The sequence below is a fragment of the Thunnus albacares genome, chromosome 15 (assembly GCF_914725855.1).
Source record: "Thunnus albacares chromosome 15, fThuAlb1.1, whole genome shotgun sequence".
Taxonomy (NCBI): Eukaryota; Metazoa; Chordata; class Actinopteri; order Scombriformes; family Scombridae; genus Thunnus; species Thunnus albacares.
Window position 1 is genome coordinate 29,872,102 of NC_058120.1, and position 71,926 is coordinate 29,944,027.

At 42.0% G+C, this 71,926-nt stretch overlaps 4 protein-coding genes across 12 annotated transcripts in view; all 4 read left to right on the forward strand.

Moving 5' to 3' along the window:
- Positions 1-8,597: 8,597 nt before the first annotated feature.
- zgc:109986 (uncharacterized protein LOC553566 homolog) lies at positions 8,598-16,639 on the forward strand. 4 transcript variants are annotated; one of them, XR_006407492.1, is made up of 9 exons: positions 8,598-8,795; positions 10,910-11,031; positions 12,056-12,194; positions 12,295-12,416; positions 13,388-13,498; positions 13,995-14,101; positions 14,199-14,289; positions 15,626-15,900; positions 15,933-16,639. XR_006407492.1 is itself a non-coding variant. In XM_044375717.1 (8 exons), exons 1-8 carry the CDS (start codon positions 8,699-8,701, stop codon positions 15,740-15,742), a joined length of 906 nt encoding a protein of 301 aa, XP_044231652.1. In that variant the 5' UTR covers positions 8,598-8,698; the 3' UTR covers positions 15,743-16,639. The 4 variants fall into 4 exon arrangements, 2 of the variants coding, with proteins under 2 accessions (XP_044231652.1, XP_044231654.1); XR_006407493.1 differs by having other exon boundaries at positions 15,626-15,866; XM_044375717.1 differs by having other exon boundaries at positions 15,626-16,639.
- Positions 16,640-20,204: 3,565 nt separating this feature from the next.
- baz1a (bromodomain adjacent to zinc finger domain, 1A) lies at positions 20,205-49,462 on the forward strand. Of its 4 annotated transcripts, none has more exons than XM_044375693.1 (30): positions 20,205-20,409; positions 20,709-20,854; positions 23,825-24,103; positions 25,060-25,221; positions 25,363-25,464; positions 25,768-25,855; positions 27,827-27,949; positions 28,094-28,336; positions 28,421-28,516; positions 28,820-28,958; positions 29,839-29,970; positions 32,300-32,620; positions 32,834-32,999; positions 33,853-33,981; positions 35,411-35,481; positions 36,071-36,186; positions 37,078-37,316; positions 37,410-37,630; positions 39,009-39,139; positions 39,218-39,360; positions 40,393-40,544; positions 40,738-40,809; positions 42,483-42,565; positions 43,059-43,223; positions 44,082-44,302; positions 44,383-44,544; positions 44,630-44,808; positions 45,897-46,105; positions 46,219-46,306; positions 46,730-49,462. In XM_044375693.1, exons 2-30 carry the CDS (start codon positions 20,742-20,744, stop codon positions 46,903-46,905), a joined length of 4,521 nt encoding a protein of 1,506 aa, XP_044231628.1. In that variant the 5' UTR covers positions 20,205-20,409; positions 20,709-20,741; the 3' UTR covers positions 46,906-49,462. The 4 variants fall into 4 exon arrangements, with proteins under 4 accessions (XP_044231628.1, XP_044231625.1, XP_044231626.1 ...); XM_044375690.1 differs by having other exon boundaries at positions 20,210-20,409; positions 25,360-25,464; XM_044375691.1 differs by having other exon boundaries at positions 20,405-20,496; positions 25,360-25,464.
- A 5,430-nt stretch (positions 49,463-54,892) lies between these two features.
- On the forward strand, positions 54,893-63,744 carry cfl2 (cofilin 2 (muscle)). Its single transcript, XM_044375723.1, has 4 exons — positions 54,893-55,025; positions 60,275-60,582; positions 61,477-61,553; positions 62,734-63,744. The coding sequence occupies exons 1-4, from the start codon at positions 55,023-55,025 to the stop codon at positions 62,844-62,846; spliced, it is 501 nt and encodes a 166-aa protein (XP_044231658.1). The 5' UTR covers positions 54,893-55,022; the 3' UTR covers positions 62,847-63,744.
- Positions 63,745-71,228: 7,484 nt separating this feature from the next.
- snx6 (sorting nexin 6) overlaps positions 71,229-71,926 on the forward strand; it is a 14,763-nt gene continuing 14,065 nt past the window's right edge. Inside the window, exons 1-2 of one of the 3 annotated variants that reach the window (XM_044375710.1) lie at positions 71,229-71,283; positions 71,469-71,519. In XM_044375710.1, the coding sequence (XP_044231645.1) occupies positions 71,278-71,283; positions 71,469-71,519 (57 nt within the window). In that variant the 5' untranslated portion in view covers positions 71,229-71,277. The remainder of the gene's footprint in view (positions 71,284-71,468; positions 71,520-71,926) is intronic. The other 2 variants (XM_044375711.1, XM_044375712.1) reach the window with 2 other exon arrangements.

Consider the following 71,926-nt stretch of genomic DNA (forward strand, 5'->3'; position numbering starts at 1 on the left):
TGCTGATGTTATTTTTTAACTAACAGTGCTTGAATTTGTCGGTATCACATATTTCCGAGCTCATGCGGTGCACTTGAATGCATCATAAAACCGGATTGATCCAGTTTTTATTGTAATGGATGCTTCAGAAGCATCAGCAAAAAATAAATAAAAAATGCAATTGCATAAAGAGAGAATAAAGTGACCAGATCAGAGTGAAGTGACCGTTTATAATCATGCATGTTGTTCGTGTTTGTGTGTGTGTGTGTGTGTGCAGGTTTGTGTGTGTGCAGGTTTGTGTGTGTGATATTACATGTTGTGTGTCTGTTGTGTTAACAGTGTGACATGCAGAGATCCTGCTGACTCAGCAGCTCTGCAGACTGCTGACCTACAACAGCAGCTTCCTGAAACAGGAAGTCTCTGTAAGCTTTACAACAACCTGGCATCACAGTTCAGCAGGTCAAAGGTCACAGAGAAGAGAGACATCCTACATGTACACATATATACAGCAGACACTTTTATCTTCTACTCTTTGTTCTTTTCTCAGTCAAATATCTTAAAGATCATCTGATCCTCCATAAAAAAAAAGGTTCTATAAACTACTTACAAAAGCATATTTACTCCTTTATTCATTCATATATGTTCATACTGGACACAAGACGTCTCCCACTTCACTGCCATTCTCAGGAACATGGCTGCAATTTTAAAATTTATAAATAATAATAAACAAAAATGTTTTTCATAAGGGTTCATATTTTAACTGGATCTGGTTTCCCTTTTAAATGTAAGTCAGATGAAAAGTTAAGACAGACTCCTTAAAGCATCGTCTCCTCCGTCATGCAAAAATCTACAATCTGTAAATAATTTCTGAAGTTGAGACTGAAATTTCAAAAATGTTGCAGTTTCAGCAACAAAAGAATAGAATAGAATCAGCTCTATTGTCATTGATCAATACAACTAAATGATAGTGCAGCTCCCAACACAGTGTTGATTAAAAATAAGCACTTAAACAAACCACAATAGAGAATCAATCAATAGTTAACATAACATTAAAATCTATTGAGATGAAAAAAACAGTATTGCACAGTCAGGGGTCATTTCAACAACAACAACAACAACAACAGCTCTCGGGGAGAAACTGTTCTTCAACCTGTCCGAGCAGCTGCAGTCCTGTATCGTCTGGAGGCTGAGGAGATGGTAACTGGGTTTGTTGGAAGCTCAGTGAGCTGTAGATGTTTTCCAGTCCTGCAGTAGTTCTGTCCGGTGATATTTTGTGCTGTGTTGATCATTCATTGTAGAGATTGGATTGACCAAGCTGATTTTTTTCAACTTACACAAGTGTGATGTGGAAACTTGAAGCCTCCAGAGCACAAACACTGAGATGAACTTTACAGTGAAGGAAGAAACTTCTGGTGTCCGGCAGGAAAACTTTAGAAACCAACAATATTTGCATATTCATGGATTCTGGATTTTTAATGAGGTAGAAGGAGGAGATGCCATTTTAAGGATTTTAATCTGGTTATTATACATTTTTCGTGGAAAAAAACCACATTACTCCTCCAAGCAGAGTATTTCCAGATGTTGTAATAGTTGTCTGGAGGGGATCATTAAAATCAGTTAATGCCTCCATCAATATTCTGCTGCTCATCTCGGTCCAGGTCACATTCATTCAATTATTTATATAATCAGGAATTATTGTCATATTCTGCTAAAAGAGCTGAAAAATATGATAATAAGTAATGATAAAAATCATTTTTATTTATTTTAAATATTTATTTGACCTTGTCAAAACTCTTGCTGCTGCATTTTGGAGATGCAGCAGCAAGAGATGTAATAAACAAGACTGAGTGATACCAAAATATAACGAGTTGCAGAAATCAAGGCAGGAGGATGTGACGGCATGGATGACTCTCTCCAGGTCAGAGGTACAGACAGTTGATCTGAGTCTGGAGATGATACGGAGCTGCATGAAGCTTAATTCTACCACCTGATTGATTTGTTTGTCAAACTTCAACCCTGAATCGAATATGAATCAAGGATTTTTTTTCATGTGATTTAACAGATGGAGCCAATCGGCCAAGATGAGGGGAAATAATGTTGGTCAAATGCTGTGATCCAAATAAAATAACTTCAGTTATATTCTCATTGAGCCGGAGAAAGTTTGCAGCCATCCAGGATTTGAAGGCAGTTGTTGTGGTCAGTTAGTTTGTTGTAGTTATTAGGCTCTAAGGGGAGGTAGATCTGTCTATCATCCACATGGCAGTGAAAAGAAATGTTGTGTGTATGAATAATGTGGCCCAGTGGAAACAAAAAGATATAGAAGATGACTGGACCATGTATGGAGCCTTGGGGGACACCCATAGACCCATAGACAGTATAAAAATATGGACGTATTTACCGTGACGTCACCCGTTGGTTTCTGAAGAGCGGTTTTGAACATGGATGTATAAAGAGAACTGGATACAGGAAGAGCGCCAGGCTTTGAAGCCAATTTGACAAAGCGGCCAAACCGTGTAACTACAACGTCATGTGATGCACACTGGCCCAAAAAGACTTTTTCCTATAGACTTACACTGTGAAAGAGATGTCTGTAAATCAGCGGATACATTTTTCTGTCACAACAGCAGCGAAATGACTCGTCTCACTATCAGAATTAAATCCGTTCGGTCCGATCACATTTCAAAAGCCTAGAAGAGCCGCATGATTGAATTGTTTTATCCCCATTCAAGTTAGCTGGAGGGCTAAACCGGAAGTAGCCGACTCGGCCAGCGAAAGTCACTAGTGCGGAAGATCCGGGTACTTTCATACCAGGAAGTCGATTTTTTTTGGCTTCATGCGCCACTGAGCAACTTTCATAGGAATAAACGGGGCCCCGCCTCCGACGCTGTATCCAGTTCTCTTTATACATCCATGGTTTTGAAGCTCAAAGCGAGCCACTCCGGCCGTCGCCATCTTGGCAGTGTGTGACGCTGCCTTCATTATGCATAACTTTACAGTTTCATAAAATTTAAACGGGTGAGTTATAAACCCCCCCCCCCCGTACAGTTGTCATGAAAGGGGAAATTAGCTACAGAGACTAAAACCGTTGTTTGTACCAGACTGTAAACATGTTTATATGTCAAGGAACTGCAGTTTTTGGCTTTATTTTACAGCCCCAGAGGTTGCCGCTTGGGGACACCACAGGACATGAGGGCAGAGGGAGAAGATGAGTACACTGAACAGAGACACTGAAAGATCTGGAAAAGTATCAAGTCCTGGCATTTTTGACAGCCAGCTGGTATTTATCCAGAAGATCCTTCAGAATTTGAAATTAAATTTGCAATGTATCCCACTTCCACCTCCACTCTGCCCTTCAGTTTCCTCTCCTTATTTGTCTTTTATTACCGTTATTTTGCCACAGTGAGAATAACCTATAAGGTAAAGATAGAGACAGAGAGATGTTTGCAGTAAAACACAAACAGCAGGTTGGATGCTGAAGCTGAGCTTTATTCAGATAATGATTCAGACATGACTCCGTTTTACAACACGTTACTGTCAAACTGTCAAACCAACATGGCAACAAGTCATTTTCTAAAAGCAGATAGAAAAATGTAAATGATCTCAGAGTTTTTTTTAAATTTGAAATAGAATCAACACAGAAAAATGTTTGTTAAAGGAACAGAAATTACTGCATTTTAAGCATAAAAACCTTTTTCTCTCAGTCAGACTGAGTTCAGGTTCTAATAAATCAACTGAATTATATCAGACTCCAGAACTCCTCTAACCTCTTTGATCTCTCGGACGGCTATATCTGCCTCTCTTTTTACTCCTGACGCCGTCACTGTTTCTGCTGTAACTGCTCCTGCTCCTACTGTCACTGCTCCTGCCTCTGCTGTAACTGCTCCTGCTCCTACTGTAAGTGCTCCTGCCTCTGCTGTCACTGCTCCTGCTCCTACTGTCACTGCTCCTGCCTCTGCTGTAACTGCTCCTGCTCCTACTGTAAGTGCTCCTGCCTCTGCTGTCACTGCTCCTGCTCCTACTGTCTCTGCTCCTGCTCCTGCTGTCACTGTTCCTGCTTCTGATTGTGCTAATGCTGCTGCTTCTGCTTCCTCCCTGTTGCGGCACAGCTTTGTTATCAATACAAATATTTGAAACTTCTCCCCGTGATGAGCAGCTGTGGCACTGAAATTCTAAATTTAGTGGTGTGTAACAGCGGAATATGTTACTGAGATGGAGCCCAGACCCTCCAAGCTCTTCTAATGACTGCGTCAGATCATCTTTGGTAGGATGTTTACCATATTTGGGTTGATCAAAAACTATTTTAAACACAAAGGCATAATCTCTCCAATATTTACAGACAATTTCATTAATGTATTTAAGGATATTGAACCTTTCATCGTGTATACACTTTTGACATGGGGAGAGGTAAGAGTAGATGAGCAGGAACTTCCTGTTGCTGTTGCTAGTCATTGGTTTCAGCATCTTCAGAACCCTACGTTCTGCATGCACAGGTCCTGAGTGTTTAGCTACAACCACATTAGTGCTACTGTACACATGACCATCTGAAAGAGTGTCTTCAACATGTTCTTTATAGCGGTCATTCTGAAGGAAATCAATAAGTGTGTTGGGGTCCTGGTTCAGTGGGATGTTTGCAGCCAGACAGAACTGTCCCTTTATCCTGTACCTGTCAATGCAAAGAGACACAGCTCAGTTTATGTGACACAGAGTGAAAGTATAGACTGAGTTTATCATGTGACAGTGATCCAGCCTTTGCTGACTGAAGCCATCACGTTAGTCACGTTCATATCAGACAACTCTGCAGCAGTGCCAGCGTTCAGTGCAGATGAAAGCAGAGTTGTGTTGTGTATTGTGGTGGAAGTCGGGGCCTGAAGAGTCTTTAACACCAGAGCCTGCAGTCTACGTCCCGCCTCACACCAATGATTAATGTTGTTGTTTTTATCTATGACCAGCATCTTCCCCCAAGTTTAACTAAGTGTTTAGTTGCCTTGTCTGATCATTGCTATACTCTACATTCTACTTATTTTCACTTTCTACTGAGAAAAATCCTCATTTTAATAATAAGCAGCTCAGTTTAGCTGTGTAGTTTACAATAAACCCAGTCCTGCAGCGATGAGTGCTTCCTGGTTTTGACCCTTCTAGTCCTGGTTAATGACATGAACTGAAGTGCACTCACTCTGTCACGATTCTTTCTACAATACGAGTCAGCCAGTTCACATCCACAGCATCCAACCTGCTTCCAGCTGACAGCAGGAACAGCAGCAGCATCCAGGACCGGACAGACATCTGTAGGGTTACAGAACAGCACAGCATCATCACAACATGAAGCAGAACAACAGTAACAGTCTAAAGTTCATTACAGCCACTATGAACAAACAAACATCCTGATGATTTATCTGCTCTGACCAGCAGTGGAGCTAAAAATCAAAAGTTTGTCCTGATGGTGCTGCTGGTTGGTTAGTCTGCAGTTGTACATCAGTCCATCAGTTACAAACTATCATCTAAACGGTTTCTCACCTTCAACACTGTTTCCAACTATGTGTTTGTCACCACAGATCACAACCGGATGAAAACTGCATCACAGTGAAACGAGATTATCAGAACAAACTGCTGCTGGTTTATTTTACTTGCTCAGGTAGTTGGAGGTTCTGCTGTGTGTCTTCAGTAGTCGGAAGTCGAGTCGTCATTTGCAGCGAGCGTCAGGAGGTTTTTATACAGAGGAGAGGAGGCTCATCTCAACCACAGACTTTAGAAATGAGGAAGAAAGAAAAGAGAATAAAAACAAAGATGTTATCACTGCATCACACATGTAAACCCACAGCTGTCCTCTGAAGAAACATATTTCGTCATATTCAAAAAAATAATACTGGCCTTCAGTGGTCATTAATACGTCATTAATTAATAAGTCAGATCTCCAGCTTCCCGCCTCCTGCTCTGCACTCCGGTGGTCTGCATCTCCTCCGCTCTGCCCCAACCTCTTTCCTTCTTTTTGGAAGGGAGCCAACACTCTCCATCAATCTCATGTTTCCAAATGAAGAAGAATATTATATCTCAAGCAGGATATGCTGAGAAATGGCAAAAGTCAATGTAAGAAGCATTTAACATCACAGGAAAGAATATGAGTAAATCAGCAGAAAGAGAATCCAGCATCCAGGGATGGATTTAGTGATTTGGGGGCCCCTTGCTATATTTTCACCTTTTTTCTAACTGGGAATGTTGGTGTTGTCAGTGGTAGAAGAAGCACTCAAAAGTTTTTCTTAAGTAAAACTATTAATACTGCACAGTAAGAAATACTGTAAATTTTTACTTAAAATGAAGAGTGACAGAGAGGAATTATCAGCACAATGTACTTAAATCTACTTAACGTCTGTTCACAGTGGAGCTTTTAATTCTTATATAATGCTGGATAGTTTAATGAATAATATAATGAATAATAATGCATCATATTTCATTTATTATTTTATTTATATTTTGTGAGTAAAATCTGGATTTGCAGCGTAAACAGTAACATTTATTTGTCAGATTAATGTAGTGGAACAATGTTTTCCTCTGAAGTCCACAGTTGCATATTTTTTTAGTGCTTTGGGGTTGTAAGTTATTTTGGGGTACAATGAGTTAAAATAGTACCGTTATTCAATATCTTTCATATGTAATCATCATAATAAATCTATGATTGTTTGGGGCACCAGGCAGTTGCCTAATTTGCCTAATAGTGAAGTTCACCTCCACTGACGTCTTTACACGAATAAACTTTCAGCTTCTTGGAAAGCCAGTTTTAAAAGTTCTCGTGAGAAAAGATCTCTCTTTAGATGATATGTTGAAATTCCTCAGTGTTGAACAGAGATAAAATGAAAACTTCTGCTGTGTGGATGACAGACATTTTCATCTAAAAACCAACTGTTTGTGGTTATAACATGTTAGTGTCAACAACAAAGTGCCAGAACAAACAGTCTGACCGCAGTGACGCTGTAAATAACCATTATTTACACAGAGGAGGACCTTCAGGGTCTCTGCAGGACCTTCCATTTATGAGAGGTGCAATTTTTAGTTCATAAAATATTACAAATGAGTAATTATAATGTTATTGTTAAAGTAATTTATAATTAGTTATTAAAATGACCAAGGACCCAGCAGGACCTGAGGGGAGACAAACAGACACATCCAGTTCCAGCTCCTAATACTGGGTTTATGGTTATGATAGTAACTGAAATCAAAACAAAACCATTTTTAAAAATCACATAAATACTTTTAATAACTAATTATAGATTATTTAATAATAACATCATAAAGACTAATTTGTAATATTTTATAAACTAAAAGTTACACCTCTGATAAATGGCAGGTCCTGCAGAGACCCTGACGGACCTCCTCTGATACAAAGACATGTTGTTGCTGGGAGGATGGAGAGCTGCAAACGAAGGGAAGAAAATGTCATCGCTCGTCTGATAACAGGTCACACAGGTCTAAACCTTATATTATATAAAACAGACAAGCACCCAACTGGAAAATACTCACACTGCCAACCAGAAACAGTCCAACATGAAACAAAACTAAAATGAGAGATCGTACAACTGGCTCTTTATATCTTGTAGAATTAATTTTAAAGTCTTTCTCTTAGTTTTTAAGGCACTAAATGGCTTCGCCCCCTTTTATATCACAGACTCTTTATCGTTTATGATCCTCCACGAACCCTTAAATCCTCCACAGCTGCTCTTTCAACTGTTCCCATGGCACAACGCAACAAACATATATTTTTATTATAGCTGTCTGTTTTAATCTTTTATGATTTTCTCTAATTTTCTATTTAATGACAGTGTAACAGTGTAAATACTAGTTTATAAATAGCAACACTCATTTCCTCCGTGTGTGTGTGTGTGTGTGTGTGTGTGTGTGTGTGTGTGTGTGTGTGCGTGTGTGTGTGTGTGTGTGTGTGTGCGTGTGTGTGTGTGTGTGTGTGTGTGTGTGTGTGTGTGTGTGTGTGTGCGTGTGTGTGTGTGTGTCTGCTTTCAAACTTGTGTTTTTGGTGTTTTTGTTTTTGCTGCTGAATTGTATGTTGAGCTGCATCCTGTGCTTGAAAGGTGCCATATAAATATAAAATATATAAATATATTGATATATATAAAAGTTCATTCATTCATTCATTCATTCATTCATTCATTCATTCATGTACTACTTCATTCTAGAATATATAATATCAAGAGAAATCACTATATTTAGTCACTAATGAAGAAAACAACATGACTTTTCATTGTCAGGTCTCTGCGGGACAGAAATACTGTGATATTATTACGTTTTTAAAAGAAACTGATTCAGCTACAAGAATCTAGAGGTTTTTTTAATTTCCTGCATAATCGCTTGTTCCACTTACAGTCCAGCAGGTGGCGGTAATGAACCTCTAAGATAGTTTTCCAATCGCCATTAAACACTAAAGAAGAAGAGCAAGAACAGCTTCCGGTTCCTGCTTACGTTTCTTAAGGTCGTAGAGTAAAATAATCAGTGTCATTTTTTAAAACTACATATCTTTCGTCACTCACACCTGTGTGTGCGTCATATTATAAACGGTGACATCACTGTCGGAGGTAAAGGTGTGTTTCAATCTGCTGGTTGATGGTTTTATGACGTCAGTTCTCAGGATCCACCTTAAACACACACACGTTGCTGCTGCTGCTGCTGCAGTCTGAACAGCAACACGCTGACAAACCGCTTCAGTCTGCGGATCATCATGAATTATTCTGAAGCTAAATGTGAACTGAAGCAGCTGCTGAGCAGAGTGAGTCCACCAGACCTCCCGAAGCTGCTGCACTGGATCAGGAACTCAGGTAACTTCACCTGTCCTGCACGCGCTCACATAAACACCTCATCTGTCCTGAGGTGTCATTCCCTCCAATTAGTTCAGATTGTTTATTAAAGGGTCACTCCGCAGATTTTCTATATGAGCATCAGTTTACTGGTCAAACAGAATTCCTGAAACTTTACAAAACTTTGATTAACAGCACATACAGGAGTACTGATGAAGTACTGAGATCCTTTACTGCAGTAAAAGTACAAATACTGCAATGTACAAATACTCCATTACATCTAAAAGTCCTGCATGAAAAAACCTCCTACAGTAAAAGTACATAAGTATTATGAGCTTGATGTAGTTAAAGTATTGTAGTAAAAGTACATAAGTATTATGAGCTTGATGTAGTTAAAGTATTGTAGTAAAAGTACATAAGTATTATGAGCTTGATGTAGTTAAAGTATTGCAGTAAAAGTACATAAGTATTATGAGCTTGATGTAGTTAAAGTATTGCAGTAAAAGTACATAAGTATTATGAGCTTGATGTAATTAAAGTATTGCAGTAAAAGTACATAAGTATTATGAGCTTGATGTAATTAAAGTATTGCAGTAAAAGTACATAAGTATTATGAGCTTGATGTAGTTAAAGTATTGCAGTAAAAGTACATAAGTATTATGAGCTTGATGTAGTTAAAGTATTGCAGTAAAAGTACATAAGTATTATGAGCTTGATGTAGTTAAAGTATTGCAGTAAAAGTACATAAGTATTATGAGCTTGATGTAGTTAAAGTATTGCAGTAAAAGTACATAAGTATTATGAGCTTGATGTAGTTAAAGTATTGCAGTAAAAGTACATAAGTATTATGAGCTTGATGTAGTTAAAGTATTGCAGTAAAAGTACATAAGTATTATGAGCTTGATGTAGTTAAAGTATTGCAGTAAAAGTAGTGGTTTGGTCCCTCTGACTGATATATTATTATATATGACATCATTAGATTATTAATAGTGAAGCATCAGTGTTAGAGCAGCATGTTACTGTTGTAGCTGCTGGAGGTGGAGCTAGTTTACACTACTTTATATACAGTTAGCTAGTTTAGTCCAGTGGTTCCCAACCTAGGGGTCGGGGCCCCTCCAAAGGGTCAGCAGATAAATCTGAGGGGTGGTGAGATGATTAATGGGAGAGGAAAGAAGAAAAAACAAAGTTCTGATACACAAATCTGTTTTCAGTTTTTAGAAACTTAGTTCATCAAGAGTCTCATTTTGTCCAAAACTCAAAGATTCAGATCAGTTTACAATCAGAGAAAACAGAGAAACTGGATTTACAGACGATTCATCTCGTATCAAAACAGTTGTAGATTAATTTACTTTGATCAATTATTGACTTGAATGGTTTTAGCTGAAGTTTAATCATCAGCTCTGCTTCTCTTCACTGAAACTTCAAATATTTTATAAACGTGTCATTTCTTCAGACGTTAGCGGAGGCGTCTTTATTTCAGGCCTCCTCGTTGAAACACTGTGCGTGTGTACGTGTGTGTGTGTGTGTGTGTGTGTGTGTGTGTGTGTGTGTGTGTGTGTGTGTACGTGTGTGTGTGTGTGTTTATATGTGTGTGTGTGTGTGTGTGTGTGTGTGTGTACGTACGTGTGTGTGTGTGTGTGTGTGTGTGTGTGTATACGTGTGTGTGTGTGTGTGTGTGTGTGTGTATATGTCTGTGTGTGTGTGTGTGTGTGTGTGTGTGTATATATGTGTGTGTGTGTGTGTGTGTGTGTGTGTATATGTCTGTGTGTGTGTGTGTGTGTGTATGTGTGTGTATATGTCTGTGTGTGTGTATACGTGTGTGTGTGTGTGTGTGTGTGTGTGTGTGTGTATACGTGTGTGTGTGTGTGTGTGTATATGTCTGTGTGTGTGTATACGTGTGTGTGTGTATGTGTGTGTGTGTATATGTCTGTGTGTGTGTGTGTGTGTGTGTGTGTGTGTGTATATATATGTGTGTGTGTGTGTGTGTGTGTGTGTGTATATATATGTCTGTGTGTGTGTGTGTGTGTGTGTGTGTATATATATGTGTGTGTGTGTCTGTGTGTGTGTGTATATATATGTGTGTGTGTGTGTGTGTGTGTGTGTGTGTGTGTGTGTGTGTGTGTGTCGTCCTGCAGATGAGCTGGATCAGCTGCTGATGGACAACAGGACGGTGATGCTGCAGAGCATCGCAGACGAGCTGAGAGCCCGTCTGCCTCTGGACGCCATGTTACCCTCCGAGACCGCCGCCCACCACAAGGTACTACATATAATATTACATAGTATGACACAATACTGCATAATACTGCTGACGGGTACTGCACACAGTACTACATAATACTACATAATACTGCTAACAAGTACTGCAGATGACTGCATACTACAGATTTAATGGATTAAAGGAAGTTCTGAATAAACGTTGACAAAGAACATTTACTCAACAACAGTACTTAGATACAGCTTAGAGGTACTTGTACTTGAGTTTTTGTAATTTATGCTATTTATACTTCTACTTCACTGCAGTACAGAGGAAAACATGTATTTTTTACTGAGTTTCACCTTGACTAGCAACAAGTAAAACACTGTGTACACATGAATACATCAGCAGTACTAATCCAGTGATATAGATAACCTGTTCTGCATATGTAGTACTTTTACTTTCTGATACTTTGAGTAGGTGTCTGGTGTGTTTCTGATACTTTGAGTAGGTGTCTGGTGTGTTTCAGGTACTTTGAGTACATGTCTGGTGTGTTTCAGGTACTTTGAGTAGGTGTCTGGTGTGTTTCAGGTACTTTGAGTAGGTGTCTGGTGTGTTTCAGGTACTTTGAGTACATGTCTGGTGTGTTTCAGATACTTTGAGTACGTGTCTGGTGTGTTTCTGATACTTTGAGTAGGTGTCTGGTGTGTTTCAGGTACTTTGAGTACATGTCTGGTGTGTTTCAGGTACTTTGAGTACATGTCTGGTGTGTTTCAGATACTTTGAGTACGTGTCTGGTGTGTTTCTGATACTTTGAGTAGGTGTCTGGTGTGTTTCAGGTACTTTGAGTAGGTGTCTGGTGTGTTTCTGATACTTTGAGTAGGTGTCTGGTGTGTTTCAGGTACTTTGAGTACATGTCTGGTGTGTTTCAGGTACTTTGAGTAGGTGTCTGGTGTGTTTCAGGTACTTTGAGTAGGTGTCTGGTGTGTTTCTGATACTTTGAGTACATGTCTGGTGTGTTTCAGGTACTTTGAGTAGGTGTCTGGTGTGTTTCAGGTACTTTGAGTAGGTGTCTGGTGTGTTTCAGATGCAGCAACAGTCGCGGCCGACGGTTCATGTGGACGCTTTCCTGTATGATGACGAGCAGGTGGACTCTCTGTGTGAGGAGGGAACCATGAGCCGCTCGTACTGCCTCAGCTGTGGATCCTGCAGGACCGCAGCGCTGGGTGAGGAACGCATCATCATCACATCATCACTGCATCACACACTGTATTTGTGTACATTGTGAGAGTAATTTAAGGTGGACTCCTTCTCCTCTTCCTACAGATTTCATCTCACACTCGTTCTCCATGTCGGAGCTGCAGTTCCTGTTCCAGAACGTTCTGCCGGACCTGAGCGGCCGGACGCTGGTGGACGTCGGCTCCAGACTGGGAGCTGTGCTGTACGGGGTCAGAGCTTCTGTTCATATCACATCATAAAGCATCTATAACATATATTTCTATAACTCCACAGTCTGATGTGTCAGTGTGTGATGTGTTGGTGATGAACCTACAGAGAACTATCAGTGACTCTGCAGCTCCTCTCGGCTTTACGGAGCTTTATAGTGAGTTTCAGCTCATTGTTTATCTGTCCGGCTGCAACTTTACTGTTCTGGTTCACTCTCAGCGTCTCATAGCGTCGTTTACAGAGCTGTAAAAAGCTGCTGAACACTACCTGCTCACAGTTATCTGTAGACTAGCTGGTGAACATAGTGGAGCATTTAGCAGCTAAAGAGCCAGATATTTCCCTCAGGAGCTGGTAGAGAGTAAAAACAGAGACTTCACATGAATGATAATGTTGCTCCAAGTTCAACATATCAACTTAAAGCTGATGATGAGTCAGAGTTAATGTTCTCATCTTGTTTCTGATAGAAACTAAACATCATTAATGTTTTAATGACCTCATGAGCAGGACGGTGGAATGAAACTGTCAGCAGCACAGAGACGTGCAGCGCCGCCCAGAGGCCGAAAAGAAAATAATATACTGTTTATGGAATAAAACATAGTTAAACAGAATAAACTAAAGTCAAAGAATAAAATAATTTAGAAATAGATTTACATCATTGTAATTATAAGCAAAAAACTGTCAACTTAAAAATTTAAAAAACAGAATTCAAACTGATTTTCATGTTTGTGTGTGTGCGTGTGCGTGTGCGTGTGTGTGTGTGTGTGTGTGTGTGTGTGTGTGCGTGCGTGTGTGTGTGTGTGTGTGTGTGTGTGTGTGCGTGTGTGTGTGTGTGTGTGTGCGTGTGTGTGTGTGTGTGTGTGTGTGTGTGCGTGCGTGCGTGCGTGTGTGTGTGTGTGTGCGTGTGTGTGTGTGTGTGTGTGCGTGTGTGTGTGTGTGTGTGTGTGTGTGTGTGTGTGTGCGTGTGTGTGTTCAGGGTTATGTGTACAGCTCGGCCTCTCAGCTGGTGGGTCTGGAGCTCAGCGAGGAGTTCGTCAGGCTGCAGAACGACATGCTGCAGAAATACAGACTGACTGACAGAGTTCAGGTTGGTCTCTGTGTATCTACTGTAACACCTTAAAAAAACACGCACACGCAGCACAGAAACAGTTAAATAAAGGTTTGAAGGTGTAACAGACTTGTATTTATATATCGTTTTGTCGGGGTTGTGATGCTAAAACATCTTTACACATCCTGGTAAGTAAACAGCGCTGAAGAGGACGCTGCTTTAAACATCATGGACTCAAGACAAACACGTCATCAGTTAAAGACAAAGGCCTGAACGAGTCAAACCAGCACATGTATGGAAAACGCCGACAGGGTCCACTAAACACTGATCTGTTAGCTCGGTGCTAGCGTTACGTTTCCTGGCTGAAATCCCATTTTTACAGCATCACGTGCTTCAGATTTTTTAAAATGATGGATTTTTTCTAATTACAATGACAGAAATGATGGAGATTGATCAACATTCAACATATTATTATTATGATGATCATGTGTGGTTGGTGGGGCATTATGGGAGATTGAGTTTCTATTTCCTGCAGGTTCTCCACGCTGACGTCTGCACGCAGGACGTTCTGCTGCAGAACGCCGACGTCCTGGTGATGAACAACGTCTTCGAGTACTTCATGGAGCCCAGCGAGCAAGTCAGGTGAGGACACACAACACACAGAAACACACACACACACTCTAATACACACAACACACACACATGGAGTAATGCTGGTTGTGTGTGTGTGTGTGTTCAGAGCCTGGAGGTTCATCATGCAGAACTTGAGGAAGAAAGGATCTCTGCTGGTGACGGTTCCCAGTCTGCAGGAGAGTCTGAGCGCTCTGCAGGTGAAACTCACACTGACACACCTGACGCCAAAAGCATCAAACTGTAGATTCACGACTAAAACTGTAAACGCACAGAGACGTGTTCTCAGATTTATGAAGCCATGTGTTCTTATGGTTACGGCTCCACAGTTGGTCCAAGATGGATGAAGACCTGAATCAGCTGTTTTCATATCAACATGCTGCATCTGTCACTGAAACAGACAACAAACTACATTAATCACACAATAGTAATTAATCAATATTAAGTTTATAAATGTGCCTTTGATTGGCATTTTACAGACTGATGTTTTAGATTCAACCTCAGCAGGTTCACATCCTGCTTTTATAAAAACCAGTTTATGTTCTGGAAATTTCTCCTTTTTTCATGACGAAAATGAGACTAAAACTCATTTTAAAAAAAGTATTAAAAAACATAAACTATGATGAAATGTACAATTACAATTTCACCATCAATTTAAAAACTACACAATAATGAAAAAGATGCAAATGGATAAATTAACTAATTATTCTTTAATTAATTAATTAATTAATTTTCGTTAATTGCTTCCCTTTTCTACGGAAGCCCTGAGAGGCAAGCGGGAAAAAAAAAAACATTCTGGTGATTTATTTTCTAAGTCGGATCTAAATAGTTTTCTGTTCTGTTTTTTTTTTTTTTTTGTCAGGATCATTTTTTTTTAAGTGTTCGTTGTTGTAATTCTCATTTCAGCCACAAGAGGCTGAAGTGCAACATTACTTCATGTTCTAAATAGAACTAAAAGCTTTCATGTTTTCTTCCAGGTGAGTTTTAAATCTCTGCATGCGCTCTAAACACAAGATACAAATATAATGTGCTGTTACTGTCATGTCTTTATTTTGTCACCTGGAAGAAAACATGAAAGCTTTGAGTCGTGTTCAGAACGTGAGGTTGTGCTGAACAAAGATGATCCTGGAAAAACCTTTTTTCACCTGTTCTTAAGTCATAAACAGTTTAGATCAGACTTAGAAAATGGATCACCAGAAGTTTTTTTTTCTCACTTGCCTCTCAGGGCTTCCGTACTTTTCCTTGTATTAATGATCTTTTCATTTTATCCTCATTGGTATCATAAACATCCATTATAGCTGCTTTCAGGGTGTTTCTGTGTCCAACGTCAGGAGTGAAGATCACGTCGGTGCAGCCGGTTCCTCTGATTGAGATTTATAACTCTAGATCTAAATAAATCTGATGAAATTAATAAACAGTCCCGTCCAATCAGAGTCCGTCTCTGTCTGACTGACAGCAGTTTAATTAAAGTTACTAACAGATTGTTCTTAAACTCACTGCTTCCTGGACGGTTCTGTGTTTCCTGTTTGTGTCCAGCAGGAGGCGCTGCAGCCCGGCTGGGTGGAGGAACTTCCTGTGGACTACGACGTCTACCTGGGCGGAGACGCAGACCCCGACGCTCTCAGACAGATCCACCTGTACAGGGTCATGTGACCAGGACAGATCCACCTGTACAGGGTCATGTGACCACCAACAGATCCACCTGTACAGGGTCATGTGACCAGGACAGATCCACCTGTACAGGGTCATGTGACCAGGACAGATCCACCTGTACAGGGTCATGTGACCACGGACAGATCCACCTGTACAGGGTCATGTGACCAGGACAGATCCACCTGTACAGGTCATCTGAATTGAACTAGTCTCAACTGGTCTGAACTGGCATGAATTGGTGTGGACTGCTTTTGAACTGGTCTGGATGGTTCCCAGTCTGCAGGAGAGTCTGAGCGCTCTGCAGGTGAAACTCACACCGACACACCTGAGGCCAAAAGCATCAAACTGCAGATTCACGACTAAAACGGCGTGAACACACACAGACGGGTTCTGTTCCTCAGGTTTATGAAGCTGCGTGTTCTCATGGTTGAACTGGATGCAGGAGCCTGAATCTTTTCATATCAACATGCTGCACCTGTCTGATCACCTGTCTGATCACCTGACTGATCACCTGTCTGATCACCTGTCTGATCACCTGACTGATCACCTGACTGCTCACCTGTCTGATCACCTGACTGATCACCTGTCTGATCACCTGTCTGATCACCTGTCTGATCACCTGACTGATCACCTGTCTGATCACCTGTCTGATCACCTGTCTGATCACCTGACTGTGAAACAAACAGGAAAGAAGAAGCGTTTCACTGCTTGTGTTGCACCAGCGAGGTTTTTTCTTTATAGCGTTTATACCATGTCATTAATTAATCAGATGGACTGTAAACCATCATCATCATCATCATTATTAATCATCAGATATGTGATCAATGATTAACTTGTAGCTCATATCAAAACTGACTGTTTTGTCCCAGTTAAGGATAAAAAAGAATATTAACAGTTCTGACTGGTTTTAAGTTTCCTGTTTCTTTAACTGGTCTGAACCGGGACTCTTATTAAACCAGAGTTTCTACTGGTTCCAGCTCAGAGTTCTGTGTTTTTAAACCGTCCAATCAGAATCCAGGTCTCAGTGCTGTCACGCTGGTCACTTTGTTGTCATGGAAAAGTGGTTTTCACTGGTTTGTTTTGCCCCTCTTCACTAAAGATGCTGGTGTGAACTGGTCTAATGAGTTACTGTGTTTGTGACGTCACTGTGATGTCACAGTGATGTCACAGCCCTGTAGAAGAGCTGAAGACAAACTGGTCGAGTCGTTTTCTATCTTCAACCTCACAAATCCAGATGATACTTTAACTTTTTTTTTTTTAAATAATAATGATTTTATTCCAGAAACGTCTTTGATGAATCTACAAACGAGCAGGAAGCTTCATCGTCAGCTTGTCGTCACTCAGTTTGTGTTTAATTATGTCTGAATATGAGAATTTCTGTTGAATCTCAACTTAACGAGTAATAAAAAAGATTCATATTTAAATATATTTACAATGATAATTTTACCTAAAAAATGTATCATCAGAGGAGGATGAACCACCATCATAAATAAAGTTAATCAACTGAAATTAAATAATTACATAAATTAAAATAAATAATTACATAAATTTAAATACGACTAAATTAACAAATTAAATGACATAAAATGTAATTAGATCAAATTAGACAGCAGAATAAAATGAAATAAATAATCCATCAAACACTCAAACAAATCCATGAAATATGAACCAAACAGATTAATATTATAAAGTCACGCAGGTTGTTTATTTGTTCTCTGATTGTTTGGAGGGAAAATGAAGGAAAGAGTCTGTTTACGGAGCAGCAGCGAGCTCATTGGTTCACAGTGAAAATAGAAATAAAACATTTCCAGAATCCTCAAAGACTCTTCTAACTAAAATAAATTATAAATTAATATTCTGTCTGTTGTAAAAATAAAAAAAGATGTTTTACTAGTTTCTTAAGTTGTGACTCAAATGACAAATATCTTTGCATAATTTATACAACATGAACCTGAATTTAAAACATTTTATTATCAGTTTTATTTGTCATGAGAGAAAAAAAATCCTCATTTTCTGGATATAACAAGAAAACGTAACGATGTTCATTCTGCGTCAGTGTTGAAGGAAGAACCGGTGAGACGGTTTCAGATGCGTCACAGAAAACATCATTATAACCAGAAAAGTATTTATTAATAAGAAAATACATTATTTCTTGTTTAAATCAGAAAATGTTTCAACATTTTTATTTAAATGTAAATAAAAAGTTTATTTATTTATTTATTTTTATTTAAATTTAAATAAAAATGTTTTCTTCTTGTGAGAGAAAAACAATATTTATTGTATATATACAATATTTTAATTGATTTTGTTATTATATATTTTATAAATAGCAAAATATTTTCTTGTTATAATAAGAAATGTAAAGGTGTTTATTTAACTGTGCTGCCGTATTCTGCATCAATGTTTTATTATTGTTTTATATTTTCATACAAAATAACACGTTAATATTTTTGTTTTTGTCATTTCTAGTTACTTATTACTCCAGTTACAAAGTATTTAATTAATTTATTGATCCAGATGGTTTATAGGAGTCTTTGAGGATTCTGGAAATAACTTCAGAACATTTCAGTGTTTTTCAGAGAAATATAATTTATTAATATATTGATAGATGGATTGATAGATACAGATACAGATATAGATATAAATAGATGTATATCTATATATAAGTTTATATGAATTAAGTAATTATAGAGTCTATATTTTAAACACATCTGGCAGCATCTCTGTGGTTGTTTACTGGCTGATGACGCGTCACTATGCGTCATCACCGCTTCCTGCCGTAACTCTCCTCTGACGTCACGCTCCATTTCATCATCGCGGTTCAGCGGGACGGTTTCCACGGCAACTATTGGCTGATGTCGGAGAAGTGACGGCACGGCCAACCAACCGACGCTGAGGAGGGCAGTGAAGCCCCGCCCACTTACTCACTCTGTCTGGTGCGTTCAGGGGAGCGATATCCGTTCGGGAAAAAAGACCAACACGAGGTACATTTTTTTTGGCTTTTTCATTTCATGTTTCAAAAAACAATGATGAATAATTTAGAAAATGTTCCGCTGCCTGGAAGATGTTTTGTTTCGTTTTATTTGTTCTGTTGCAGGCTGAATGTCGGTCAGACACGATACTGAAGACCATGAGGAGGTTTTTTTTGTCTTTATTGATGTGTTTGGTTTTACAGAAACAAATAAAGGAGAAAACAAATATGACAGTCAGCTTATTGACTAGCAATGACCAGAATTACACCATTATAAACTATATATAACTATATAACTACTACTGAACCACAGAATCACCACAGATGTGCATTCATGTAGCCCTTCTGACTAAGCTCTTAAAAGAAACCACCCTGGTTTAAAATCAATATAAATACCAAACTCATGAACAATAAATACTGCTGAAGACTGTACACTTTCTTACTGTAATACATATATATATATATATAATGTGTTATTTCACCCATTACATCACATATTATTCCTAATTATATGATCCTATAGTTATTATGATACTATCCTTTATGTACAGTATATATATAGACTACTTACTTTAAATACTCCTGTCTCTTTAGTTACTGTATATTTATATAATGTTTACATTACATACATATATATATATATATATATATGATTGATTATGAGTTAGGAGTCATTATTGCACATATATGTACAATACTGTGTATCGCTCTTTAATTCAGTTTGTATTACAGTTTGTTCTTTACCTGCTGTTTACTTCTTGTATGTGTCTGTACTGTAGATTTCATTTTGATTTATGGGTAGTTTATATATTTCCTTTAAATATAGATATGTCCTTTTCATGCAAACTGTATGTTGCCTGTTTCTTCATGTGTTGCTGTAACATCCAGGATTCAATAAAGTGTTATTTTATTTATTTATAATATTCATATTTTATATATTTGTTTAATTTCTTTAATATATATATATATATATATCAGAAACTGTTATTTCCTGATTGCTTCTGCCTATAAAGTACAGAAAATGGCTTTTATTCTCTTCAGTCTTTGCTTTTGTGAACCGCACGATGATATTTTGACATGTATTTATTTCCAACAGGAAAACGGGCAAATTTGCACATTTTCATTCATATAAAGTCAGAAAAAAACAACATATGAATCAAAATGAACATGTATTTATACTAAAGTTATACAAAAGTGACCACAAAAGATTTAGAAGTGAGTAGTTTTTCCAACATTTAGGATTAAACTGTAAATCACTTTCACAAATCAGCCTCCAAATATAATCTGCCATTATCGTATCCAGTTACTCATATGTTGTTATTTCTGATTTTATGTAAATGAAAATGTGCAAATTCACCTGTTTTCTCATTGGAAATAGATACATTTAAAAATATCATTGTCCTGGTTACAAAAGCAGAGTTTGAAGGGAATAATTGCTATTTTTTAATATACGTTTTAGGCAGAAACAATTAGGAAACAACACTTACTACCCAGGAACAAAAACAAGTAAAAATGTGCCAAACTAACTGTTTTCAGTAAAGCAGTAGAACTGATATTTCCGAGCTTCCTCCGGGTCCGTGAAGCGGATGAAAACTTGGTCAACAAGCCGCCGTTGAGCCGCTCTCAGCTTTCAGCTCTCAGCCCGGGACTTCTTCACTTTGTACCGCGGATTATCTGTTCATCGTTACACAACTCGGTAAAGAACCGTCAGAAAGCTGCTTCTACTGAGTTCTACTGAGCCTGAGTAGAGTCTGTGCGGGCTGCGAGGTTCGGTTCGCTGTGTGTGAGTGTTGCTGTTCAGACACTGAGGAGCACATTTCCATGTGGGCAGATTAACAAAAGACCCGCTCTCCTTCTGCTCGGTCCGCCGCCCGCTAGTCTCACTCCAGGAGTCACTTTATAGTCTGACTGTTGACTTTGACTTGTTTTGTGAGAGTTTGTGTCTGATAATCGTTGTTTGTGACTCGGTTTCCCTCCTTTTTCCCCTCCTTTCAGAGACCGAGCGGCCGGTGGAAGCGGAGCTGCGAGATGCCGCTTCTCCACAGAAAAGCCTTCATCCGACAGAAACCTCCGGCGGACCTGCGGCCGGACGAGGAGGTGTTTCTCTGTAAAATCACACACGAAATCTTCAGGACATACGAGTAAGAGCCTCACAGTTCATCTGTCTCACCTGTCTTCACCTGAGAGCAGCTTGAAACTGACGTTAGTGAAGTTTGACTGACAGTTGGTCGGCTGGCAAACTTCCAGACGAGATAAACAAAAGCCAACTTTATTTCTGAATGGAAAATAAAACTTTTGTCAGCTCACAAGCAGGTGAAACTCTTCCTCGGCAGGCAGGAGGCAGGTAAAAACACCTGGCTGGAGTTAGAAGTGGGCTGGACAGTTTGGGGCAGGTGTAATGTTAGCTTAAGTTAGCTGCTAACTGGGCTAAAGTGAGTTAGCGGCTAACAGTGAAGCTAACTGTTGTAGCCGTTAGCTGAGTGGAAACAGGCCTGCTGGGAGTTCAGACTGGCTGTTTACCTGTTTACCTGCCCTGATGACGGCCAGGTAGAGGCCACTTACACCTGTTCACCAGGTCAGGTGATGAGTGAGCTCAGGACATGTTGGTCTGTTGGCTCCTAAAGTTCAACATCAGAGAGGAAACTCATGAATCTGTGATGTGAATTCTCTCATTCATCACATTTATCTGAACTATCAGCACAGCTTCATTAACCTGAAACAAGCTGCAGCCGTTGATCGATTAGTTGATCGATCGATCGATCGAAGATGAATCAGCAACCATGTTGATCATCAAACAACCGTTTAAGTCATTTTTCATTCGTTCAAAGCTCTTAAATGTGAAGTTTTACTGGTTTTCTTATGTTACTTTAAATTCAATATTTTGGAGTTTTGATGATGTCATTAAATAAGACATTTGATGACATCACTTTGGGCTCCAGGATGTTGTGACGGATATTTTTCACCGTTTCACTGAATATTTTTTTGGACAAAACAAGACATCTAAGAACGTCGTCCTGGAAACATGAATCCACATTTTTCACCATTTTCTGACGTTTAATGGACCAAACAACTAAATAATCCTCAAACCAGCTTGATAAAGAAATATATTCTGTTGCTCCATAAAGTAGATTTTCATCCTGTTTCACAAACTGCAGCTGTTTCTTAACCAAATAAGTGAAGAAACAGTCGTCCTGCTTCACACATCCGGACATCCCCTGGCCAGAGCAGAATGATGATGATGATGATGATAATAATAATAATAATAATAATAAAAATGAGAGCAAGACAAACTGCACAATGACATTTAAATGAGCCAGAAGTAATTAGTAATTAAATGAACCTTAAATGTCGTTGCTGCTGAAGTTAAAATCGTCTCAATCAGCAGCGTTGCCAGACGGGAAATGTTCAAGTATTATGTCAGAGTCTTAAAATTATCATATTTTGAGGAAAATGATCCTACGAGAGTCAAAACCGAGAGAACAAATGTATCATTTCAGAAAACACAGTCTGCCGCCGCCGCCGGACGCATCACACAGTCGCACTCTGAAGATGCACGATCACAAATACGACTCAAAAAAACCATTTCTACATTATGAATGTGAAATATCTCATTAAAGGAGGCGTGTTGGAGAAGAAAACATTAATGTTAGAAGCAGTTTAGACACTGAGATGTTCAGACGTTGGTCTGGACGTTCAGGCTGCCGTCTTTCCTCTGCGCTGTAGATGTGTTTTTAATTTCCTACGGCACTGGAAGGCAGCAGGGTCACCCCGCACTAACACTAAGTGTCACAAAATGATCAAAGATGATGGTCCATTATGGGACTTAACGGGACGTCATCATTCTACCATCTCAACCCAGCCTGTAATACACCTGCTGCTCCACCGTGGCAGCGTCGCGCTGTGCCTCGGCGGGGCGTGAGACATATACGCAGGTACGTTAGGAGCGTTTTCTAATCTGGCGTCTCCATCAGCTGGACGGACGACATCATCCGTCTGAGTGTGTTTTTATAAAACCGTCACACGTCACTGTTAACCAGTTATGATGTTTGATGATGACGGCGCCGTGCTTCAGGTCTGGTTGGGTTAAAGTTACTATGTCCTTAAAGTTAGGCGACCTTCGTCGTCATGGCAACAGTGAACACCACAACAACCGTAGTTATGTTTTTTTTACAGTGGTCTCCTGCAGCTAAGTTCCCTTTTTACCATCAAACATCCTGCTGATGTGGACGCCATCTGAACGGCGTCATAATCACTACGGCCGCCAGATGGAGGCGTTGGCTTGAATATACACACCATAGTGTGATACTGGTGATACTGGGCCGACTGGTTATATAAGTGACTGACAGTGGACTCTACGTCGGCGTTGCTCCGCCTCCTCAGAGCTGATTTTACAGCAACGGGTTGAGACGTTTTGAACATCAACGTCAGCGTTCGTTTAGTTCACGACTCAAACAGCTCGACGTCTTCAGGACCTTTCAAATCCTGAAGACACAGAAACGACGTTTCATCTGTTTGATTTTATTATCAGTGACAGACTGTACGTCAGTTTCCATTATTTTAAACATACTGATAATGTTCTGTTCTGGTACAAATTAAACCAGATCATCAATCATTTCTGTCTGCTGTCAGTCACAACCTTTTCCATCAGGCAGCAGACTATTATTATTATTATTATTATTATTATTTATTTCAATATTATCATTCAAAAAGCAGAATGTTTATTTTCTGCTTTTATAGCTGAATTTTCAGACTTTCCACATCTGTTGATGTGTTCTGTGGCTGCAGCTAATCCTGAAAGACCTTCAGACGATCACAAAGTGTTTCTAAAGTTGTGTTTTATTGATCATTATATGATGATTAAAAGCCAAACTATTTGGTAAAATTTCCTTAATCCAGATGAATTATTCTGGATGAAGAACTTGAGCTGTGTTTGAGGAAGAGGAGCTTTGTGCAGCTGATTAATTTGTTGAGGAACAGAAGACAAAGTTCTGAGTTTAGTTGTTGTCTAAATGTTTCTCTGCAGATGTTCTGGTGTTGTAAAGATCATCAGGACGGATGTTAAAGCAGTGAATGTTCTGATCATTGATGTAACTCGTCGTCTCTCTCTGCAGTGAGTTCTTCGAGCGAACCATCCTGTGTAACAGTCTGGTGTGGAGCTGCGCTCTGACGGGTCGAGCGGGCCTGACGTACCTGGAGGCGGTGGAGAGCGAGCGGCGGGCGAAGCAGAGTCTTCAGAACTTCCCGTCGGTGTTGGTGCAGCCGCTGCTCCACCTGGCGGCTCTGAGCCGCCGCTGCCGGCTGACGGAGCTCTGCGAGGACGTCTACACCTTCGTCAAAGACCGTTTCTTCCCGGGAGAGACGGTGGACGTCAGCGGACGCAACGGAGCCAGGTAGTGAGGGGGGCGGGGCTTTTCCTCCGCTGGTCAGAACAGCTCAGAGCTGCAAACTAGCTGATAATCAGAAGTAAACATTAAAGTCTCTGATTCTGCTTCCAGATGTGAAGATTTTGCCTGTTTTTGGTCCTTTGTGACAGTAAACTGAATAAAAACTCAACAAGACGTTTGAAAACGTCGTCTTTTCACCATTTTCTGACATTTCAGAGACCAAACGGTTAATTGATTAATGGAGAAATGACTCATCTGTAGAATCACAACAGTAACGTTAACATTTGTAAAACTGTCAAACTAATCTGTCCATTAATATTCTTGATTAATCGTTTGCTTTATAAACACTGATTTATCGAATCGATTAATCAACTAATCATTGCAGTTCTACATTACATTTTCTTCGATGTAAAACCAAGAAAAGAAACAAATTCTCTCATTTGAACCTGAAGCAGAAAAAAAAGCTGAAATCAAAATATTTGCTGATTAACTTTCTGTCAATAAACGAATCGACACGACTGTCTTTGTTCCGTTGTGGACTGTAGAGTCAACAGGCAGTGAGCAGCATTAATACTTCCTGCTTGCATCCTCCAAGGCATTATGGGAATTGTAGTTCCAAAACTTAGACATAGTTATCCTCAAAACAGAAGAATTATAAATATAATATCTTCCATGTGTTGAGAAGCTGTGGACACGCAGGAATAGAAGCTGTTCTACAAACATGTACAGAACAACTTAAAGCTTCTCTGAGTATCTACTTATCATCATCATCATCATCATCATAATAATATAATAATAATGTATGAAATGTATCAGACGTGCAGTGAAGCTGTGACTCATCTGATGGCGTCAGTTGGTCTTTATTCCAGCTGCACCTTAAAGTACAGGTAGAAACAGGTGAAGTGATGTCATGCTGTGTGTGTGTGTGTGTGTGTGTGTGTGTGTGTGTGTGTGTGTGTCAGACTCGTGTGTGAGGTCCTGCAGGTTCACTCGCCTCATTCCAGCGCTAACGGAGCGCCGACTGCTAACGGCCACGCCAAGCCGGCTGACGGCGACACCATCGTCATCAGCGACAGCGACGATGAGAGCAACGCCTTCCAGAGTCCCACCGCACAGGTCAACGGGTCAGTAGGTCAAAGGTCACATGGTTCTAATGTTGCTAGGTCAACGGGTGATGGTATTCCAGATGATTCTTACGTGTGTGTGTGTGTGTGTGTGTGTGTGTGTGTGTGTGTGTGTGTGTGTGTGTGTGTGTGTCTCAGCAGGAAGAAGAAGAAGCCTCTGAGTCCGTCAGTGTTTAAGTACACAGTGAGGATGATGAAGGACGAGCACAGCGAGCCGTTTACTGTCAAAGCCAATCAGATGAGGTGAGAAGCTTCCCCTGCAGACCAATCAGAGGGCGGCCTCGATGACTGGACAGCAACTCAAAACTGTTTCAGTATAGATATGAGTTTCAGTCTGAATACAGACTTGAATAAAATGTGAACTTATCCTTTAATGTACAAACAGCTCTGAGAGCTTGAAGTGAAGTGAAACACAGCTGAAGAATCAGACAGATCTGCTCCAGACAGACAAATATTAGAATCATCCAGTTTCCACCAGAGAAACGTTGCTGCCAGAATCATGGATTTAACAGATGTCATTAAATGTGTTTTGTGTTGTTTGTTCAGTCGGAGGAAGAATGTTCTGTCCAGAGAGAGACTGAAGCTGCTCTTCAAGCAGCACTGTGAGCCTCAGAACGGGACCATCGCACTCAAGGTGAGAACATTACCCACAATGCCCCACAATTACCCACAATGCCCCACAATTACCCACAATGCCCCACAATTACCCACAATGCCCCACAATTACCCACAATGCCCCACAATTACCCACAATGCCCCACATTTACCCACAATGCCCCACAATTACCCACAATGCCCCATATTTACCCACAATGCCCCACAATTACCCACAATGCCCCACAATTACCCACAATGCCCCACATTTACCCACAATGCCCCACAATTACCCACAATGCCCCACAATTACCCACAATGCCCCACAATGCCCCACATTACCCCACAATGCCCCACAATGCCCCACATTACCCCACAATGCCCCACAATGCCCCACATTACCCACAATGCCCCACGATGCCCCACAATTACCCACAATGCCCCGCAATTACCCACGATGCCCCACATTACCCACAATGCCCCACAATGCCCCACGATGCCCCACAATTACCCACAATGCCCCACAATGCCCCACGATGCCCCACAATTACCCACGATGCCCCGCAATTACCCACGATGCCCCACATTACCCCACAATTACCCACAATGCCCCACATTACCCCACAATTACCCACAATGCCCCACATTACCCTACAATGCCCCACAATTACCCACAATGCCCCACATTACCCTACAATGCCCCACAGTTACCCACGATGCCCCACAATTACCCACAATGCCCCACATTACCCCACAATGCCCCACAATTACCCACAATTACCCACAATGCCCCACAATGCCCCACATTACCCTACAATGCCCCACAGTTACCCACGATGCCCCACAATTACCCACAATGCCCCACATTACCCCACAATGCCCCACAATTACCCACAATTACCCACAATGCCCCACAATGCCCCACATTACCCCACAATGCCCCACAATGCCCCACAATTACTCACGATGCCCCACAATTACCCACGATGCCCCGCAATTACCCACGATGCCCCGCAATTACCCACGATGCCCCGCAATTACCCACAATGCCCCACATTACCCCACAATTACCCACGATGCCCCACAATTACCCACAATGCCCCACAATTACCCACGATGCCCCACAATTACCCACAATGCCCCACAATTACCCACAATGCCCCACAATTACCCACAATGCCCCACAATTACCCACAATGCCCCACATTACCCCACAATGCCCCACAATTACCCACAATGCCCCACAATTACCCACAATGCCCTGCAATTACCCCACAATTACCCACAATGCCCCACAATATTTACTTTTGATGACATTTACTGTTTTCATTTGTCTGGAGTGAATTGATGTCGCTACAGGGATTAACAGTCCTAACAGGTTTAATAACATGGATTAGTTTATTATACAGTCTCTTACATTATATATATATAAACATTATTATATCGTTTTTTGTGATTATTGCAGCCAAAAATGTTCCAAAAAAATTGTGATACAGTTTGTGATGTTTTGTTTCTTTTTGCGGTAAATTTGAAGCAAAGGAAAATAATTAGATTTTTTAAAATAATAATAATAATTTTGTCTCTGTAATCAGTTGTTTGGATAAAAAGCATCCTGCAGATCACAGTAACTTCTGTATTTCAGGTCCAATGTTTAATGTATTTTCTTAACATGAGAATCAGTTATATATGAAGTTCTATAAAACAGAAAATACTTGAGTTCCATTTATAACCTTTATTAAATAAACTAAACATTAGCAGCAAATAAAATCATCAATAATTCCATTAAAATAAATCCATTAACCTAAAAATCTCACTGAGCATCTGAAACAGATCAGTTATAAAGCTGCACAATCTAAAGACATGAAGAACCTGAGACCTGAGGTCTGACGTCCTGCCTCAGAGAGCATTTTTATGTCGACGTGATGACAGTGAACACAACACGTCACGGTACGATACGGTGTGTGCTGATGTCTCTTCCTGTGTGTTGATGATGTGACTTCCTGTGTCTCAGCCCTCCACAGTGATGAAGTACCAGCTGTCTGAACAGACCTTCTCTCAGTTCTTCCCTGACGAGCCGCCGCTCTTCCCCTTCAGCCCCGCCTCTAAAGGCGGAGGCCGAGGTTCACCTGGACAGGTGAGAGCGATGGCTGCGATTTCCTCAGTTGCCTAAGTTGCATAAATAGTTAACTGTGTCTGGAGGAGAAATGTTGCTTCAGATGTAAATGTGGTGTTTTTGTGTGGTTTGATATTATTTCTAAAGCATCTGGTGTGTTTTCAGGCGAGCTCGTCGCTGCTGAAGGCGGCGGAGGAGAAGCTGAAGCTGCTGCAGCAGAAGGAGGACATGGCGACTGCAGCTCAGGATAAAGCTCGACTGAAGAAGGAGAAGGAGGAGGCGCAGGAGGCCAAGAGGAGGGAGAAGGAAGACAAGGAGAAGCTGAAGGAGGAGCAGAGGAAGAGGTTTGAGGAGGAGAAGCAGAGGAGGAGGGAGGAGAAGGAGCGCAGGAAGCTGGAGAAGGAGAGAGTGAGTCACACGTGAACATCAAAAATAAAATGAACGAGATGAAACTGTGGCAGCGTGGAGACATTTCTGAACTCTGATTCACAGGAACGAGAGAAGCTGAAGGAGGAGAAGAAGAAATACGCTGAACGACTGAAACTATGGAACAAACCCAGAGAAGATATGGAGTGTGAAGACCTGAAGGTCAGTGAACGCACCACCACCTGTCAACTGATAACAGGACCGAAATGATCAGGAATCAATAAATATCAGCAAAAATATTGATAAAAATCAAGTATTTTCCTGTTGATCATAGAAATTTATATTAATTTCTTTATAACTTTAGTTCCTCTGTGTGTTTTAAACCAGATTCCGCACACAGAACGTTCGTTTACATCGTTATCTGATTATATTTAATTGATTGACTGCTTTCCTCCCCGGACAGAAACAGACTGTAAATCCAGACTTTGAACCAGGTTCTGTGTGTGTTTGTGTTGGTTCTACCAGGAGCTGCCCAGTCCGGTACCAGTGAGGACTCGACTCCCAGCGGAGCTCTTTGGAGAAGCTCTGATGGTTCTGGAGTTCCTGCGGGCCTTCGGCGAGGTCTTTGACCTGAAGGACGAGTTCCCCGACGGAGTCTCTCTGGGTGAGAACATCATTTCTTTAAACTCTTAACAGTCTCTGGTTCCTTTCATGGTTCTGATCACAGTGTGAGTCAGTCTGGTGCCGTGGTACTGGTACTGGTCCTGTACCAGTTTGATTTGCAGGAAATGTTTACAGGTTTATTACCAGGTAGGTTTGCACATACAAGGAATTTACTTTGCTGTTGTGAATGGTAGTTCACCACAGTGACTTTGAGGTTCTAACGGAGGTTCTGGAAGAGCACTTTGCTCTATTTCAGTAGATGTTCTTCAGGTTCTTCAGGTTAAATGGATTCCACTGTTACATTAGTTTAAATCAGAGGTTCTGTAGGTTCACTGTGTTCCTACAAAGGTTCTGTTAGAGGTTCAGTTCGTTTTAATAAAGAATCAAAAAGAGGTTTCACGGTTGGTTAAAATAAATTTAAAAAGTTCTTATTGGTTGGTTCTAGAAGTTGAATGGTTCTAGGATCTAGAAGTTAGGCAGGTTCAGATGTTCTAAATGTTTCTAACAGTTTCTGGAGCTGTTGTGTGTGTGTGTGTGTTTTTGTACTTAAGTTTTTTTAAAATATAAGTATATACGTTCTATCAGATGTTCTGTGTTTGGTTCTGATAGGTTTGTCTCTTTTCAGAGGTTCTGGATGTTTAGTTGGTTATAAAAAAAAAAAAAGTTCTCTCTCCACAGAGGTTGTGTTGGTTCCAACAGATGTTTCTAACAGATGTAATCTCTCTACAGAGGTTCTGGAAGTTGTGTTGGTTCTAATGTTCTCGCTCCCTGCAGAGGTTCTCACTGACGTTTGTTTGTTTGGTTCTAATAGGTTCTCCCTCTCTACAGAGGTTCTGGATGCAGGTTGTGTTGGTTCTAACAGATGTTCTCCTTCTCCACAGAGGTTCTAGAGGAGGCTCTGGTGGGTTCTGATCCTGAAGGTCCTCTGTGTGAGCTGCTGTTCTTCTTCCTGTCGGCCATCTTTCAGGCTCTGGACGAGGAGCAGGAGGAGGTGGCTAAAGACCAGGCCGAAGGTCAGACAGGTTCTCTAACCTCCGAACCTAAACCACCACGACTAAATACCCGACCCCGACTAAACCCTAAACCATCACGACCAAATACCCGACCCCGACTAAACCCTAAACCATCACGACTAAATACCCGACCCCAACTAAACCTAAACCATCACGACTAAATACCCGACCCCAACTAAACCCTAAACCATCACGACTAAATACCCGACCCCAACTAAACCCTAAACCATCACGACTAAATACCCGACCCCAACTAAACCCTAAACCATCACGACTAAATACCCGACCCCAACTAAACCCTAAACCATCACGACTAAATACCCGACCCCAACTAAACCCTAAACCATCACGACTAAATACCCGACCCCAACTAAACCCTAAACCATCACGACTAAATACCCGACCCCAACTAAACCCTAAACCATCACGACTAAATACCCGACCCCTACTAAACCTAAACCATCACGACTAAATACCCGACCCCGACTAAACCCTAAACCATCACGACTAAATACCCGACCCCGACTAAACCCTAAACCATCACGACTAAATACCTGACCCCGACTAAACCCTAAACCATCACGACTAAATACCCGACCCCGACTAAACCCTAAACCATCACGACCAAATACCCGACCCCTACTAAACCTAAACCATCACGACCAAATACCCGACCCCGACTAAACCCTAAACCATCACGACTAAATACCCGACCCCGACTAAACCCTAAACCATCACGACTAAATACCCGACCCCAACTAAACCTAAACCATCACGACTAAATACCCGACCCCAACTAAACCTAAACCATCACGACTAAATACCTGACCCCAACTAAACCTAAACCATCACGACTAAATACCCGACCCCTACTAAACCCTAAACCATCACGACTAAATACCCGACCCCAACTAAACCCTAAACCATCACGACTAAATACCCGACCCCAACTAAACCCTAAACCATCACGACTAAATACCCGACCCCGACTAAACCCTAAACCATCACGACCAAATACCCGACCCCGACTAAACCCTAAACCATCACGACCAAATACCCGACCCCAACTAAACCTAAACCATCACGACTAAATACCCGACCCCAACTAAACCCTAAACCATCACGACTAAATACCCGACCCCAACTAAACCCTAAACCATCACGACTAAATACCCGACCCCAACTAAACCCTAAACCATCACGACTAAATACCCGACCCCAACTAAACCCTAAACCATCACGACTAAATACCCGACCCCAACTAAACCCTAAACCATCACGACTAAATACCCGACCCCGACTAAACCCTAAACCATCACGACCAAATACCCGACCCCGACTAAACCCTAAACCATCACGACTAAATACCCGACCCCAACTAAACCCTAAACCATCACGACTAAATACCCGACCCCAACTAAACCCTAAACCATCACGACTAAATACCCGACCCCTACTAAACCTAAACCATCACGACTAAATACCCGACCCCGACTAAACCCTGAACCATCACGACTAAATACCCGACCCCGACTAAACCCTAAACCATCACGACCAAATACCCGACCCCAACTAAACCCTAAACCATCACGACTAAATACCCGACCCCGACTAAACCCTAAACCATCACGACTAAATACCCGACCCCAACTAAACCCTAAACCATCACGACTAAATACCCGACCCCGACTAAACCCTAAACCATCACGACCAAATACCCGACCCCAACTAAACCCTAAACCATCACGACTAAATACCCGACCCCGACTAAACCCTAAACCATCACGACTAAATACCCGACCCCAACTAAACCTAAACCATCACGACTAAATACCCGACCCCAACTAAACCTAAACCATCACGACTAAATACCTGACCCCTACTAAACCCTAAACCATCACGACTAAATACCCGACCCCAACTAAACCCTAAACCATCACGACTAAATACCCGACCCCAACTAAACCTAAACCATCACGACTAAATACCCGACCCCAACTAAACCCTAAACCATCACGACTAAATACCTGACCCCTACTAAACCCTAAACCATCACGACTAAATACCCGACCCCAACTAAACCCTAAACCATCACGACTAAATACCCGACCCCTACTATTCGTTACCATGGTGTCAAACTGATATTGGTTCTCACAAAGATAGAAAGACCAGCTCACACACCTGAAACTGATACACCTCCTCTAATAGTCTGTATGTGTGTGCGTGTGTTCGTTTGTTTGTGTGTGTGTGTGTGTGTGTGTGTGCATGTGTGTTTGTGTATGTGTGTGCGTGCGTGTTTTTGTGTGTGTGTGTGCGTGTGTGTGTGCAGACCTGTCGGAGGCTCTGGACGATGACTCTGATCCCACTCAGTCGGCGCTCAGCGCTGTCGCCTCATTGGCTGCTGCTTGGCCTCAGCTGCATCAGGGCAGCAGTCTGAAGCAGTTGGACCTGGACAGCTGCACGCTGTCAGAAATCCTGCGTCTCTACATCCTGGCGTCTGGCGCCGACTGTAACCACGGCAACGCCAAGTTCCGCTACCAGAAGCAGGGCGGCTTCACTTTGATGGACGACCCGTGTGTGGAGCTGCGATTGGCTGAGCCGGTGCTGCTGAAGAGGCTGTCGTGCACGTCGGTATACGACCTGATGCCAGGTCAGCAACCGACCAATCAGATAGCAGCTGAAATGTCATTGATTGACATCAATCAAGTTATTAATAGTCAAATGTTTTGTCAACAAGTCGCACTCTGAGGAGGTCAGGGTGTATCAGTATTGATTGATTTAGATGTGTATGAGAGGAGCTAGCCATTGATGTGTATTGCTAGGTATTGATCGGTTATTGATCGGTTATTGTGTGTCTGTGTAGGAGAGAAGCTGCGGATCCTGCAGGCTCTGGTGGGGAAGCTGCTGACGTTGGCGTCCAGCAGAGATCTGATTGAAGACTGTGTGGAGGAGCAGAGAGGCGCCAAACAGGAACTGAGAGAGATCAGAGCCGAACAACACCGCCGCGAGAGAGAGGAGGCCGCACACAGGTACACACACAACATACACAACACAGGTACACACACAACATACACAACACAGGTACACACACAACATACACAACACAGGTACACACACAACATACACAACACAGGTACACACACAACATACACAACACAGGTACACACACAACACACACAACATACACAACACAGGTACACACACAACACACACAACATACACAACACAGGTACACACACAACATACACAACATACACAACACAGGTACACACACAACATACACAACATACACAACACAGGTACATACACAACACAGGTACACACACCATACACAACACAGGTACACACACAACACACACAACATACACAACATACACAACACAGATACACACACAACACACACAACATACACAACATACACAACACAGGTACACACACAACATACACAACATACACAACACAGGTACACACACAACATACACAACATACACAACACAGGTACACACACCATACACAACACAGGTACACACACAACATACACAACACAGGTACACACACCATACACAACACAGGTACACACACAACATACACAACACAGGTACACACACAACACACACAACATACACAACACAGGTACACACACAACACAGGTACACACAACATACACAACACAGAGGTAAACACAAGAATGCATACCATCATGCTTTACACATGTGTGTGTGAATGTAAACACAGGCAGCGTAGACATAAGTTGTAACACATACTGAGGTTTAAACACATTTAGGTTTATGCAACAAGAATAAAACACATTTGAACTTAAATCCTGATGTGTTGTGCTCCTCCTCTTCCTCCTCCTCTTCCTCCTCCTCTTCTCTCTTTCAGGGTTCGTCTTCGTAAAGAGGAGCGGCTGCGGGAGCAGGAGCAGAGGCTGAAGGAGAAGGAGGAGAAACTGAAGGAACAGGAGGAGAAACTGAAGGAACAGGAAGTGAAGGGAAGACTCCAAACAAACAGGTAGAAGAAGAGTGACGGAGCCGCGAGCATTCAGTCGCTGTCTGTTTTACTTCCTGCGGGTCAGATACGGAGTAAATGTCAGCAGTCGAAGTGTAACGAGTTCAAACTAATTAAGAAAATCATTTCATTTGACTTACAGCTCTGCGGGACTTTTGTCTCCCTCTGCTGGCAGTGAGAGTAATTACAAAAACACTGACGTGCTGACATCACAGGCTTCGCTGTAGCCGACGCCGTCGCTACTGTTGTGGCTGTAAAACAGTGGATAAATAGTTTTGAGCGTCACATGACCTCAGTGAAAAGACTCGTCTCACTATCAGAATTTCATCCATTCAGTCTGAAACAGTTGGAAAGTCTAGAAGAGCCGCATTCAATTATTTTATTCCCCTTCAAGTTAGCAGAGCGCTAACTGGAATTAGCTGCTCGGCTAAGGAGAGTTTCTAGTGAGCATGCTCAGTATGCATTCATCCAGCCAGCGCAGGGATGTTAAACCCGCCTACATCTGCTGTTTACAGACTAATTCATGTTCCAAGTAAAACCTCTTGTAGAGAATTAAAGCTTCTCTTGCTGTTAATGTGCTATAACACTCTGTCTACTGGGAATGTGATGGTGGCTGTTCAGTATTAACCTTCATGCTGGTGGTGAGGATGAGACACTGACACTGAGACGTCTGTAGGAGCCCCAGATATTATATAATAATATATATAATCGTCGGGTCTGGTTGTATTTCTTTCTCACAGATGTATGAAAAGGTCTTTAAGATAGCGGCCCAGACTGGAACCAGATTTGGACAAATCCAGAACATGTGATAGGCTCAACATTTAGTATTTCCTCCGTTGTTCTCTGAGATGACTCAGAGGAGGAGACGCCATCCTTTGAATGGCACCGTCCAGTCTAGATATCACATTCAAGAGGATCCCAATCCAAAGATCTGACCTCCTACTGGGAGTGATGGGAAGGAAACAAAGTGCTTTTTGACTAGACTATGCACTTGTAAACACTTGAAGAAATGAGATTTAGTCAAGTCATGTTTTCTAACTATGTGCTCAAAAGAAAAGTGATTGTTTTGAAAAAGATCCCTCAGACACTGAACCACTGCAGAGTCTACTGGTGAAGGTGGGAATATCCCAGTAGACACAGCAGGTAACAAAGTGAGCGTCTGTTGATGTTTAAAGTGACCTGAACTGGGACTTCAGGCTTTTGGTTTAGTGGTTTACTGAGGATGTTCCAGCTCTGATAGGAATCTGGTTCCCAGTAGATAACTGGGAGAATGTTGGAAGTCCAGTATGTTGATGCTGATCCCTCCACCTCCTCCTGTCTCTCTAGATATGATTTAACTTCATAAAGTCGTTGATTAAAGGTTTTACAACAGCTACTGAGACAAAACGAGGAGAATAAACAGGAAACGTTCAAACGTTGTTTGTGTCTGCAGTGAGACTCCTGCTGAACAACACGCTGAGGATGACGAGGAGCCAAATGCTTCATCCAAGAAGAAGATAAAAGGTAAAAAAAAATAAAGACATGATTGTTTACTGCGCGTCTGATCTGAACTCTTCTCCTGCACATCACACTTCATTTACCAAATATCTTCTTCTAGAGACACTTCAGACACTAAATATATAAAATATGATCTTATTTTTAAACAGTTTACAAAATGCAACATGTGTTTTAATGATAAATAAACACATAACAGATAATATTACACCTAAATCTTCAAAATGTTAATTGAGGGTTAACGTCAGTTTCTCAATAAAAACTTGCTCCATCTTCATAATTATGATCATCTTGACAAATTTCATCATCAGTCTGCAGTTGACTCAACAAACCATCCGAGTTCCTGTTCTGAGACCTAAAATAAGCCGAATGTGTGAGAGTTATTTAACACTGGCTTCATATTCAGGTAGTGTTGAGTTATTATCAGCTGCAGCAAACAAACAGGACGATGAGGAAGAAAGTTTGAAAACCAAAGAGCAGGAGAAATATCTGAAACTGAATCTGGAGAGATGTGGTTACAGTAACGAGAAAGTGTTTTTATACTTCCTCTTTTTTTTCTACTGAATCACCAGTTTCTCTTCTCTCCTCCACCTTAAAGGCAACCAGAAAGAAAAACAGCAGCCGCAACAGCCGACCTCTGACCCCAAAGCGTCGTCGTCGTCCTGCCCCCCCAGCAGCCTGACTGCAGAGGAGCTGGAGGAAGAGCAGGAGAAGGTCAGAAACACACAGCGGCATCGTTTCCTCTCAGCTTCACACGTCATCATTCAGTAGAAACAGTTTAATATTTATTCAGTCTGCAGATCTTTGTTTTTGTGGTTTTAGTCTGAACGGAGGCAGAAAGAAGAAGAAGAAGCATTTACACATAGAACTAGTTTAGTGTGGATGTAATCTGACTATATAAACCTTCATAATAAACTAACATTTATTTAAATATAATCTGTTCTGTCACCACTGGGATGAAAATACAAACTGTACTGTTTAGTTTGATTTAAAGGACGTTTTCAGGACCTTCTCAGATTTTGGTCAAAACTCGTCTGTATCATGAAAAAAATCTCTGTTCAAATCCTCTTTTCATATTTTTTCAGCCCCTTAATATTATTTCATTTTTATAGAACACATCTGGGAAGCATTCAGCATTAATGTCTCAACAAGTTTTGTTCCTAACGTCACCAAACTTTGTAGGTACAAAATCCACAGTCCTCCTTCTGTGCAAAAATGTATTTAAAGTTTATCTGAAGCTAATATGAAGCTTCAGCGTCCACATGAGTCAAATCAAGTAGATATCTTTCAACGTTACAGTCTTTTTAGTGCCAACAAGTCTTTTTGTTACTATACTTCCACCTGCAGCTCAACAGGGAAACACAAAGACTGTAAATGTGTCAGATATCCACTGATATGACTCAGACTGCTGAAGCTGAAGAGAAGCTTCACACAGACTTTTAAAAGCATTGAAGCACATTTGAAGGATGTTTTAATATCTAGTATGAACAGGAGGAATGATTACAGCGAGGAAAACCTCTTTCACTGCTTAAAAAAACAGTGAATCTGTCCTTTAACACAAAACAAACCAGTCACGTTAGAATCAGTGATCTGATGGTCTCGCAGGTTCGAGAGCTGCAGGAACGGATCCAGAAGGCGGCGGCCTGCACCTGCCTGCTGCCTCTGGGCAGAGACCGGCTGTACCGCCGCTACTGGCTCCTCCCGTCCGCCTCCGCGCTGTTTGTAGAGGACGACGGCTTCGGCCTGACGGAGGACATGCTGCAGCCGCACCCAAAGCCCGCCCAGGACGCCACAACCAAGATGGAGGATGAGGAGGGTGTCAAGGAGGAGCCAGCTGAGGGAAGGTAGGTCACTCAGAGTTCAGGTAAAGAAGAGCTTCAGTGTTCAGAGAGTTTTCTGACGATGACTGAAACGTCCTCGTTTTCTTTTCTGGATAGTGTCGGCTCTAGCCCCGCCCCCCTCCACACCTGCGGCCCGCCAGTCAACCGTCCCAACCAGTGGTCCTTCTACAGCTCAGTGGAGGAGGTGGATCAGCTGATCGAAGCTCTCAACCCGCGAGGTCACAGAGAGAGCGGCCTGAAGGAGGCGCTGCTGCAGGAGAGAGAGAGACTGCAACACCTGCTGCAGAGCTGCGACAGCAACAAATACAGACACACAGGTACACACACACACACAGGTACACACACACACAGGTACACACACACACACACACACACACACACACAGGTACACACACACACACAGGTACACACACACACAGGTACACACACACACAGGTACACACACACACAGGTACACACACACACACACACACAGGTACACACACACACAGGTACACACACACACACACACACAGGTACACACACACACACACACACACACACAGGTACACACACACACAGGTACACACACACACACACACAGGTACACACACACACACACACACACACAGGTACACACACACAGGTACACACACACACACACACAGGTACACACACACACACAGGTACACACACACACACACACACACACAGGTACACACACACACACACACACACACACACAGGTACACACACACACACACACACAGGTACACACACACACACACACACAGGTACACACACACAGGTACACACACACACACACACACACACACAGGTACACACACACACACACACACAGGTACACACACACAGGTACACACACACACACACACACAGGTACACACACACAGGTACACACACACACACACACACACACAGGTACACACACACACACACACACAGGTACACACACACAGGTACACACACACACACACAGGTACACACACACACACACACAGGTACACACACACACACACACACACACACAGGTACACACACACACACACACAGGTACACACACACACACACACAGGTACACACACACACACACACAGGTACACACACACACACACACATACACACACACAGGTACACACACACACACACACAGGTACACACACACACACACACATACACACACACAGGTACACACACACACACAGGTACACACACACACACACATACACACACACACACACAGGTACACACACACACATACACACACACACACACAGGTACACACACACACACACACACACACACAGGTACACACACACACAGGTACACACACACAGGTACACACACACACACACACACACACACACAGGTACACACACACACACACACACAGGTACACACACACACACACACACACAGGTACACACACACACACACACAGGTACACACACACACACACACACGTACGTACACACTCAGGTACACACACACACACACACACACAGGTACACACACACACATACACACACACACACACACACACAGGTAAATAAATAGTTCAGGGTGAACACACAAAGGTAACTACAGACTCAAGTATCACACACTTAACCACCTGTAAACAAACAGGTAAACACACGAGTATCACTGTGATGTTTGCAAACACACCTGTGAACACACACCTGTCCTCCTGTCCAGATGATCCAGAGTCATCGCGATCTGTCCCAGAATGCACCGCTGCAGCTGAGACTCTGATGGAGGTCAGACTGAGAGACTTGCTCCTGGACATCGAGGACCGCATCCACCAGGGAACTCTGGGAACTCTGAAGGTACAAACACACACCTGCTGCAGCAGCTGACCTCCCACACAGCTCAGGTAGAACTCACCTGTCTCCTTCTGTTGGCAGGTGATGGACCGACAGGTGTGGCGCTCAGCGTTGGAAGCAGGAAACTACGAACTGCTGTGTTCTGACGGCAGAGAGAACGGAGGGATGAACGGACGAGTGGAGGCCATGGAGGTGGACTCTGCTCACCTGAGAGCCAGAGACAGGTAGACACAGACATGAGACACGTGGACACAGACATGAGACAGGTGGACACAGACATGAGACACATGGACACAGACATGAGACACGTAGACACAGACATGAGACACGTAGACACAGACATGAGACAGGTAAAGAGACGGGTAGAAGCTGCTTCCAGGTAGATAGTATTGATTGATTTAATCAGGTGACTCATCTCTTATTGATCCCAGTTCTTCTTCTGTTATCTGTATTCAGGTAGTTTGACTCTTTCATCAGATGAGATGACAAACATCAGCTGATCGCCTCACGTCAGTTTCAGCTTTTATGTGGAGTTCTGTTCACAAACCTTCTTGTTTCAACACCAGGAAACATCCTGAATGACGACTAAAGATGAAACCATCAATATACAGGAGTGAAAGCAACATATGAACTTACCAATACTTTAGATACTTTACAAACTGTCTCAGATAAATGAAAAAAAAAAGTAAACCAGTGACATGTGCAGTAGATTATATGTGTCATGAAACATCATTTACATGGAGATACGGTGACATGTTGATTATTGTTACCAGTTTAACAGAGTTTTATAAACTGTCATCTGAAAACTGAACCCAAAATAGTTTTGATGAAGAACTGGAGAACAAATAAAATGCTGCTGACTGCCAGTAGTTTCACACATCACAGTCAGTTTAAATGATTCCTGAACAGAGATAATAGATAATAAAATAAATAGATGCTGTTTGTTCAAACTGCTTATTTTACTGACTTTTGCAGCTGAAATACATTTTGAAAGTTTGCAGCGTTCACTGTGTTTTTATTTCTCCTCAATCAAATGAATACAAATACATTTATAAAGATGACAAAGACACTTGAACTTATTGTTTAATGTGTTTAAATATCTAAAACTCCACGTAGTTCACACTAACTGCAGCTAGAGGGCGCAGTTGTCGTGTATGTTTTTAACCCTCCTGGACAAACATCCTGCTTCCTGTTGGTCTTCCTCTTCCCCTGTATGTGTCCTGTGTATTTATTATAAACTGTACGTCGTGTTTCAGGCTGCAGGAGCTGAAGTCCGACGGCGTCGCCGCCGCCTACAGCAGCGGCAGCGGGACTCCGCAGGCCGTCAGCAGCTCGGTACGAATCCTGGCTCAGGCTCTGGTTCACATTGAGCAAGGCATCGAGAGGCGCTTCCTCAAAGCTCCGCTGGGTGAGTCTCACACTCCGGGGCCTGGAAAAGTCTGGAACAGCCTGGAAAAGTGTAGGAGGGAGAATCTGAACTGACTGAAAACAGAAACTAAAAGCTCTGATCGCTGAGACGATGGAAACATGTCTGGAGGTTTTATATGTGCAGTGTGACTGTGTATTATTTTATCAATAACATCTGTTTCCTCCTCCTGCAGGTGAGGAAGACTCAAAGAAAGACCAAAAGATGAAGAAGAACAAGAAGAAAGATGAGGACCAGGCCAGTGATGGTACGACTCTCTATAGAGTTCAACATTCAGCAGTTTGAGAGTTTCTGTCTCGTCATATTCTGATCACTGCGTGTCTCTGTCTCTGCGTGTGTCTCTGTGTGTGTCTCTGTGTGTGTCTCTGTGTGTGTCTCTGTGTGTGTCTCTGTGTGTGTCTCTGTGTGTGTCTCTGTGTGTGTCTCTGTGTGTGTCTCTGTGTGTGTCTCTGTGTGTGTCTCTGTGTGTGTCTCTGTTTGTGTCTCTGTTTGTGTCTCTGTTTGTGTCTCTGCGTGTGTCTCTGTGTGTGTCTCTGTGTGTCTCTGTCTCTGCGTGTGTCTCTGTGTGTGTCTCTGTGTGTGTCTCTGTTTGTGTCTCTGTTTGTGTCTCTGTTTGTGTCTCTGCGTGTGTCTCTGTTTGTGTCTCTGTGTGTGTCTCTGCGTGTGTCTCTGCGTGTGTCTCTGTTTGTGTCTCTGTGTGTGTCTCTGTGTGTGTCTCTGTGTGTGTCTCTGTGTGTGTCTCTGTTTGTGTCTCTGTTTGTGTCTCTGCTTGTGTCTCTGTGTGTGTCTCTGTTTGTGTCTCTGTGTGTGTCTCTGTGTGTGTCTCTGTGTGTGTCTCTGTGTGTGTCTCTGTTTGTGTCTCTGTGTGTGTCTCTGTGTGTGTCTCTGTTTGTGTCTCTGTGTGTGTCTCTGTGTGTGTCTCTGTGTGTGTCTCTGTGTGTGTCTCTGCTTGTGTCTCTGTGTGTGTCTCTGTGTGTGTCTCTGCGTGTGTCTCTGTGTGTGTCTCTGCGTGTGTCTCTGTGTGTGTCTCTGTTTGTGTCTCTGTGTGTGTCTCTGTGTGTGTCTCTGCGTGTGTCTCTGTGTGTGTCTCTGTGTGTGTCTCTGTGTGTGTCTCTGTTTGTGTCTCTGTGTGTGTCTCTGTGTGTGTCTCTGTGTGTGTCTCTGTGTGTGTCTCTGTGTGTGTCTCTGCGTGTGTCTCTGTGTGTGTCTCTGCGTGTGTCTCTGTGTGTGTCTCTGTGTGTGTCTCTGTTTGTGTCTCTGTGTGTGTCTCTGTGTGTGTCTCTGCGTGTGTCTCTGTGTGTGTCTCTGTTTGTGTCTCTGTGTGTGTCTCTGTGTGTGTCTCTGCTTGTGTCTCTGTGTGTGTCTCTGTGTGTGTCTCTGCGTGTGTCTCTGTGTGTGTCTCTGTTTGTGTCTCTGTGTGTGTCTCTGTGTGTGTCTCTGTTTGTGTCTCTGTGTGTGTCTCTGTGTGTGTCTCTGCTTGTGTCTCTGTGTGTGTCTCTGTGTGTGTCTCTGTGTGTGTCTCTGTGTGTGTCTCTGTTTGTGTCTCTGTGTGTGTCTCTGTGTGTGTCTCTGTTTGTGTCTCTGTGTGTGTCTCTGCTTGTGTCTCTGTTTGTGTCTCTGTGTGTGTCTCTGTTTGTGTCTCTGTGTGTGTCTCTGTGTGTGTCTCTGTGTGTGTCTCTGTGTGTGTCTCTGCTTGTGTCTCTGTTTGTGTCTCTGTGTGTGTCTCTGTGTGTGTCTCTGTGTGTGTCTCTGTGTGTGTCTCTGTTTGTGTCTCTGTTTGTGTCTCTGTTTGTGTCTCTGTTTGTGTCTCTGTGTGTGTCTCTGTTTGTGTCTCTGTTTGTGTCTCTGTGTGTGTCTCTGTGTGTGTCTCTGTGTGTGTCTCTGTGTGTGTCTCTGTGTGTGTCTCTGCTTGTGTCTCAGACGGCAGTGACAGCGGTCGAGTCATAAAGACGGTGTTGGAGCGATGGAGGGAGTCTCTGCAGTCCTGCTCCAGTCTGTCTCAGGTCAGACAAACACACACATGCTCAGCAGCGTCCTGGTGATGATCATCAGTGTTCTGCACAAGCCTCCTTGTTTTCTGATCTGCTTCCATCCACTTCCTCTGACGTGCAGAACATTAATTCCACCTGGAAGGTTTTAGGCATCGCTGAGCTGTAGCAGGCTCATAGACATATACTCTAATTAAAATATGAACGTTTATCTCCATCCTGCGGTCAAAGTTGTTTGAATAACACAAGGAGAAAATTCACTTTGGTTTGGTTTGAACACAGAATTAGAGTCATAATAACAATTCTCACATGAAAAACCTGGAACCAACAAATCTTTTTGCATTTTTGCTTAAAAAAAACTGAAACAATTAATGGATTATCATATTAGACGTCCATTAATATTCCTTTCATCAACTAATTGATTAATTGACCAACTGTTTGAGCTCTAATCGATACACATCCCTGATTGTGTGATTAACTTGTGTGTGTGTATCACTTGTGTGTTCAGGTGTTTGTCCACCTGTCCAGTCTGGAGCGCAGCGTCCTCTGGTCTCGCTCCGTCCTCAACGCTCGCTGTCGCATCTGCAGACGCAAAGGAGACGCCGACAACATGCTGCTGTGTGACGGCTGTGACAGAGGACATCACACCCACTGTCTGAGACCCCGCCTCAAGGTACGCGCGCACACACACACACACACACACACACACACACACACACACACACACACACACACACACACACACACACACACCTGGACCACCACGTCCTCGCTTCACATCCAGCTGAGGTGTTGGACGGTGTTGGACGGTGTTGGATATCGTCTCTGGCTGTCGGGAGACGTTTTCATCTATAAACTACAGTCAGACGTTGATTCTGCTGCAGGAAGCTGTTTAATACTTTTTATTGGAGTTTCAGTCGACAGCAAACACTTTAACTGCTGCAGCTTCAGGAAGCTCCTCCACTCACTGTAGACAAGAGGAGAGATCAGAGAAAACTGATTAAATTCATTTATCCAGTCACTCATTTTCTGCTGTTTATCTGCTTTCAGGTCATATTCATTTAATTATATCATTATGAATTATTGTTATATACAGCTGAAAAAAATGTGATCTAATAATAAATTATTCTAAGTCTCGTCCATCATAGTTTGATCCTTCACCAGTATGATGCTTGAACCAGTATGAAATTGTCTTCTATGTGGTGTTAAAAAGGTCTGAAGTTCAGTAAAACCCTGATAACGTGTACCAACAGCACGGTAAACAACAGAGACCAGTAAATAAATAAAAAGCTGCTCCTTTAACAATCAGAAGCTTTCAAAAGAGGAATTTGACGTGCGGTTCTATTTTGTGTTATTCTCGTGTGTTATTGTGATGCGTTTTCCTGCAGATGTGACGTCGTCTTGTAGGTGTTTGTCCACAAACTGCAACAAGCCACCAGAGAGAAAAATCTCCATGTTAGATGTTAAAGTAAAGCAACATGCTAACATGCTAACATGCTAACGCTACGTTTACCGTCTCTGTGTGTCTCAGTCGGTTCCAGAGGGGGACTGGTTCTGTCCAGACTGTCGACCCAAACAGAGATCCAGCCGCGTCCCGTCCCGTCAGCGCTCCTCTATCGACGAGGAGGAGGAGGAGGAGGAGGAGGAGGATGACGAACAGGAAGAGGAGGAGGAAGAGTCTGAGGAGGAAGAGGAGGAGTCAGAAGAAGAGGAGGAGTCTGAGGAGGAGGAGGAGGAAGAAGTGGTTGTGAGGTAAGTGTGGAAATATTTCAACCTCGTCCAGCTGCGCTGAGATCAGTCTTAAACAGCAGCTCCTCTTCCTCTGTCTGCAGCGCCAAGAAGAGCCAGGCCCCGCCCCCCAAAGGCAAGAGTCAACAGGCCACGCCCAAAGGTCAACAGGCCACGCCCAAAGGTCAACAAGTCACGCCCAAAGGTCAACAGGCCACGCCCAAGAACAACGCTGCTTCAGCGGGGAAAAACTCGTCCGCCTCCAAGTCAGTATCTGTTGTACAACTGTCCATATAGTCTTTTAAGCATCGTTCCCAGTTCACCCAGTTTACTGATTCCATCCAATCACAGGTCCTCAGGGAAAAAGGCCACGCCTCCTACATCCAAGGCCAACACGGCGTCCGGCAGTAAAGCTCCACCACGCGCCGGGAGTCGGATCAGCGCCCGCCTGAGCCACGAGATCCTGCCACCGAACGGCAACACCAGAACCTCACCTGGTCAGAGCGAGACCCGCAAGAGGCCGCCGACAGGTAAACAAACAAACTACTGACCGTAAACACCCGCTGACAGGTAAACAAACAAACTACTGACCGTAAACAAACAAACTACTGACCGTAAACAAACAAACTACTGACCGTAAACAAACAAACTACTGACCGTAAACACCCGCCGACAGGTAAACAAACAAACTACTGACCGTAAACACCCGCTGACAGGTAAACAAACAAACTACTGACCGTAAACACCCGCTGACAGGTAAACAAACAAACTACTGACCGTAAACACCCGCCGACAGGTAAACAAACAAACTACTGACTGTAAACACCCGCCGACAGGTAAACAAACTACTGACCATAAACACTAGCCGACAGGTAAACAAACAAACTACTGACCGTAAACAAACAAACTACTGACCGTAAACACCCGCCGACAGGTAAACAAACAAACTACTGACCGTAAACACCCGCCGACAGGTAAACAAACAAACTACTGACCGTAAACACCCGCCGACAGGTAAACAAACAAACTACTGACCGTAAACACCCGCCGACAGGTAAACAAACAAACTACTGACCGTAAACACCCGCTGACAGGTAAACAAACAAACTACTGACCGTAAACACCCGCCGACAGGTAAACAAACAAACTACTGACCGTAAACACCCGCCGACAGGTAAACAAACAAACTACTGACTGTAAACACCCGCCGACAGGTAAACAAACTACTGACCATAAACACTAGCCGACAGGTAAACAAACAAACTACTGACCGTAAACAAACAAACTACTGACCGTAAACACCCGCCGACAGGTAAACAAACAAACTACTGACCGTAAACACCCGCCGACAGGTAAACAAACAAACTACTGACCGTAAACACCCGCCGACAGGTAAACAAACAAACTACTGACTGTAAACACCCGCCGACAGGTAAACAAACTACTGACCATAAACACTAGCCGACAGGTAAACAAACAAACTACTGACCATAAACACTAGCCGACAGGTAAACAAACAAACTACTGACTGTAAACACCCGCCGACAGGTAAACAAACTACTACTGATAAACACTAATAAACATCATCAGTAACATCTCTCCTCTGCTCCTCCTCCAGACGTGACCCCCCCTTCTAAACCCTCCAAACCCGTCCTCCCCGTCCTTCCTCCTGCCTCCTCTTCCTCCTCCTCGACCTCCTCATCCAGCCGCCGCTCCTCAGGGAGGAACCACGGCGTCCACGAGCTGTCGGCCTGCGAGCAGCTGACGGTGGAGCTCGTCAGACACGAAGACAGCTGGCCCTTCATGAAGCTGGTGTCCAGGACTCAGGTACTCAAACATAAACACACACAGGTAATGTTCACCTGTTTGTGGAGCTGCGTTGTCTGTAACTCACCTGTCTGTCTGTCTGTCTGTCTGTCTGTCTGTCTGTCTGTCTGCAGGTTCCTGACTACTATGACATCATCAAGAAGCCGATCGCTCTCAGCACCATCAGAGAGAAAGTCAACAACTGTGAATATCAGACAGCAGGTGAGGAAACACACTGATCAGATTCTTTACTGGAGGTTTTTTTTTTCAGGCTTCAGGTTCTTAAATGTGGATCTTTAATCTTCTGCTTGTCTTTCACTGTAGTAAACTGAAAACCCCAAAATATTCAGACAAAACCAGACAACCTGAAATGACGTCACCTTGTGTTCTCGGATATTGTGACGACATGTTTCACTGTTTCCAGATGATCAATAGATTGTTTCATGATTATTAAGACAATCAGAAAATAATTTAGTGCAGTTTTGTCAGTTTTTCCCTCCAGAGCTGCAACTAACTTACATCCTCCTGTCTGTCTCTCTCCACATCTGTCTGTCTCTCCCCACATCTGTCTGTCTGTCTCTCCCCACATCTGTCTGTCTCTCCCCACATCTGTCTGTCTGTCTGTCTGTCTGTCTGTGTCTCCAGGTGAGTACATCTCGGACGTGGAGTTGATGTTCTCTAACTGTCTTCAGTATAATCCTCGTCACACTAACGAGGCGAAGGCCGGTCACCGTCTGCAGCAGTTCTTCCACTCGGAGCTCGGCAGACTCGGCCTGTCAGAGCGCGGCGCCGCCCCGCCTGCCAAGCGCTCCCGACACTGAACCAAACACACCCCCTGACCTCACCGCCGTCCACTCCGCTGTGTTCTGATTGGTCCAGGGACTGGAAGTGGGCCGGACGTAGAAGCTGCCATCGTTTCCCTCCTGATAGACTTACTCCTTCGTGACCTCTGACCCCTGTAGACCTGTCAGCCACAGTGGTCTGAATCAATCAAAATGTCTGAAACGCTTCATCAGAAGAGTTTAAAGGGACTGCGGGGGTCAAAGGTCATGAAGTTCAATGTTAAAAAGGTTCACCAGGAACATTTAATTAATGATAAAACCAGTTAAAGTTAGATTCAGGTGCAACTGAGCTCACCTGAGACACAGTTACATCTTTCATTATGTTTATAGAGCTCCGCCCCTCTCACCTGATCACCTGATCACCTGATCAGAAACTCGTTAAACACGTTAAAAAAAACAAAACTTGTGTAAAAAAATGTTGCAGCTACTGAGAGTTCATAAAAACGTAGTAAATTCCTGTCTGTCTTGACGCCTTTGACCTCCGACCTGCTGACGTTCAGGGCATTTGTTTTCCCGTCTGCGTGGACAGACGGCGGACATGCAGCAGACATGTTGGACACACATTCCTGTGGTGCTGTAGGACCGTAGAGACGTAGACAGTTTTCATCTGATGTTTTCTCTTCATTCAGAAAAAAAAGCAAAAACCACTAAAACAACTTCAGCTTTGCACTGACAATTTAAGAAAAAATCAAATCAGGCCGTTTGTGTTTTGCTCAGGGACAAAAGATTTTGATTTGAATGAGAAGATATTTTCTAACAGTGCTCGCTGGTTTTTTACTGAAGCAGAGCGGCCGCGGCGTTCAGGCTCATCGTCACGTAGCTATGGAAGTCTGGTGCTGCCCTAAAATTAAAATAAAGTGGGAAAAATGGACTGTTTTCATTTTCATACCAGCAGACTGTGCATCCTCAACTGGAACATTAAATAACACATTAAACTTCTAAACTTCATTTATGTCCAGAGTTTTTAGCTCGTTTCTATAAAGTCACAAAATTAATTTTCTTCAAAAACGACAGAAATCTGAGCAGAAAGTCTGTTTATTAATTTCATTCTCAAGTTTAAGCTGAACATTTTCTGCTGATGTGAAACTGAAAAGTCCGTTTTACATTCAGTTTTTTACAGGATATTGATTGAATTAATATTTAAATGTGAAAAAAACAACTTTCCCACAGAGTTAATCCCTTCTACTCACTTCACTAGAGACATTTAAAACTCATTGATCATATCATCTGTTTCTATTTGATCTGACACACTTGTCAAAGTAGATTTTGTATTAGTTGTTCCCAGTGAATTTTTTCCAATATCAAAATAAAATATATATATTAACAGTGGGGCCCAAAAGTCTGAGACCACGTTCCTGAATGTGGACTTGTTCTCAGACTGTTTATTTTGTCAAACATCATGCGCACAAAACAGAAAATACACTTCAATTAAATCTGAAGAGTTCGTTTTAATTTCAGCCGCTGCAGACTTCCAAAGTTCTCGCTCTGATTCTCTTTTATCTCAAGGTATCAAACTGTTAACGAGTTCACCAATTAACACACAGCTCCTCCTCCAAACATGACCCCTCCCTCTAAATGCCCAGGCCACGCCCCCTTTCCCGCCCTCAATTAATATAAATTATCCTGAGAAAATTAAAGATTGTGAGATGAAGGTTTGTAACAGGAATTAAACGCTTCACTAAACTAATGATCTGAACAGATAAACATCAACACAACGAGCGTTTTATATCTGGAGGAAACAGTTAAATCTCAGATTCATAGTCAGTTATAGTGTCTGTCAGGAACATTGACAATAATTAATTAAAAACAAAGAGTTGTGATCTCAGGACAAACAAGATATCACATGTTAAGTTTAACTCATTCATGATCTCAAACAGTTTGTTAGCTGGAGGATGATGAAGACCTGGAAATGTTTTTGGAAACATTTCTCTTTGTGAGAGTGATGCTCATGTTCAGATGGATGTTAATCTCATGGCTGTCAGGATGCAGTTAGCTTAGCTTAGCTTAGTTTAGCATAGCTTAGCATAAAGACTGGAAGCGGAGAGAAACAGCTAGCCTCACTGATAAACACTTTTAACTCCAGCTCACAGACATTAGATTTAATATCCATCTGAACATTTAAGGCTCTGAGATGAAGAGAATAAAGAGCGATTCCCAAAACGTCGAACTGTTCCTTTAAAGACGTGAGCCGCCGTGGCCTCTCTGGACTCGTAGTTTTTTGTATTTTGACTACTATTTCCCGCTTTAGGCTGTTTGTTTGACGTTCAGCTGAGATGTTAGTGTGAGTGTAGCAGCTCTGTCACTCAGTGTTTGTTTGTTTGTTTGTTTGTTGATGGAGGTCGGCTGTAGACACTACACTGGAGCCGCTGCAGCCTTCCTTCCCTCCTCTTCTGCTGCGTATTTATTTAGTTGAAGTCTCTGCGTTGTCTTTATTTATGACTGATTGATCCTCTGATAGACGCCTTCTGCCTCCTGACGCTCTCTAACCTGTCTGTTGTTGTTCTAATGTAAAAATAAATTGACTTTTTATAACCGACTGCTGCCTTGAGTCGCTTTATGTTCACATTTCAGAGAATCAAAGCTCACAAACACTGATACAGACTCTACAGGCTTCCAGCACTGGTTCAGAGTGATGAGGACACATTTAAAAATTCAGTATCTCAACTTGTTTATGCAGAGACATCAGACGGGAACTCTGATCCTGAGTCTGTGTTTATCAAACTTTTAAAAATGAAACTTCAGAAATCAATTAAAAAACCACTGAGGAGTAATGGTTGGTTAATGGTTCAGCCCTACTGGATTACACATATTACCATTTACAGAATATATATATAACATGTCACGACTGATGATATGCTTTGTACAATCGTGTCAAATGATTCACATGTTCAAACACTTCCAAATGAAATATGATTGTTTTTTTTATTCTAAAATTAACTAAGTTATGTTATTCTGTAAAGCATATCATTTTCATTTTTATAGCTTTTTAAAGTTGTGTGAAGTCTTTAATATCTTCAGCATTGTTTAATGAGTGGAATTAACAAAAATCTACTACTGTATCTACGAGTTTGTGTCTGAACGCAGCACGATGCAACACAAAGTTCACCCACATTCATTTTATTTGGGACACCAGTGAATCATTTCGCAAGGCATTGTGGGATTCCAGGTGACACGTCACCGACCGGCGGCGAGGGGCAACAGCTGAAAAATTTCAACTTTATGCAAATGAGGGTTAAATTCCAAATGAAACTAATGAAGCAGCCTGATGGTGAACCAGGAAGCTACAAGAAGAAAATAACTGTCGTTAATAGTGATGTAAGTCGATGTTTATAAGGATAAAGAAAACGGATCTTTAAAGGACGAGTTCACAGTTTATCAAGTGAGTCTTAAACCAACAGTCAGGAGCTCAAATGAACATTAAAGCTGTTTTTCTTGCTGTAATCATTCCTCCTGTTCATACTGACCATTAGAAGATCCCTTCATAATGACCTTACAATGGAAGTGATGGAGGACAAAATCCACAGTCCTCAGCAGTACGTCTTCTGTTCTTAGACCCTTAATTCAAATAACCAAAAACTCCCTAAAAAAAACCTTTAATGGGGAAAAATGGTAAACGGACTGTACTTGTTTAGCGCCTTTCTAGTCTTCCGACCACTCAAAGCACTTTTACACTACAAATCACATTCACCCGTTCACACACATTCATACGCTGAATGGTACAGGGGCGACCGTGCAAGGTCCCAACCTGCCCATCAGAGGAGATCTAGTACCTTGCCCAAGGACACATCGAAATGCAGACTGGAGGAGCCGGGAATCGAACCACCGATCTTCCGATTAGTGGACAATGTTGAAATGTGAAAAAAATGTTAGAAACTTCAGGAAGAGCAACAGAGGAAGATCTCTGCAGGACGGACAGACAGGAAATAGATGTGTGTACAGAGAATAACACAACATGGAACAGGACAACAACATTATAATGGATTTATAATATATATGAAGGGTGTGATGAAGCCACCAGAACAGAACAGGACCTGAGTCATGTGACCTCCATCACCATGGAAACCTGGCAGAAGGACAGACTGCACATGCACACAGCAGACACTCACATCACACCATCACAAACACAGAGAAGAGACAAGAAAAGACATTATTGACACAGGAGAGAGAGAGAGACATGAGGCTGAACTCCTGCAGGATGGAGAACCAGGGAAGCAGAGCAGGTCCAGGATGGGTTCTGGTCCAGGATGGGTTCTGGTCCAGCAAGAGATGCCTGAGAGACAAGAGAGGACAGGAGGAGAAAACAGGGAGATGTGCTTGCAGAACAAACAGAAGTTTGGAGAGATGCAATGATTATCAGAGCAACTCCAACAGTCAATAATCTGATTGGCAGGACAGCGCTCAGTAAATTCATTGAGACAGAAACCGACTGTGCAGCACAAGCTCATGAAAGACTCAATTAAAGGCAACTAATTGTAAGTGAGTGAGTTTTAAGTTTAGATTTAAAGGACTCAACAGACTGATTGACGTCAGCAGGGACGTTGTTCCATAAGAACGAGGCTGAAAGGAAAAGACCTGCTGACTTCTATTTAACTGTGGAGACACACAGGAGCCCTGCAGTCTGTCTGCAGAGAGCTCCAGATGGAATAACAGGTTTAAGGAGATCAGTCAGGTATGATGGAGCCCATTTAGGATTTTATTAGTCAGCAGAAGCAGCTCACAGTCTGATCTAACATGGAGAGGAAACCAATGACGTAATACGGTCAAATGTTCTTGCTTTAGTTCAGATTCTAGCTGCAGCATTTTGAACCATCTGAAGACTTTTAGTACCAACATGTGTCAGACCTGAATGCATGTATTAGTCTCTGCATCAGCCATGAACAGGAAAGACTGGATTTTTCCTTTATGCTGTAAGTGAAAAAGGCAGTGTTGGTGATTTGTTTAGTGTGCTTATCAAAGGAGACGCTGGGATCAAACGTAATGCTTTGTCGCCTACACTTTGTGAAATCACACAGTTGTCGAGTGTTGCTGTTTACTTGATCAAACTGGTGTCTGAGTCTATCAGAGCCAATGACCAACATCTCAGTTTTATCTGAATTTAGAAGCAGGAAATTTAGTGACATCCGACTTTTCATAGCAGCCAAACAGGCCTCTAATTTATTAATGTGACTATTATCATCAGCCTTTATAGGCACATACAGCTGAGTATCATCTGCATAGCATCAGAGAGTGTGGCTGTAGTGAGTCAATATCACTATGAAGTGTCTTTGGTGTCCTCATCAGAATCACTCAGTCATCATGAAAATGTAGCAGAATAATGAAACTCTGAGGTCTTATTATGAATGGCCAAACATTTACACACATACCAGTATGATGATAAGTCTCTTGAAATGTGTTTCCTTCATTTTATACTGTATTTTTTCATGTACGTGATTTTGGCATGTCCCACACACTGCTCTGCTAACTACAGTGAGTGTAATAAGTGGTTAAATGATACTAAATCAAAAAAAATGTATATGGTTTTATTGTACACAAGTTATTTGATCAAACGAGTCATTTTGATCATGTATATTCTATTTTCATAATCATATTGAACATTTTGCATGTGTCCCTGTCATTATGGGGTAACTGCTCCTTTAAGAAACCCTCTGATGTGTTTAGTGATATTACTACCACCACTTTGTCTTCAATGGAGGCTGAAACACTGGTTAGTTGCAGAATAAGTATTTACACTTATATTTCGTAATTTTCATCATATTATGTGTGTAGTTGGATGTTGTCAAGCTTCACATGTCCACTCTGTCATAGTGAAATATCAATTAATATAAAAACTTTTCAGAAATTCAAAATATATTTGTTAAACAGTACACAGTCACCTTGCTAACGGAATCATGTTGCTAACTGAAGGTCCACCATGTGCTCATTAAATGCTAACATTAGCCAAAAATGTCCACCCTGTCAGCGAGCCTTCCATGACAGGGTGGACATGCGGAGACTTTTTACCACATGCTGATAAATGTGTGAAACAGCAAAATTACTCATGCAAATACAGCGAAGAAATACAATCTGTGCATTTTGGAGGCTCACACCAGCAGGCCAGTCTGCACACTGGAGTGCTCTACACCGCTGGTGAACAAGCGCCGCACACCTTCTGCTCCATATCACCCTCCCCATCTGGGCCCACCTTGATCCAGTTCTAAAGGTAGTGAGAGAACGACACCCTCAAGTCAGTATACTTTTTACATTTTTTCAGTGACAGACCTGCAACGCAGTATCAACAAAAGGGAAATTTCTTCTACCTCTCAACAGAACCCTACAAGCATGGCTTCAAAGAAATAATGTGGAATTATTATTAGTATTAGTATTATCATAGCAGACACACTGTGTTCTTTCAAATAAAAAATGTAGTCGGTCTAATAGTAAACAGTGATCAATGGTGTGAAAGGCTGCACTGAGATCCAGAAAGAGAAGCCCAGAGAGAAGAAGATCATTAACCTCTCTGGTTGGAGCAGGTTCAGGAGTGACGGGCACTGAAAGCTGATCAAAAAGGTTCATATAATTTTCTTTTATATGAGTTGAAAGATGTTAAGACACAACTCTCTCTAGTACTCTAGAAAAGAATGGAAGATTAGAGACTGGTTGATAGTTATTAAGAGACTCAAGGTTTCTTAACTAGAGGTTTAAAACAGCAGTCTTAAAGCTTCTGGGGACAATGCTGGTAGTAAGTGATAAACTAACCAGAGGTCAGTGGCAGTTTTGCTGGTAAAAGGTCGAGTAGGCAGGTTGTTGGTTTAGAAGCTGAACTGAGCTTTGTCAGTTTGAAGAGAGATAGTCTCAAAATCTGCCGAGACAGGAAAAAGTCTCCTGCAGGCCTGCTTCAGAGCAAATCATTAAACCAGGGTGCAGACCTCTTTAACTGCCTAGTTCTGGTAGTAAAAGGAGAAACTGAATCCAGGAAACCAGAGAGGCCACATTTAAGTCACTGGTGAAATTTTCAACAGAGCCTGTTTCTGTGTCTGCAGTGAAAGGAACCGAGACATCAGGAAACTGCTGACCAACAGCAGATATAGCAAACGGACCAATGTGGCGAATAGTAAACACATCTGTGCCGACATTAACAGACCCATGATGCTTCAGACTTAATGAGAAAATGATCTGACACAGCAGAGAGACAGTCAGATCAGAAACAGCTTTCACTTTAGATAAAACCAAATCCAGTTTGTTACCGCTGCAACGAGTCGACTCATGAAGAAACTGAGAGAAGCCAAAAGTACCAGAAAGGATTTATTTAGATCACCAGCATCATTCAGATCAATTGAGATAAATTCTCCAAATTCTTCTAAAAGCTGTGAATAAGAGCCGAGCGGCTGGTAGAGAATCACAGTGTGACTGAACAGTCTGCTGGCGGCTGGATGGATTTAGAATAAGAGTCTCAAGTGTTATTTAGTGTCAAGTTTGAAAATAGACTTACTGTATATATTCAGGCGACACTCCCACCTTGTTTATTTGCTCGAGCTACATGGACATTAGTATAGTCTGCTGGGAAGCTTCATTTAAGGGAAGTAAAACTTTTGGTTTAAGTCGTGTTTCACATAACAATCATATCAAAACTATGTTCAGTATCAGATTATTTATTAATAAGAGAGTGATCAGTAGGCGACAACCAGATGAAATATAAATTAAATTAGACACTTTGTATTATTGGACAGTTTTGAAGACGTGTGTGGTCACATTATGGATCATATTAGATGTTTGGTTCTGTAGATTATCAGGTGCTTTGTTGCACATTTCACCAGCAGCAGATGATTATTGGATTATTAGCTTGTGAGTGGTACAGCGGGGGAGGGAGACGGTCTCTCTGTTAGAAACCAAGCTATCAATCTGATAATATATGCTGTGAGAAATCCCCCCTCCCTCCTCCTCTCCCTCCCTCCTCCCTCTCAGACCCCCCTTCCCCTCTCTCCCTCCCTCCTCCCTCCTCCCTCTCTCCCTTCTCCTCCTCCTCCTCCTCCGGTCGGACGGCCACACTCCCCGCTACCTTTCACCCCTGAGAAACCCCGATCTGACGGCGAAGCAGCGCGGACAAACTCCGGGACAACATGGTAAGCCCCTCCGGTAGTTTCCCCGACAGCTCTTCCTGATTCTCAGGCAGCGGCTCATGTGAGTCCCTGTGCTGCGGGTCTCCGGTGGACCGTTACTCGGCTCGGCGGGTAGCGTTAGCGTGATGTTAGCTAGCATGGCTGCCGCTCCCGTTAGTTTTAGCAGCTCCGCATGCCGACACCGACGGTTATTCGGTCTGTACGTCATACAGACGCATCTCCCGGTACCAGGGTTCACTCCCGTTACGTTAATGGAGTTTTTTCGTTTTTTCTTTTCATGTAACGGTCCGTGTGCCGGGCCGGGCCGGGCCTGCGCTCCAGGCCGTGTGGCCCGGGGCGGCCATCTTATTCCGGCTGACCGGCCAGCAGCCGGCCGGAACAGGAGGGCCGAGGCCAGGCTGACTGGCCTGCAGCCGGCCGGAACAGGAGGGCCGCGGCCGGCCTGATCGGCCAGCAGCCCGCCGGAACGGGAGGGCCGAGCCCGGGCTGACCGGCCCGAAGCCGGCCGGAACAGCATTGCCGATGCCGGGCTGACCGGCCCGCTGCCGGCCGGTACAGGAGGGCCGAGGCCGGGCTGACCGGTCGGGACAGGAGGGCCGAGGCCGGGCTGACTGGCCCACAGCCGGCCGGGACAGGAGGGCTGAGGCCCGGCTGACTGGCCGGAAAACACCAGGCCAGCGGCGCGGTCTGAACTAACCCGTGTCAGCTGTTGGATTTAGTCCGGGTTAGTTATAAGAGACAGACAGACAGAGAGACAGCAGTGACTCGGCAGCCTGTCTGCCTGTCTCTCTCTCTCTCTGCCTGTCTGTCTGTCTGAAGGCCTGACTGCAACTAGTTATTAATACTAACCAGCTACTGTAACCAGCAGCTCCTCTAACCACACTAAGTATTATTCCTTCAGTTTCTACAAGTAAAATCTAGATTATTTAACATCAGATGAACTGTAAATGTTTTTAATAATGATTCATTAAAAAAATCACATATAAACCGAAGCAACATCTGTATTAAAGCCACACTGAGAAAAGACAGAAAACAGGATAAAATAATCATAATTATAGCAGCTCAGTTATAGTTTTTATTCCATGTTCATAAAGGCTGCTACACTTTTTCAGTGCCTGTGCCGATTCAACCTTGCACACTATATTCTCGATTTTTTTAAAAATATTTTTCAAACCTAATCTTAAATTCTTCTAAAGTTTTGATACATTTTTTGCATTTTCGCTTCCTTTTCACTGAGATCTGGAAACACGGTTTCATGTCTTTATAGGCAACATTTGAAACTGTAAAGACAATAAAGGTCCTTAAATCCTTGAATACAGCATTAATCATTATTGATTGATCTGAATGAAATGCTAAAGAAAGTTGTCAATGCAAAACCCAAATAATGATTTTTTTTAGTGTAGTTTGGTGGGATCCTACGATAGAATTAAATCAAATGTCTTGAGCTGCAACTAATGATTATTTTCATTATTAATAGATTAAGCTGTTGATTATATTCCTGATGAATTGATTAATAGTTTTGTGGGGTTGGTGATATGTATACAGACTGTTATCACATATAAATAGCTGCATACAGCAGCAGTCAGAAGTCTGGACACACCTTCCTTCTCTTCAGTGAGAACGTGTGTCCAAACTGTTGACTGGCACTTTATAATTTAAAGTCAAGATAAAATGAAAAAAGTCTTTTTAACACTTTTAGATCACATTCTGGTCATACTGTCATTCTTATATCAAAATCCAATCATGTTTTCTTCCTGTAAAACATGACATATGCTTATGTAGGCTTGAACCAACCAATTTAAACCAATAATATCATGACATCCAGTCATCAATCAATCTTCAACTTTTAGCAGCACAGAGTTTAGTTATATTATGAATTACGCCCCGTCTGTCCTGTTTCAATACGGAAGTCAGATACAGTTTCATCTGGACTTTAACATTGATATATTAGTGCCAGATTTAAAGTCCATGTACAATAATAATAAATGTGTTTTGAGTTTGTCACACCACAGAAAACTGTGTACTTAACCACCAGCCAAATCTGAATGATTAAAAAAAGTCACCAAGTTTATAAAATTAGGTTTCAAAATGGTGGAAAATTAAGCAGCATCCTCGGCTCTGAATCAGTGAGGTGGCTGAACGCACGGCCGCTAACAACGTTCATACCGAACTGTATAAAATACACAGTTTAAAACAGGCAGCAACATGGATGATATTTTCAAAATAAAGTAACTTTAGGATCCAGTGTTAAATTCGGCACATATTTTGTAGGTAAATTGACTTATTTCAGTAAAAATGTAACTTAAACGACGAGTTAACAAGCGTCCTGTCAACAATCATCGTGTTAAATTGTCTTTTTTTTCCAATGATGTTCAGTGAACTTAACGTTACCTTTCTGCTGAAAAGTCCACGGCGGCATCACCCTTCGAGTAAAAGCCTCTAACGCTGTGATTTTTGGTGAAGTGCTGCCCAGCAAAGGTTCTCCCTCCGGCCGAGAACCTCCCAGCCACACAGCCGGTACTGAAGCTGAAGCTGCGGGCGGCGGCCGGTGTCAGTTACTGCCGGCGCCACATCCGTTGACTCTACCCGTCCTCCCAGCAGAACAGCTGGTGCTGAAGCTGCTGGTGGCTCCACCCGTTAACCGACACGTCAGCTGAGTTTAAAATAACTCCTGAAGCACCAACGTTGACTGGAAATGGCTCCGATCACCAGTAACAGCCGATAAAATGAAGTGAATCCCGGTAAAACTATCTGGTGTAAAAATAGTAGCCATTAGTACGCTCTGGTGTTCATATAGAGGCGGAGTCATGCTGGTCACTCCTCCACGTCATCGAGACGTTTCAGACCTGCCCAAAAAACCCTGAATGGACAAAAACAGTTTAACACTGTAAACAGTTCAGTTCTACGTTAAAGCTTTTATAACATTAATAATCTCTGACTTTCTGTCACTCAGACTTTAATGTGCTGCGTTTAGTCTTTATGGAAAATCTTTGTTTTCTATGATTGTAAACTGAATCTTTGGGTTTTTTGCAACTAATGATAATTTTTATTATCTATTAATCTGTTGATTATTTTTTAAGTTAATCGTTTGGTTAAAGCAGCAAAAAATGTCCATTGCATCCTAAAATATAAACAACCCGAAAATATTCAGTTTACTGTCAAAAAATATGAAAGAAACCAGAAAATATCCACATATAAGAAGCTTGAATCAGAGAATTTAGACCTTTTCCTCTTTAAAAAATGACTCAAAACGCTTTAATCGATTATCAATATAGTTGATTTACTTTAATGTAAAACTGAAGAGCAGCAAATTCACACATTTGACAGCCTGGAACCATGAAAAGATAACTGAAATGATTAATAACAATTAATCGAGTATCATAATAGTTGCAGATTGATTTTCACTCAGTTTTGGACTTTTGATGATGTCATCATGACTCTTATGGGTGAAACGAATCAGCTGATTAAGTTTTGGTTTGATCATTAACAAACAGCTGAGTCAGCCGGCGGCCATTTTCTTTCTTCATCTTTGTTCTCAATCTCAGCAGATATTGATTATTGATCCGCAGCTCCTTCAATCAACCTATCAGCTGTGAAACCATAAACAGACGCATTGATCAGCTGTCTGTGCTGAGCTGCCGTTAATTATCATTTATTGATTCATTCATCTGCCCCTTTGTTGTGATTAGTTTTTTATTAATTAATCTTTTAGTTGAAAAAACATCAGAAAACTGTGAAAAATGTCTTTAAATGTTTTGTTTTGTCCGACTAACAGTTTACAATAATTAGAGATTGATAATTGTTTATCTAAATAATTAAAGACCCTGACATATTTTAAAACATCTAGAAATACTTGATTAATCAATACTTGATTAAAACTCCTTTAAAACAACATCATCTCCTCCTTCATGAATCTGTAAATATTCTTCAGCTGCGACTAACGATGTTAATCACCTGTTAAAAAGCAGATGATGTTTCTGATTGTTTGGTTTATAGAACGTTGGAAAACACTGAACATTGTTAATTGTTGAGTAACAGCTGGACGCCAGATGTTTCCTCCTTCACTGTAAAGTTTATTCAGTGTTTGTGTTCTGCAGGCTGCAAGTTTCCTCATCAGACTCGTAGAAGTTTCATATTGAACCAGCTGTGATGTTAAACTGAGATTTAGACACTTTCAAACAAACTCCGCAGCAGGTTTATGGATGAATCCAGCGGTTGGTTTCTGTGCGGATCCAGCACCGCAGCGTCCATGAAGCTTTACTCTAAATGCTAAAAAAAACATTCAAACGTGTCTTGTTGGAGTCTGAAACTTGTTCAGTAACGATGAAACGAGTCTCTGTAATTTATTATTGAAACACGTCTGATGTCATCAACATACCTGACATGTTCCAGATGTTCAGAGATCAGCTGATCAGCTGTCGGTTGTTAACTTTCAGCTGCATCATCACAAACGCCGATGTTACAGCTCAGACTCTGCTGTCAGACAGGACTGTAATATGACATTAATGACAAAATAATAATAATAATCAATTGATCAGATAAATACAAATTTATTGACTATTAAAATAATTGTTAGCTGCCGCCCTGGTGGTGCGTTCACTGACTTTCCTGTGGCGGTGCGTTCACTGACTTCTCATTGTCGTGGTGCGTTCACTGACTTCTTGTTGTCATGTTTACTGTTTTGCCGTTTGTGGTGCGTTCACTGACTTGTGGAGAGGCGGTGTGTTCACTCGCTCGCTGTCAGCTGCAGGTCGGATGTTAGTTCAGCTGTGAGTCATCGTCTATAAACGCCTGCTGATTCATGCTGCTGTTACAGTCACACACTCAAACAGCCAATCAGAGCACACCAGCCTTCCTTCTCGGGTCTGGAAAACCTGGAAAAGTCTGGAATTCTGAATCAGTGGTCCCCAGACTTAAGTAAAAGTTTTAAATAGAAAAACTCAGTAATGAACTTAAACCTAACTGACACGTTTCTCCCAGTATGGACGTGTTGGTGGAAGTGTTGGTGTTTAAGTCTTTTTTCTTAATTAATGGTTTCTGAACCAAATATCACAACAATCCATCCAGTACCTGTCCACATGTTTCACTAACGAACCTTCAAACTCTGAATAATTAATCAATTATCAGAATTGTAGCCAGTGAACTGATTGATTGACATGAATGTTTGAAGCAGACCGAATCTTCTCACATGTCAAACTGCTGATTCGTCCTCTGTATGAGCCAATCACGAGCGTCCGCCCCTCCCCCCGCAGGCATCAGGCGTGACAGTGAACGATGAGGTCATCAGGGTGTTTAACGACATGAAGGTGAGGAAGAGTTCGACCCAGGACGAGGTGAAGAAGAGGAAGAAGGCGGTGCTGTTCTGCCTGAGCGAGGACAGGAAGAAGATCATCGTGGAGGAGGGGAAGCAGATCCTGGTGGGCGACATCGGCGAGAGCGTGGACGACCCGTACGCGTGCTTCGTTAAGCTCCTCCCCCCCAACGACTGCAGATACGGCCTGTACGACGCCACCTACGAGACCAAGGAGTCCAAGAAGGAGGACCTGGTCTTCATCTTCTGGTAAGAGTCACACAGGGGCCAGTTATTGATCAGTGATCAGGGTCATCTATCAGGACGCCTCCTACGAGTCCAAGACGGAGGAGGAAGAAGAAGACCTGGTCTTCATCTTCTAGTACGGGTCGGACCGGGGTCATCAATGAGTCAGGGTCATTGATCAGTGGCGACTGTTCTCCTCCTGTGTTCTCCTCCTGTGTTCTCCTCTGTTCTCCTGCCGTGTTCTCCTCTGTTCTCCTGTTCTGTTCTCCTCTGTTCTCCTCCTGTGTTCTCCTGTTCTGTTCTCCTGCGTTCTCCTGTGTTGTCCTTTGTTCTCCTGTGTTCTCCTACTGTGTTCTCATGCCGTGTTCTCCTGCTGTGTTCTCCTGCTGTGTTCTCCTGCTGTGTTCTCCTGTGTTCTCCTGCTGTGTTCTCCTGCTGTGTTCTCCTGTTGTGTTCTCCTCTGTTCTCCTGCTGTGTTCTCCTGCTGTGTTCTCCTGTTGTGTTCTCCTGCTGTGTTCTCCTGTGTTCTCCTCCTGTGTTCTCTTGTGTTCTCAGCACTCTGACGGTGTTGTGTTCTTCTGCTGTGTTCTCCTGTGTTCTCCTGCTGTGTTCTCCTGTGTTCTCCTGTTGTGTTCTCCTGTTGTGTTCTCCTGCTGTGTTCTCCTGTTGTGTTCTCCTCCTGTGTTCTCCTGCTGTGTTCTCCTGCTGTGTTCTCCTGCTGTGTTCTCCTGCTGTGTTCTCCTGTGTTCTCAGCAGTCTGACGGTGTTGTGTTCTCCTGTTGTGTTCTCCTGCTGTGTTCTCCTGTGTTCTCCTGCTGTGTTCTCCTGCTGTGTTCTCCTGCTGTGTTCTCCTGCTGTGTTCTCCTGCTGTGTTCTCCTGTGTTCTCAGCAGTCTGACGGTGTTGTGTTCTCCTGCAGGGCTCCAGAGAGCGCTCCTCTGAAGAGTAAGATGATCTACGCCAGCTCTAAAGATGCCATCAAAAAGAAGTTTACAGGTGAGTCATCACGTCACCTGCTGAGGTCAGAGGTCACGTTGGAGGTGATGATGATGTCATCATCATCTCTAACTGTCCTGCTCATGATCCAGGTCTATGAAGTGTCTCTGTGAGGTGAACATGTTGTGGGTTCTAGCAGGAGAACCCTGATAGAAACCAGGATGCAGGTGGTTGTTGTTGTCATCATGTTTACAGCTGATCCTGATAACCGCCGTCATGAATCACCTGACTCAGTTAACGTCCTTCATCCAGCCAATCACAGCTCAGGTTCTCTCAGGTGAAGAAACGCAGCTTGTCTGAACGTGTTTATTCAGATTCCTGTTTTGTAGTGAAGCATCAGGACACAACGACCGACTGCTGTGTCTATTCTCTCTGAAAGGACCAGTTCCCAGTGTTCCCAGTGTTCCCAGTGTGTTAACCAGCAGTCATAGTCCATAGAACAGTAAAGAGGTTTTCCTCCTCTTCATACTGGATATTACAGGACGACTCCATCTGATGAGTCAGAACTGTTTTTATCTAATCTGATGTTCTTTATTGCTTCATATTGTTGTTGTAAACTCAGTCAGGACCCTGTAGGAACGATGACTCAGTGTTTCCAGCGATCTGATTGGTCAGTGGTTGGACTGTTGGCAGGTGTTGATCTGATCCTCTGAACCTGCTCAGATATTTTAATAATCTAATGATAGTTTGAGCTTCTCAAATGTGACATTCTGCTGTTTCTTTGTCATATTTGACAGTAAATTAAATCTCTTCAAGACAAAACAAACAAACTGAAGACGTCATAGTGAGCCCTTATCAGCTGCACAATTAATCACAAGATAATAATCTGCAAATTAATTGATAATGAATGTTAATAGTTAATAGTTGCAGCTCCATGCTGGACTGTCAGTGTGTGTCATCTGTGTGTGTATATATGTGTGTGTGTATATATGTGTGTGTGTGTGTATATATGTGTGTGTGTGTGTGTGTATGTATTTGTGTGTGTGTATATATGTGTGTGTATATATGTGTACATATGTGTATATATGTGTGTGTGTGTGTGTGTGTGTATGTATTTGTGTGTGTATATATGTGTGTACATATGTGTGTGTGTATATATATGTGTGTGTGTGTATTTGTGTGTGTGTATATGTGTGCGTGCGTGTGTGGCTCCTCAGTGACCTCAGGTGTGTCTCCTCAGGTATCAAACACGAGTGGCAGGTGAACGGGCTGGACGACATCCAGGACCGCAGCACGCTGGCCGAGAAGCTGGGCGGGAACGTGGTGGTGTCCCTGGAGGGCAAGCCGCTGTGATGTCAGCGCAGCGAGCCGAGCGGAGCCAAGCCAACCGCCGTGCCATCTGGACCGAAGCACCCGACCCCACCTGAACACCGCCGCTTCACCCAGCAGCTTGCTCTGTCTGTATCCATGTCCTGAAGGAGTTAGAATCTTTAGGCCTCTTTGTTTTTCTTTTTGTTTTTGTTCTTTTTGCTTTTTTTTCCAACATGAAGGAGATCTCATTAACATAATGATATGCAAACACCTCCCAGTTTGTTGCCACATGACTTCTGTTCACCTGGCAGAAAAAAAAACGACACACTACCAAACCCACAGGAAGGTTGTCTCTCTCTCACAGCCAGAGTTTTGCCAAAAAGTCGATGTGAAGGAAGCAGCCGCACGTGTTGGAGGCGAGCGACGCGCCGCGAAGCTCCGCCTCCTGCAGCACACGGGTTCATGACGCTTTTTACATGACTTTTATTTATTATTGTTGTATCTTCTCCAGTATGTTCAAACCAGGCAGACACATTGTTAGACTATGCATTCAGAAGAAGAAGATTACTACCCAGCACTTTTTTGTTGAAACACTACAGGTTGAGACAGAAAAGATTCTGACGTTAAATTCTCTGTATTTATGTCACCAAGCTAACGTTTGTTTACCTCAGTTTCCATTCCTGTCGGACTCACCGTCATTCTAGCTGTTTGGTCGTCGCCTTACTTTCAGTTTGAATGTAACCGTCACACCAGAGTTAGTTAGAGTGCACTTTTTTTTGTAAAGAAACACTACAGGAAGCAGATTTGACCCCAGCAGTGAGAGACGACCCCACAACAACAACAACAACAACAACACGACGACATCTGGAGCCTTAAAGTGGAACGTTGTTTCTGAGATCACAGGAAGCCACTTTGCAATAAAAGCCTGTGGCAGATCTGACGCCTCACTGCCTCGTCTCTGCTTCCACCAATCACAGAGCGCTTTCACCCGCAGGTCGTTCACCTGGTGTCCACCTGAGACGCTCAGGAACAGGTGTCACTCATGTTCTACTTCCTGTCTGTGAGTCATCTTTGACCTGCAGTGACCCTTCAACACCAGTCAGGTTTAAACGACCTCTGAGTGAAAACGTTCTGAACACTGAACCAGTGCGGTCATCATGACCTCAGTAGAACCTCAGTAGGACCCATGTTACACATGTGGAACCTCATTAGAACCAGCAGGACCACAGTAGAACCTGTGTGAACATGTTGAACCAGCTTGACCCCAGTGCAACTCCAGTCAAGCTCATTGGTACCAGTTTGACCTTAGAGGAGCTCCAGTGGAACACCTGCAGAACCAGCTTGACTCCAGTGGAACCTGTTTAACAGGACTAGAACTGGTATCAGCTCAGTTAAACTTAATCAGAATCATAATGACTCCAGTTTAACCTCAGTAGAGCCCCAGTAGAACAAGTATGACTCCAGTAGAACCTCAAAAAATCCATTGTGAAACTAGTATGACAGTATAATCTTGGTAGAACCCCATAAAACCAGTATGACCTCAGTAGAACCACATTAGAACCAGTGTGACTTCAGTAGAACCTCAGTAACAGCAGTATAAACTGTAAAATAAACATTAAATATACATAAATACAAATCATCTGACAGCTTGTTGACAGTATTTCTGAAACGTTTCCTGGTGTCTTTTGTTTGTTGAGGTTTTACAAACAGAATTATGGAATAAAGTAAATTAGCAGCTCAACACAAATCAAAGTTATATTTGGTTGAAGACTCTTATTGTTCTGTGTATATTTACCCTCCAGCTCACTGACGACGGTTCAAACCAAAGATGTACAAACGCTATTAGTTCAATTAAGTCACAGAATTTTAAACTAAAGATCCCAAATCTGTCAGAGTGACTTCAGTGTAAATATGTTGAAGATAAAGCAGCAGATGTGTTGATATATTTGCTTTTTATGAACTAATACAGACATAAAGAAACATGGAGTCATTGGTTTGAATATTTCACTCAGTGAAAACATCAGAGCTGCAACAACATGATGCGCAATATATAGAGAGGAGGAGGAGGAGGAGGAAGGTGATGTTAACAACATAAAAGCTACTTAAAGAGAAACAAGGGACATTTCTAAGAGTTCAATCCTACATGAGAGACAGAAAAACCATGAAACACCCTTGAAAACAGTCGCATCTGGTTTTCTCCTTCCACCTCCATCAGCAGCATCAGTGGTTTCCATAGCAACAGCTCTCAGATCAGAGTTACACTGGGTCACTTTTTAGACCCAAAATGAGCCCCAGATTTGTTCAGCTGTCTTTATACATAGTAAACTAGTCTGAGATCAAACCAAACCTGGACTAACTTTAGACCGGTCTAACAGATCTGAGTCCTGACTTCCTGTCTGAGGCGAGCAGCTTCAGGATCTGAATGAATGAAAGCTGTAAATTCCTGACCTTAAAAGGTCTGAAAGTGTAAAAGCAGCCAGTGAGTTCAGTCTGACTCAGCTTCAGCAGAAACCAGAACCAGGTTTATGTTTCCTGCTCATGTTAAAGTCAGAGTGTCCCAGCTGTCCGCCTGCTGCGCGGTTCAGCTGTACTCAGCATTAAAACCAGTGGTATAAAGTATAAAAGTGCGAAACAGACAGAAGCTGCTGACATGCTGATCAGCTCTGGAGAATCTGATCCTCCTGCTGCTATTTCTGGACCACACATGCTTCTGCGTCTTGTCATCGCCGTCCACAAAAGGCAAAACTGGACGGAGAGACGAGAAGCCGACTGAGAGCTCGGCTCAACAACAGACCAGCTGCAGAGAGACGATTAACAACACAACAGACCATCTACAGACAAACACAAACTGTAGACGATGTATGGAGGCCCATATCCGCAAGGAAAACACAAAAACTGACAAAATGTCAGGAAAAAAAAGAAAAGGTGGTGATAACTCAAAATTATGAGATGGTAAGTTAAAAAATGTACATATAAAGTCAAAACTATGACATACTAAATAAAATGGATTTTCAAAATAAAAAATAGCAAGTCAAAATTATGTTAGTTGAATCAAATAGCAGCCCTCTAGTATTAGGGCTGCAACTAACAATTATTTTTGTATAGATTCATCTGTTCATTATTTTCTCAATTAATCAATTAGTGTTTTGGTCCATAAAATGTCAGAAAATGTGGATCAGCAAAGCCCAAGATGACGTCCTCAAATGTCTTGTTTTGTCCACAACCCGAAGATATTCAGTTTACTGTCATAGAGACTAAAGAAACCAGAAAATATTTACATTGAAGAAGCTGGAATCAGAATTTTGACAGTTTTTTTCTGAATTAATAATTTAATTAATTGGTTATCAAAATAGTTGGTAATTAATTTAATAGTTGGCAACTAATCAATTAATTGTTGCAGCTCTACTTAGTATTGAGTAAGTAGTGTCTTTTTTTATTTTATGAGGGTTTTTTTTTTTATCATTCCTAACAACACAATTTTTTTCTCTGCCTGGCCTTAATGGGCTTCCGTACAGGTCATCAGAAAGAGCAGAGTTCACTAAACAGCTGATAGATAATAAATACAGGTAAGTCAGAGGTGCAAGTTAAACCACAACAACCAGTTCCTGGTAAATTAACAGTGAAAAAAAGATGCAGAAAAACTGATTTGAAAACTGTGCTAGCCTAGCTTAGCACAAAGACTGAAGCCAGAGGGAAACTGCTAGCTTAGCTCAGTCAAAAATTTGAAAGATAAATTAGGTTGTCAATTCAGTCATTTTGAGCCATAATCATAAAAACCAGATCCTGGTGGGACTGGAAAGCATGGTAGTCTGCCTATTATCAACAATAGAAATAGGCCATGCTAACATTAGCTAGCAAGCTAATGTTATTATATTATCGCTGCTCAAAGATAGTTAAATCATCAAGCCCCAAACAAGCTAATGAGCAAAGATTTCTTAGCAAAGGAAATGTTATGTATCTTACGTATTAGTTTGCTAGCTTTCAGGTTTGTCTGATTTACATGTATCCTGTTTATTGGACAAGTGTAGACGTAGCAGTTCCAGTACGGAGAAGAATCCCTTAAAATACCACTAATTATCCCCTTATTTACCCCTGAAAACAAAAATGGTTGATAACCAGGATCCTTAATTAATTAATTTTAAGACCAAAACTAAACAAATTTAAAACACCCTAATATTATTTAAAATGAACAATTAACAAATTAAATACATTTTAAGGAGTGCATGACATATACATTAATTAAATTAAAATATCTGCAGTTTAAACCCAGCTGGCTACAGGATGGATTGTTGATTATTAGCCAACTGAGATCCAAACACACAACTCAGATCTGTGATATCACTCTGCTAGCTAATACGACCCACATGCTAACAGCTAACAAAATGAGTCAGCAAAAAATACTTTAATGATTTATAGGAAAAGAGGGATTTTGATAAATAACTACCCAAAATGCTTTTTGACATACACAGTATATTTACATATACCAAGAGATAACAGAACTTGAAATGTCTATTTTTTTAAATTTCATTGTGTTTCTACTTTCATCGGTAGCTTGTTAGCTAGCAAGATGATATATCAGCTAGATAATGTTAGCTCCCTTGCTAAGAAATGTTTGCTCACTAACTGCTGGATTCTGTTGTTTGAAGGTTGAAAACAAACCAACTGCTTTAGCCAACTGAGGACCAAACACATAACTCAGAATCATGATATTACTCATTGACTGTATATAAATATGAACGACGCATCTCTACTTCCTGTTGCTATGCAGAAGTGACGCCAAAATACCAAAAATATATACAGTCAATGATATTACTCTGCTTGCTGATACGACCCACAAGCTAACAGCAAAAAGGGGGTGAGACTAGAAAAGTTTTTAACTAACCTTAATGAATGCCTTGTTTGAATTGTTAACTGGTCTTTTTTTCTTGCTTATATATATATATATTTTTTTTTTTTCTTTTAACGCTTGAAATAAAAATTGAAAAAGAAAAAAAACAAAACAAAACAGCAAGCAGAATATTTTAATGTTTTTGATAAGTATCCAAAAATATTTTAGGGATATATATTTATACATACCAAGAGATAACATAACATGGTAAACATATTTTTTATTTTACTGAGTCCCTATTATGCCTGCATAGGCTAACAGTTTCCCTCTGCATCCAGTCTTTGTGCTAAGCTAGGCTAAACATGTCCTGACCTGGATGTAGGATTTACAGGTTGTTAGACTCAGACAGAGTTAGACAGACTGCTCCTTTAAACGTCAGACAGGACGGAGGTTTGTTAGACAGACTGCTCCTTTAAACGTCAGACAGGACGCAGGTTTGTTAGACAGACTGCTCCTTTAAACGTCAGACAGGACGCAGGTTTGTTAGACAGACTGCTCCTTTAAACGTCAGACAGGACGCAGGTTTGTTAGACAGACTGCTCCTTTAAACGTCAGACAGGACGCAGGTTTTTCAGACAGACTGCTCCTTTAAACGTCAGACAGGACGCAGGTTTGTTAGACAGACTGCTCCTTTAAACGTCAGACAGGACGCAGGTTTGTTCAAGCAGCTAACAGGATGTTTTAGTGTTTTCCATGATGGGTTTTTTCCACTGAGAGAAGAAGGAGACTCAGTCTGTCTGCATGACGTCAGCAGGTTTCTGCTCTCTCCGACATTTATACACACTTATAACATCCATATTAAATCAGCTGATTTCTTCCTTTTAATCCAACCAGAGCAGAGTTCCACATGAAGAACTGACTCAACTAGATTACATGTAGACAAAAGATGTTAAACATCAGACTCCATGTGTGGAAATGAGAGTCACACAGTTGATACATGAGGCTCCAGAGTCCTGAGCGAAGTTCCAATCAATCAATCAATCAATCAATCAATCAATCAATCAATCAATCTATCTATCTATCTATCTATCTATCTATCATTTTTTTCCCTGAAGGATCCAGAATAAACTGAGTCTTCCTAAAGATCCGAATGTAATAAACAGCTGGACTTTATTTATCCTCTAAACTTAGTACATTTACTCAACTATTTAAGTACAGTACTGAGGTACTTGTACTTTACTTGAGTATTTCCATGTGATGCTACTTTCTACATTTCAGAGGGAAATATTGTACTTTCTACTCCACTACATTTATTTGACAGCTTTAGTTACTTTTCAGATGAAGATTTGACACAATGGATAATATAACAAGCTTTTAAAATACAACACATTGTTAAAGATGAAACCAGTGGTTTCCAACCTTTTTGTCTTTTGACGTCTTACAAAAAGCAGTGTGTAGTCGGGGTCACATTTCACATGTCTATGAGTTGTTAACAGCTCCACCAAATAGTGATTTTTCCCTCTAAACTTCTCACATGCTTTCATTTCAATAAATGTTCAAATGATCCAATATTTCAGCAAAAATCAAAGATTAGAGAAAAAGTCCAAAAACTGAAAACAGATTTGTGTATCAGAACTTTGTTTTTTCTTCTTTCCTCTCCCATTAATCATCTCACCACCCCTCAGATTTATCTGCTGACCCTTTGGAGGGGCCCGACCCCTAGGTTGGGAACCACTGGACTAAACTAGCTAACTGTATATAAAGTAGTGTAAACTAGCTCCACCTCCAGCAGCTACAACAGTAACATGCTGCTCTAACACTGATGCTTCACTATTAATAATCTAATGATGTCATATATAATAATATATCAGTCAGAGGGACCAAACCACTACTTTTACTGCAATACTTTAACTACATCAAGCTCATAATACTTATGTACTTTTACTGCAATACTTTAACTATATCAAGCTCATAATACTTATGTACTTTTACTGCAATACTTTAACTACATCAAGCTCATAATACTTATGTACTTTTACTGCAATACTTTAACTACATCAAGCTCATAATACTTATGTACTTTTACTGTCGTAGGATTTTTCATGCAGGACTTTTACTTGTTTTGGAGTATTTTTACATTGTGTACTTCTTCCACCACTGAAAACAGATTCAATAAAACTTTGATAAAACAGTCATCGTTGATCCACAAACAAACATTAAACAAGTTGTTTTTCTGAGGAAATAAAGACTCACTATAGATTCAAAACATTTGAAATGATCTGTGTGATGGTTGATGTTGAACAAGTGGAAGATTTGTAGGAACTGATAAGTGTGTCTTTTGTTTTTGCCTCATTAAGATGAAGGACTGGCTGACTGGCTGACTGACTGACTGACTGACTGACTGACTGACTGACTGACTGGCTGGTTGGCTGACTGACTGACTGGCTGACTGACTGACTGACTGGCTGACTGGCTGGTTGGCTGACTGACTGACTGACTGGCTGACTGGCTGACTGGCTGGTTGGCTGACTGACTGACTGACTGGCTGACTGCTGACTGACTGGTTGGCTGACTGACTGGCTGACTGACTGCTGACTGACTGGTTGGCTGGCTGGCTGACTGCTGCCACCATGATGCTGTCTGCAGGCAGCACAGAGCTTTGTCTCCCCCTGCTGGTCACTGAGCTCAACTGCGGCCACACAGTCCATATAAATATTTACTACTTATATATTTATACAAATACATTCATACAAATATTTAATATGCAACATTATTTTATGTAGATTTATTGCACCTTTAAAGTTTATGTATGTTAATCTTATCTTTATGGCCCCACACTTCCAGCTTATATATGAATGTTTTGAAACTTAGTTTTGCAGAGTTGGAGGAGGTATACACACACACACACACACACATATATATGTGTGTGTGTGTGTGTGTGTGTGTGTGTGTGTGTGTGTGTGTGTGTATATATATATATATATATATATATATATATATATATATATATATATATATACACATATATATTCCTTAAAAAAATGTTGGTTCTTATTTTTGTCTCTCTGTAGAATTCACTAGGAACAGTATTTATTACCATTTAATATTCTTATATGTAACAATAAATGTAAAATAAAATTATGGCCTCATTTTATATTATTATACAGAACTCAGAGCTGACATGTTGAGTTCAAACCACTATTACTGCAATACTTCTACTACTTCAAACTCATAGTACTTATGTACTTTTACTGCAATACTTCTACTACTTCAAACTCATAATACTTATGTACTTTTACTGTAGTAGGATTTTTCATGCAGTACTTTGACTTGTATTGGAGTATTTTTACATGGCTGTATTAGTACTTTGACTTACAATGGAGTATTTGTACATGGTTATATTAGTACTTTTACTCATATTGGAGTATTTGTACATGGTTATATTAGTACTTTGACTTACAATGGAGTATTTGTACATGGTTATATTAGTACTTTTACTCGTATTGGAGTATTTGTACATGGTTATATTAGTACTTTGACTCGTATTGGAGTATTTTGGTACTTTTGTTTCGGTTGTTTTGATTCGTGAAATCTGCCTGCCCGTCGTGACGTCACGCCGCTTCCTGTCTCCACCCGTTCGCAGCCATGATGGTGGGTTCCTCTCCTCTCTCCTCTCTCCTCTCTCTGTGTTTTATCTCCTCTGTTGGCGGCTCGGTACCGGGAGCCGCGGGGGGTCTCCGGGGCTCCGGTGGCCGTGTTGTTGTTGTTGTGTTACGGGCAGCGAGCGGCCGGTGTGTCGGTGAACTAACGGCTCTCTGTGCTCTCTGTCTCCGCAGCAGGAAGGGCTGGACGACGGACCCGACTTCCTCTCCGAGGAGGACCGGGGAGTGAGTGCACATTTATTACCTGTCTATCTACCTGTCTGTGTGTTTACCTGTATGTCAGCTCACCTGTCTGTTAGCTCACCTGTCTGTCTGTGTCTGTCCCGCTTAGCTATAGAGGCTAGTTAGCCTTAGCTTAGCTGTCTGTGCTAATATTAGCTCCGTGCTAACAGCTAACTGTGTGTGACAGCTGCAGGTAAACTGGTTCATCCAGGTGAGAGTCCAAACACTGACCCTGCTGACGTCAGAGCCTCCGCAGGCCGAGATAACCTGGTCAACAGGTGAAGCAGAGGCTAACGAGCCGCTCTGCTATTCATTAGCAACAATAATGAGCTGTTCTGCTGTCACATGACTGTCTCTCTCTCTCTCTCTCTCTCTCTCTCTCTCTCTCTCTCTCTCTCTCTCTCTCTCTC

Bases quoted from the DNA above. Each gene is read 5' to 3' on its own strand.
- zgc:109986 (XM_044375717.1), top strand. From the start codon at position 8,699: ATGAATTATTCTGAAGCTAAATGTGAACTGAAGCAGCTGCTGAGCAGA. The intron at 13,499-13,994 runs GTTGGTCTCTGT...TATTTCCTGCAG, and splicing joins GACTGACTGACAGAGTTCAG to GTTCTCCACGCTGACGTCTG. The intron at 14,102-14,198 runs GTGAGGACACAC...GTGTGTGTTCAG, and splicing joins GAGCCCAGCGAGCAAGTCAG to AGCCTGGAGGTTCATCATGC.
- baz1a (XM_044375690.1), top strand. From the start codon at position 20,742: ATGCCGCTTCTCCACAGAAAAGCCTTCATCCGACAGAAACCTCCGGCG. The intron at 25,465-25,767 runs GTGAGAAGCTTC...TTGTTTGTTCAG, and splicing joins GTCAAAGCCAATCAGATGAG to TCGGAGGAAGAATGTTCTGT. The intron at 35,482-36,070 runs GTAAAAAAAAAT...TCCACCTTAAAG, and splicing joins ATCCAAGAAGAAGATAAAAG to GCAACCAGAAAGAAAAACAG.
- cfl2 (XM_044375723.1), top strand. The intron at 60,583-61,476 runs GTAAGAGTCACA...GTTCTCCTGCAG, and splicing joins GACCTGGTCTTCATCTTCTG to GGCTCCAGAGAGCGCTCCTC. The intron at 61,554-62,733 runs GTGAGTCATCAC...GTGTCTCCTCAG, and splicing joins CATCAAAAAGAAGTTTACAG to GTATCAAACACGAGTGGCAG.